Genomic DNA, 72,089 nt, shown 5'->3' on the forward strand with positions numbered 1-72,089 from the left:
GCAGGCATTTGGAGATCACTCATGACGGACGAGATTTGACTGCCGTCTTGACCCCTTAGACTTGGCCTTTTGACACTGACACAGTGTGTACAGGATATATACCGCATGTGGTTTGTGAGATAAATTGTTTTTTTTTATCTACCTATTTGTTATATGTCCCGGGATGTTTTTTTTTCACGGTTACTTTGTTGGCGAAAGGCAATGCTGATTCAGAGAATGTGCAATCAAATATCCTCCACAGGGATTTTTTTAAAGCTCATTCTTTCGGAGGCCCTTCTGCCAGCAGTGACACGAGCCAGTCAATTGCAGGGCTGCGCTTTCACCTAATGGCTTAATGAAAACAAAAACCGCAGACAAGTGAATACCTGAGTTTGACCTTTCATCTTCTTGGTTCTTTCGGTAAAGTCACGTAGAAGGGAAGTAATAAAATAATAAAAATAAAACATAATAAAATAATTAAATTTCGATTTAAAGCTTTCGTGACTGCAGGGATTCATCTTCTTGGTTCTTTCGGTAAAGTCACGTAGAAGGCTGAAACGTCTTGAGAATTATTTTATTATGTTTTGTTTTTATTATTTTGTTACTTCCCTTCTACGTGACTTTACCGAAAGAACCAAGAAGATGAATCCCTGCAGTCACGAAAGCTTTAAATCGAAATTTGACCTTTCAGTGGAGTCTAAACTCACAACCTCCTCACCTGATTGCAAGCAAAACAATCGACTGTGGCGCATACATCTATCCGGATTATAAGTGCGTATTCTGTCGTACTGTATGAAACTGTGAAAAAATACATATAAGTTGTTTTGCATTTTTGCCACGGCTCCAATTTCCACGGCATTATTTCAGTTAATATTCTGTGGCGCCGAGAGCACCCCCGTGTTCAATCTGCCGCCGCAGCTCGGGATCGGGTTTAACGCTCGCCGGCATTACCCCCGGGAATTAAATTATGCAGCAATGGTGCGATAATTATGAGGTATTAATACTACTTTATAACACACCACGCTCGGAGGAAGAAAAAAAGTTCCATCGTGTGTTTTTCGGTATATATAAAAAAATAAAATATTAACCTCATCTTGGGCTTTTTTTACATCTTCAAATGGATCACTGCCTTTTGTGTGAAAAAAATAAGAAGCTTGAGTCTCGATTTAAAGCTTTCGTGACTGCAGGGATTCATCTTCTTGGTCCTTTCGGTAAAGTCACGTAGAAGGGAAATAATAAAATAATAAAAAACATTATAAAATAATTCTCACGACGTTTCAGCCACAACGCAGAACGACTGCTTGCGTTGTGGCCGAAACGTCGTGAGAATTATTTTATTATGTTTTATTTATTATTTTATTATTTCCCTTCTACGTGACTTTACCGAAAGAACCAAGAAGAAGCTTGAGTCTATTATACAACTGAGTAGATATCCCGGAGACGAGCAGCAGTTATACTTTGTTCAGATACTGAAGCCAGCAACTTGATATCTCTTTCTGACCTATGCTAACATTAGTGACATCTGAACTTGGTTCCCCCACTCACCCAAACACCCCCCTCCCAACAATACACACCGCTGAAAAAAAAAAGCTAAACTATTTCTTTTTCACCAGATCAAGCCCCACTGAGCTATATAACTCTTTTCAGAAGCGACCTAGCTGTCACAAATGATAGCTCAACGAAGTGGCTCATCTTTGCGTGGAAATGTATAGCAGGCAAACACCACTAAACGCGTGATGTTGATTCTAAATGTGAAGGGAGAATAAGTATAACCCGTAAAAACAAACTTTTTCACTATAAATCCTTTATATGCGTGGCGGCTAGAGTCCTCTCGTCCTCTGGCTTCAGATGGCTGCCACCTATGGGTCAGATGATTGTCTGCCAGTATTAAGCAATTGGTAATTAAATATAATTAATTTGTTTTCCCTAAACAGTGTAAAATTTCGGAAAAATGTTTTCACGAACATTAATTGTCTCGCACAACGAGTCTGTGTGCTAAATGTCAGCTCGATTGGATCACAGGAAGTGGGTTCAAAAACGACCGAAAGATTTGCACGGTAGTTAGCAAGCAAGCACGCAAGCAAGCGAATCTTCTTGGTTCTTTCTGTAAAGTCACGTAGAAGGGAAGTAATAAAATAATCAAAATAAAACATAATAAAATTATTCTCACGACGTTTCGGCCACAACGCAAGCAGCCGTCCTCAGGTGAAAACCAGGTCCGTCGAGGCGACAGCGTCTGAATGAACAGAGTTCCTTCTGGACGATGCCGTTGCTGGATTCACCGCACAGGTATTCACGATTCAACCTGCTCGAACTGGAGACAGCAGTTGGAGACGTGAACTGGGGCATTCGTTTCGGAAAGGAGAATAGGAGAAAACTCGATATTTAAACACTGGCATTTTTTTTGTATCACACAGACAAAGAGATGAAGTTGAACATAACTATGGAAGATTGGGCTACTTAATGTCTCCGGCAATCAATCTCAAATTTTAAAGTTCAAGACGACTTCGGATGGAATATGGCCCACTTACATGATGACTCTCCAGCCAGGACAACTTAAAATGTGATTCTAATATATTCCTTATAAAGGTAGACGAATTGCGCGAATAAACAAATCCGCGTTAAACACACACTGCGGCATCGTAACGGGGTACTTCTTCAAAGCAAAGGGAATTAAAATGAGAGATGAAAGGACGACAATGGGGAAACGATGAAGGAGTAAAGGACGATGGGAGAAAGTGTCAATTAGTGTTCCGAGCCAGCATGTACCATGCAAGTAACGAACTAGCTTGTCAAGAATGAGTCCAGTCATAGAAAGTAGGAAAGAACTTGACTTGATTCTCAAGGACACACTCGAGGACAAAGTGCCTTTGTCCCCAAAGCAAAATTCACCGCGAAGATGTGATCATAGACGGTTGCGATGCAGGTTTCCACTTCCACGTTGTCAAAGGAAGGACGCGGCTAATTAGTAATGAGGACGTGACAGTAAACACCGCAAACATAGCTTGGGGAGGGGAGTGGGGATGAGATTGCTTCTTAAAGATTCAAATCCGTCGAGAAGCGCAATGACGGAATGGATGCCACTACATTTGACAACCCTTGCAACATGTGGTGTTCATCTCAAAGTGCTTTCTTTGCCAGGACTTTTTTTTTTTACAAATATCAAAACAATAACAAAAAAAAACATACCCTCGTCATTTATCGTAAGCTGACAGTAGGATACATTTTTTCAAAGAGCGAATAAGACAAATTATCCCACACCACGAAAGGACAGAAATACGCGTGTGAGTTGGCAAGTAAAACAAAGAATGCCCTGAAGTCTGCGAAGCCATAAGGAAATAAAAGAGTGCATACATTACAAAAACAGCTTCAATCACTAACGTGATTGAAGCTGAGAATAAGCATGATACCAGCAGAGAGAAGTTGATTGTTAAGTTTTAGATTTGAAGCTTTCGTGACTGCAAGGATTCATACTCTTAGGTTTTTTCGGTAAAGTCACGTAGGTAAAAAATTTAAATTAATAAAAGTAAAATAAAACAAATTAAAAAATTCACGACGTTTCGGAAGCAACACAAGCCTCCGTCTTCAGGTGGAACCGTCACAGCCACGACAGCTGTATCAAGTAAATGAGAGGTCATTTAAATGAGAGATCATTTACTTGATGGCTGTGACGGTTCCACCTGAAGACGGAGGCTTGTGTTGCTTCCGAAACGTCGTGAATTTTTCAATTTGTTTTATTTTACTTTTATTAATTTAAATTTCTTGCCTACGTGACTTTACCGAAAAAACCTAAGAGTTTGATTGTTAAGATCACAAAATATCAGTTCTTAGAGCGTATGTAGAACTTATTTTGCACCGTGTGTAAACATTGAACCCTATAGCACGATCCAGACATACAAATAGGAGAGACATCTTACGCAGTTTTTTATAGCCAAAAACATCATACAATATATCTCAGGGAAAAAAAAAACTGTCATTGTTCAGGCGACAAAGAGGTTCCAGATGTCACACTTCAAAGGGTAAAAATTGCCCTTCACAGCATGAAAGCATTGACAGCTGGAATAACCGTTGACATCATCGAAGCAGCACCAACTGTTGGATCTAACATCACGAGCCACTGATGTTAGCCGTGGCAAGTAGTAGAACACAGGTTGCTTGGTTCAGAGCATCGTGTGTCTCACCACGATGGCACCCTTGTCTTCGTATGTGATTCTATTTTTTTGTTTATAATTTATCAGCTCGTGTGCAGATGTTTGGTGGACTGCCACATCGAAGGACTGTGAGAGACAGCTGTGGATTTGGGATTGACCACTAATGAGGACAATAACGATGATACAATTATATTTCTATTCTCGATCGTCCAAATCAAATTATTTGTTGAAATTCGACGTAAATAGACCAAACATCCACCAAGTGTGTGTGTGTGTGAGACTTGAATAAATCTTGACTTGTGACAAAACCTTGTACAGTTAATTATTTACAGACTCTCTGCCTCCACGAAGACAAAGATCCCCCATATAGCCTAAACAGTCTCTTGGGGTAAGTGTTATTTACGAGCAGATATTAAGGCCGGCACGGCACGCGAGGGGGTGGGTGGCAAGCACCACGCCCGGCCGCCTTTGTCTCCCCAGTGGTGATGTTTACACACCGTCCGATGTGCTCATTTGAGGCTGATTGGACCTAGGGGAGGCCCAGGATCGGGAGCGGTTCAGATATCCTAAATGGTGTTGGCCGTGAGCTGGAATCGAACTCGGGTGCCTGGGTTAGTAGCGTAGCACGCTCATCGCCACACTGCCACTCATCCACACATACACTCACACGTTCGTGTGCGAGTGCAAATCCCAATCCCAACACCACTGTTGCCATAAAGGTCCCTCGCCATCTCCTTGGCGGTGACACTTCATCTTCCATTTGCGTTTCGGCGGAACACAACGCTAAAGTTGCAATTCATTTTCGGGAAGTGTCGCATTAATATTTAAATAATCTGAAATGTAATTATCCACTGCTCCGCTTGCCTGATCAGGCCGCCACTCAGCTATTAAAAGCCATGGGGCTTTAGGCTGTGCATTCCATTTGATTCATCAGTCGTTTTTTTAACGGTTAAAGATAATACGTACGCGTAAAATAATGCATTTGATATACTACATACGGGGGAATTATGTATGCATGTGCTTCAGCGTTGTTAGATGTGCAAGCACAATAGCACCTTAGAAATATTGCCCTCAAATTCACAATATTTTACTGAAATATGTTAGTTGTACGTTGTCTGTTTATTACGTCCATTTGCAATAATTAACAATGTACCATTGGCTACATTGTACATTATTGCTTACTATTAGCATTTATACACCTGGTGCAATAAATGAAAATCAGCAATGACAACTACAAAAACACTGGATCAATGGCATATATTATGTACGTATTCCAGATTTTGGGATTGATACTTTTTTATTGCTGCTGGACCTTACATGTAACATTTTATATCAGAGATAAAAAGACTTTCCTGTTGAATCGTAAAATGACGTCATAAGAAGTGACGTCGCTCCCACGTTGTCACTTCTGCGAATTTTACGCTGAAAGTGTCGTCATGGAAGGCCATTCAGAAGATCCGTGATGTAGATTTTCATAAAATTACTGAAATAGAAAAAAAAATCCATGTTAAAATGACTCTCTTACTTATTGAACCTCACGTTAAAACACTATATTTAATTAGTTCACATTTACAATTATTATGATGGCTATATTTAGAGTTTGAACAAAGAAAGTTATTAAAATGTCATTACATTTGAATCCTAAAATATTAAATAAAATCCGAAATTGGGCCTGAAAAATCGAATACCTGCAAAAATGGCAAGAAAAACTTCTCTATTATAAGCAGTTTCACGCAATCTGAAATATATTAATGACATATATGTAGAATGACATTGCGTTTTCTGAGTGGCCTTAATAGGTATGAACGAGTTAGGTCCAGAGGTTTGTTCCTCAGTAAATTTGTTCGTAAGTCCAACTTTACTCCTGTCGATTCCAAGCATTGTGTACCGCATGTACACTAAAGACGGGGGAATGCATTCCAACGTTGTTTTAATCTCCTATAGATGTGGGTGCCACTGGTTCTTCGCGTTCTGTATATGTAGATGCCACCACCGCCATCCATTGCTGAACTTACGACTTTCGGTCCAAACAGACAATGGGATTTTGATTTAAAGCTTTCGTGACTGCAGGGATTCATCTTCTTGGTTCTTTCGGTAAAGTCACGTAGAAGGGAAATAATAAATAATTAAAATAAAACAGAATAAAATAATTCGGCCGAAACGTCGTGAGAATGATTTTATTATGTTTTATTTTTATTATTTTATTATTTCCCTTCTACGTGACTTTACCGAAAGAACCAAAAAGTCAATGGGATATACGGGCAGGTTTGTCCTTATCTCTGAAAGTCCGTAAGTCGAATGTTCGTAAGTAGAGGAGTCCCTATATGTGATACTTCTTTGTAAGCACTGCTTCTTCCAACGGATATGAAAAGCTGAAGGGCCTTTGACAGAGGCATGTGTGTGTATGGCTCATGAATCACTTAGACATGAAAGCAACACGCTCCGGAGTCTGCTTATCACGAGACTGCCTCTGCAGTGGTGCAAATATGGAAAATACAAGAATAATCAAAATACACTTTCTTCATGGTTTCAGCTATGCAATGCATTCCAGCCTTCATGTTCTTGGATGTGCTTTCATATTCTAGGTGAAATGTGCGTCGACTCCATTTATTCATACTTAGGTTTTTTGGGTAAAGTCACGTAGGTAAAAAATTCTCATGTGTTAGTTACAAACCGCATCTCTCCATAACAAAGGCTCAGTCCTTTGTTATGCAGTCTACTCTTGGTCTTAAGCCTCACTTTACCATATTAATAAAAAAAAAGTGTGCCGTTCCTGGCCCTTCCCCCCTCAACCATTATATATACGGGGTAGTATTTCTTGTGATCTCTCATTTACTTGATACAGCTGTCGTGGCTGTGACGGTTCCACCTGAAGACGGAGGCTTGTGTTGCTTCCGAAACGTCGTGAATTTTTTAATTTGTTTTATTTAACTTTTATTAATTAATTTTTTTTTACCTACGTGACTTTACCGAAAAAACCTAAGAGTATGAATCCTTGCAGTCACGAAAGCTTCAAATCTAGAATCAATTTTTTCAGCTACCTTCAAAACCCATTTGCCATTAATTGGATATTAACCAGCTAACGTAATTATAAAAGCGCGTCCGACCTGATTTCACATTCCACTTTACATCCAATTTGCGGCGTTGAAATGGCTTACAGGGATCGGGGGAAAAACGGGACAGGAGCAGATGTTAATTTGTGCTCAGTATTTTCAGTGATGGTAGAGGTGTGTCTGTCTAATATGCGAAAAATCCCAGTAATTCTCTTACCCCCGCGATGGAAAGGGTGCTATGGGGTGCGATGTCTCTCACGGCAGCGAGATATTAACGACCTCGCCAGGTGTACAGGACGTCGTCGGTTCGATTCCGACCCTGATGCCTGTATATTTGGAGTTTGCATTTTCTTCCCGTGGTCGTGTAGACTTTTTCTCCAGGTCATCTGGCGTTTCCCTCCACATTTACAATAAACATGAGGTATCAAGTGTGGCCATGTCGCTTCTGAAAAAGAGCTTCATAGCCGAATGGGCCTTACCTGGTGAAATAACATTTTTTTAATTGTTTAGTTTAGTTTTAGGGAATTAACATGTTTAGGGGCCGTCCATAAATGACGTCACGCGATTTTGGACGATTTTTGACCCCCCCTCCCCCCATCGTCCCACGACGTTACAAAAAGTCAGACCCCCCTAAAATATGACGTCACAAAACTCTGCCCCCCACAAAAAAAAAATTATGTAAACATGCTTCAAATCGCTTTAAACTATTGTGATTGTAGTGCGTATTTAATGTGCCGCTGCACTCTGATGTAGTAGGAGAAAACATGTATTAAAAAGTCTCTTTGATTAAGTAGAACGTGTTGTCTATATTTATTTATGCCATTTATTGTGAAAATTCCGTCACAGTTCCTATGATTGCTTTTTCATTGCTTTCATGGCTTTATTTTGGTGATTTCGAAAAGTGTATTGGTTTGGCCATGTTTGTTTGTTGTAGTACGGAGTTAGACTGATGGCCTTAATCTAAGTTGTCTTGTGGTTGTTGTTGTTGTTGTTTGACTTGCATCCCACTGGGATTTTTGCACACAGCGTTGGTGTAACGGTGTTTTTTCTGTAATATTTTTGCTGTATTTTCTTGGATTTTCTGTTTGCACTTAGTCACATATTCACTTTAAGATGTGTTTTGTTCATGTTTTAGTTTTTTGTTTGTTGCGGTTGCACCCGATTCAAGAGCTGAATGGCTCACAGGGCTATACCTAATAAATGAACTTGAACTTGAACTTGATTTAAAGTTGGGCATTTTGATGTGACGTCACATTTCTCACCCCCCCCCCCCCCCCTCGTCACACATCATCACAAATGTCTTACCCGCCCCCCAGGTGCGTGACGTCATTTATGGACGGCCCCTTACCTATAGTACGAAGAAGAAATACCACATGAAGAAATCTCACGATTGGTTGTGTGATATGGTCTTCCACGGGCTGTCCTCAATTCATAGGGTTATGCACTTTTCTAGCAATAGTTCCCATTATATAAGACTGAAAACAACAGACCACTTACTTGACTTGGTGTGCATGCAAACAGACAGTTCGTGTCACGTGTCAAGGCCTCTGATTGGTGCAGGGGGGGGGGGGTCAGAGAATTAAACTGATTGGAGGAGAAATTCCAATGCAAAAGGCGGGGAAGCGAGGGTTGAGAACGGTTGACGACCGTTGGAGAAGGAGGACGGGGATTGGCTAAGGGAAAAATGCGTGAGCGAACCTTCGAGAAAGGGGGGCTCGAGGGATATTAAAGGGGATAAGCACAAAGGGGAAGGGACGGTTGGAAAGAGGACGAAGATCGGGCATAAGAAGAGTATTCTTAGGTTTTTTCGGTAAAGTCACGTAGGTAAAACATCAACATTAATGAAAATAAAATAAAATATTTTCAATTAATTAAAATAAGATATTTTCATTAATTTTGATGTTTTACCTACGTGACTTTACCGAAAAAACCTAAGAATATGAATCCTTGCAGTCACGAAAGCTTCAAATCTAGAATCATAAGAAGAGTGTTCGTGTCCAACAAAACAGGTTCTTAGAAAAGCAAAGAACGTGTGTTGGTCGTCGTCACACGTGAATATTTGCCCCATTAAATGAGACTGACAGCACAATTGGGTGGACTTCTGCAAAACGTGTGAAAACAAAGGCAATATGAATTAGACTTCGGAGTAAATGACCACGTGATGCACAGTCCCCAGAGTACTGGCCTCATTCTTCATTACACAAGGGTCACTATCCCTAAACCAAAGTGCTTATTTTAAATTAAACACTTTGTCGCCAAAGGGAGCTATAAGAAAGACAAATAACGCATTTGCGTATGGAATCTGCGGGTTTTCCCGCACGCCTTTATCCTCGGAGATATTTTACGAGCGATACAAGCGGCACCTTCCCAGCCACATAAGGAGATGATGCCGGAGCATGGCGTACGGTGCCATCGGCTTGAGCGTTGAATTTAATTGAAAAGTTTCGGGGGGGGGGGGGGGGAGGAAATCTCTCCTTTGATCCCCGTTGACTGGTTTTCTCGAGAGTGAGTGCCTGATGGCTACAAAAGTTTGTTAGGTTTTTGTTTACATAGGATCCTTTCTTACGCGAGTTGCCGTGATCTTCCCCCTAAAGACACACACATAATAAATCCAAAGCCTTCACAATTTCAACCTTAGGTGGAAAGCATAAAACACGCAACGTTTGATTGTTGTCACAGTCTGTAGCAGATCATACTTACAATTTTGCTTACAACTCATCTAATATATATCTCTCAAGCTTTGTGGCATCAACAGCCTCAGGCGGTGATAATCTCTTGACCTTGACTATACTTTTTGCACATCTCCAACACAGCATTGTATTTCACTGTAAGTTTGTCCAACGATGAATCTTCGTGGGGGCAATTGCACAGGAATACGTGTCCATTCTAGGGCGGTGTTATTGACAAATGTGGCGAGTATTTTTTATGTGTACCTGCGCACCACTGCCAATGCAGCCCCATTGCTATTTAATTTGACTCGCTCAACCTACTTTTGTGCAATACGCAATGCTATACAGAAATTCACTGCAATAAGTGAATAATATGGATTCATATTTCTTTGTTATCATCATCATCCATGACCAATCCACTGATGGATGGAAGCCTCCCCAGGACGCAGTCATTTTGTATGATCCTGCAACGTAATAATGCAGCTAAAACCTACACATTATTTGATTTTACTTTTATTTGTGATAGTCATGTAATACTTACGCCTGCATTCTAATGCACATTATTCAAGAAAACATTTGTTATCAAAGCTAAACAAACCACACAACTTTGGCTCAGGAACAGCTATGATTAATGATGACTGCTAAATAAAGAGTGTACTTTAATATCGGGCCATTTAACGGGCAGTCATGAAAATGACTAAATAAATGTACAGCCACTTTGTCGATGCACTGTTCGAGGAGTGCCTTCTCATGGGATGTGTCTTTTTTGACCATTCTTCACCACGCAGATCAGTGTGAGTTTGTGAAGACAGGGCACGGCCAGGACTGGATCAGATATCATAATTTAAGTTCATATAGCGTCTCTTTGGTTCTTTCGGTAAAGTCACGTAGAAAATAAAATCAAATAATAATAGAATACGACGTTTCGGTTGCAACACAAGCAGCCATCATCAGGTAAGAATGAATGATAACACACAGACACGGAAACAACATAGGCAGACACACATGCAGAGACACACCGAGCGAGACACACACCAAGACAAACAGAAGGACAACGAATCTGTGCCGAGGCCTGATGATGATTCTATTATTATTTCATTTATTTTCTACGTGACTTTACCGAAAGAACCAAAGAGTAATTCCTACGGTCACAAAAGCTTCGAATCTAGTTTCATATAGCGTCATTATTGCAATTGCATCCAACAACGCTGCACATCAATTAGCCAGTCCCTTACACAGATTACACAAAAACAAAACTTAGCAAGTAAAAAACAAACAAAAAAATGAAGACGTAAATGACGAGAGAAAAAATGTGGCTATCACTCACCGATGATGTAAACCGTGACCCACAGTTCGTAGCGCAGTCCGCTAACCCTGGCACCACAGCACCGACCCCCAAAAGAAAAAAATCAAGGCACGAAATATTAAATTACATCACTGCAATGCAGATTGTATTTAGGATGTAATTTGACAATATTCGCCATTAGTGTCACAGGAGGCAGACAATTATGATATGTAATGTGTCGCAAGAGTTATACTTGAGAATGAAAGCAACCTTGCAATTAAGTCATGCTGACGAAGCTCAATTATGGCTTTTTTTCAAACGTTAAGCTCAATATTACAGCGTTATCAAATGTCATTTGTTTAATTAGATACGGAGTTGATTTCCATAGTGAGGAAAAATGACGTCTCTTTTTATGTAATCGTGATTTAGACGTACCTTTGATCTCAGATTTATGGTGAGATGGCATTAAAGTACTCGAGTTTTCGTATTCATTGTTATGCCTGTAAATGACTATATCTTCTCAAGACACGTACAATATACGTAGAAATTACTGTCTACACGATGTGCATCTCACACGCTTTTGGTATGGCGTCTTGAGAAGCATTTGAATTGCAACACGAGAGCATAGACATCGAATGTAGCGTACAACAATTAAACGTTAACGTTCAACATCGGACAATTTTAAATATATGTTACCAACCCATGAGATTCTCACTCCTTAAGTATTTTTTTTTACTACGAAAAAAGAATGCGTGCCAAATGTTTTGTTTAACCTTTCCTCCGCTCTTCCCGAATGTTTCCAAAACCGGAGACATTTTTATCCCAACGGACGCTTAGCTGCAACTCGTTCGGCTCAGACGCAAGCATTTTTCAGTTTGCAGTTTTGTCCTGCGGTAAATCTAAACTTTGTTTTCTGACACACATCTCGTGTGAATTACATTATCCACGCCTTTTGCATGGTTGTATTGCAATGTCGCAAAAATACATTCGTCTCTGCACGACGGTAATAGGGTGTTGTCAAGCGTGTATCATGAACATGCTTATTTATATACGCTTATATTTTTTTATTCCATTGTATGGCACGCAGCCACGCTCGCTCGCTCTCTCTCTCTCTCTCAAACACACACGCATCATGTGTGTGTGTCTGACAGACCGAGAGAATGAAAATCTGAAAATGTAGAGGCTTTAGAGTTGAATGCCCAGCGCTGCACATTATTTTATCCTATTGGTAGTGCTATGGCCTCAAAATGTTTAAACTTACGATTCAGGTGTGCACGAAGATATATGCTGCATGGTGATTCCTTTGAACTACCGCATGAAGATGTTCGCCGGAGTATAACATTAATAATGATAATAATTTACAGACCTTTGTCAATCCACTGTTTTATATAGCTTGAGCTTCTTTCGCTCCGTATGCAGCCAACGGTACTAATCGGAGGTGAGAAGGAAGGACACGCAACTAAACACAAAAAGTAGTTTAAAAAAAATCACCTTTCAATCTAGATTTAAAAGTGGCATAACTCCTCCAATGCATTCAACAAATTGGAAGTAAGAGTGCTCCAGACGGCTGCAAAAGCCGCAGCTGATACGCGCGCAATGCAGTAACTGCCGTATGAAGGTCGCCCCATTCCGTGTCAATCACGTCGATTGCTTGACCCCTACCTCTTACGGCGCTGGTCAGCGTGGGTTGGTGAAGTGGGTCCGAAGAAGAGGTGGACCAGCTTCGACATCGCTCGCCCGCTGACGATGCACCACCAACCACCATGGTCGGGAATCGAGTGGAGGTCACCGAGGTAATCGCGTGTTGCGTCAAGCACCGTGCCGCCACTCCACCGGCCACGTCTCGGAAGCAAAGCAGGCAAGCAGGCAGGCATGCTTGAGCCCCCGGATAGTGCTTGGATGGATGACCACCATGCATGACAGGTGTTAATGTCTGTGTGGCTATGTTGCGGGCAGCAGAGGTCAGTGAGGCAAAATCCATTGTACGAGTGTACTTCTATGCTCCCACAGCTATGCTCCGTGGCTTCAGCCACCCTCACAGACCACACAACGAAGCATGCTCAAACAACCCCCATGGGCCACGTGGTGTGGAGAGGCCCTTAACCAGCAGTGGATTGACAACAGGGATCTAAATCATAATATAGGTTTTTTGGGTCAGATCGCGTTATTTATAAATGTGTCGTAACTTCTTCTTGGTTCTTTCGGTAAAGTCACGTAGAATTGAAATAATAAAATAATTAAAATAAAACATCATAAAATAATTCTCACGACGTTTCGGCCACAACGCAGACCTGTTCTCCACCTGAGGACGGCTACTTGCGTTGTGGCCGAAACGTCGTGAGAATTATTTTATTATGTTTTATTTTTATTATTTTATTATTTTAATTCTACGTGACTTTACCGAAAGAACCAAGAAGATGAATCCCTGTAGTCATGAAAGCTTTAAATAGAAATTTGTGTCATAACCCTCCACCACCCGACACGGCCAAACAGTAAAAAATGTGTCACGTTTTCAAAAAAAAACTAAAGAAGTCAATTAATTTGTCTTTTGAAAACGTGACACATTTTTTACTGTTTGGCCGTGTCGGGTGGTGGACGGTTATGACACATTTATAAATAACGCGATCTGACCCAAAAAAACCTATATTATGAATAATATTGGCCGCGAAAGCCTACGTGTTAAAAGGGATCTAAATGTATACATATGTAAAGAAGCTCATTGGAGACGTCCATAAAAATAAGGGCAAGCCTTTATTTGCGTATTGGTAAGTCTTTATTTTACATGTTCACAGCTCTGCAAGGAGTACACCACCGCCGTGGCCACCACCACTGCTGGCCACCCATGTCTGTTGTCTTCGTCCCAGGCAAGCGCCCCGACTGTTGGCCTCGCTCCCCTTTCATCTCTTTCTCTCCCGGTCCTGAATTAGACAGTGCTCTCCTCTCCGCATGTCAGACATTCGGCAACCTGCTCTTAATTATCAAAACCCTTTCTAATTCTCATGTGGCCCACCTGTGTTCTTAATTATTGCAACCTGTTCTATTTTATACATCTTTAACCTTTCTCTATTTAGTCCCCGACACGTATATGGTTGTAAACAAAGTACCAGACTGACTGATGTGGAAACCATATGAGGTTTTTTTGGGTCAGATCGCGTGAATATAAATGTGCCGTCAAACCCACCACCACCCGACACAGCCAATGAGTAAGGTTTGTCACGTGAACAAAAAAATGCCAGTTCGTTACAAGCTCAGCACACCGGTGGGTTGGAAAGTAAACCCACAACATTTACAATTTGAGTTCGACGTTTCGCCAGTAATTACAACCAGCTTCATCAGGCGACAGCCAGGGTGGTGGAGACATCCTCCTGTTTTCGTCTTAAATTCCAGTTGATGTGCAATCATCAACGTTTCTCTTTTCATTAAATCCTTTATATTAAGTTCGCTTGCTTGCGTGCTTGCGTGCTTGCTTGCTTGCTTACGACCGTGCAAACATTTCGGTCGTTTTTTAACCCACTTCCCGTGATCCAATCGAGCTGACATTTTGCACACAGACTCGTTGTGCGAGACAATTAATTTTCGTGAAAAAAAAATTCAAAAATGTTACACTGTTTAGGGAAAACAAATTAAATATTTAATTACCAATTGTTTAATACTGCAGACAATCATCTGACCCATAGGTGGCAACCATCTCAAGCCCGAGGACGAGAGGACTCTAGCCGCCACGCATATAAAGGATTTAGAGTGAAAAACTTTGTTTTTACAGGTTATACTTATTCTCCATCAGCTGCTACACGTGAAATAGCGCAGCTCCTATATGAAACTCAATACATTCGTCAATAGCACTGCCTTATAAAAGAGAAGTATACAACAGATGACGTTTCGGGCAATGGTCCTTCTGAGAACACACTGCTCCCGATATAGATCTACGCGTGAGTTCCCCTCCTGTAGACAATGGTCAAAATTTATATGACAGTTTATTTTTTAGGACATTGGCAAGTACACAAAGTACGGTAGAATGAGTCACAATTTAATCTTGTAGGCCAGCCAACAGCCATAAGTGTGCAGTGAGGCAGGGACAGTTCATATTTTGACAGTTTAGTACGGGGTGTTCCATGGCGTGATGTTAACTACCTCGCCTGCTATGCAGGAGATTGTGGTTCGATCCCGACCCTGACAATTGTATATTTCGAGTTTGAATGCTCTCCGCATGTTCTTATGTGTTTTCGGTAAAGTCACGTAGGTAACAAAAATAAAAATAAAAGTAAAATAAAAATAAAATAAAAATCACGACGTTTCGGAGGCAACACAAGCTTCCGTCTTCAGGTGGAACCGTCACAGCACGATAGCTGTATCAAGTAAGCTCTCCGCATGGTAAACGTGGAATTTTTTTCTGAGTCCTCCTGTTTTCCCCTACACATTTTGAATCTACATGCGTTTAGAGCAATTGGCTGCTATACATTTCCACACGATACGCCACTTAATTGGGCTATCATTTGTGGCCAGGTCGCTTCTGAAAAAGAACAACGCAGCTCATTGGGCCTCACCTGACATGGTGTTAGGCGACATTCCTCCATCGGTACATCGAGAATGACTAGAAATGTTATTTTAGCTTATCGTACCGTAGGCTCGTGATTTTCCAAATTCATACATATGTAACACAACACAAGCAGAAACGTGATGCTAATGTTTGGATGAGATTCCTTAACCTGAGTTTTGCCTCTCAGAGCAAAGCACAATGACCATATATAGAGCAAACCGGCATCGCCGCCCGCATTCGTCCAATCTTGTGTGAAAATTCCCCCGACATGCAAAGCTAAACAAATGACTGCACGCAAACCAACATGCTTCCCATTCCCCTCGCGATGCGTTTTCGTCGCCAGTCCAATGTTATCCGCAGCTGCCTCCGTTTCATTTCTCCACCCGCGCATCTGTCCCGCGCACTTATTGAACATCCGATAACGCACCCCCCCCCCCCCCATCATCTGTCACACATGTTTTTGTATGCTTGCATAAATCAGAGTAACCGCGGCACGTAGCGTCTCTTCCCTTGCGGTGGGTGCAGTACAAGGGGACACTTAACCCGGGCTTTGAGACTGCGCTGCAAACCTTGGGCATTATTGCACAGGACACATCTTGCGGGGCGAGATATTGCGGGAGACGGCTGAATAGGAGGGAGAAAAAAAACGGATTCTTGAGAAGGCACAATGAACTGCCTGTCAGGGTCAGGGATGCATGTTACACACAAGCAACACGGGCCTTACATCCTATTGATTCAGCGTGCGTCAAGCAGTGCCGTGCAGGCATTTTGATTTCGCGTGGAATAAAGGTAGCAGGAGTGGCATTTCCTACGTGTTGTGCACGGATGTGAAGGAGGCATTGAACATAAAGCACTTTAATGTGGGCTACTCACGCGTAGACGTAATACGCAATGCGACTCGAATGCGAGAAACGTAAATTGAAAGAAGCAACAATCGGGCAGCTTCAATGGGAATTAATTTAGATGCGTTTGGATGCTTTGTAACGTACGGTGAAGGCATCTCGCTGGAATCGCCCTACATCATCGGGTGAGCTTCACCCACCGGCCAGCCCCCTTCACCACTCCTTCACTCCTGCGAATTTCAATTTGCCAAATTCAATTCGCAAAGGCGTGCATGCATATTAGATGCATGCTGCACGCACACAAAGCGTACCCACGCACACGTGCACGGCGTAACGCACCTCAGCCCAACACAAATCGCACCGGTGATAAATCCTTAAACTTACACGCGCGCACACTGCACGGCATCATATTTACAAGCTGCACGTGGCCAAGGGATTTCATGAATCCGACATTAAATAATTTGCTTCGTGCGAAAGCGCCGGCATAAACACAGCCAGAATAATAAGTATAGGAAAATGCGTTAAAATATTAATACTACTGCGTTGAAAACACGTTTTGTAATGGAATGTGAATAATTGTTTTGATTCTACACCTCGTGATATAAGCTGTTATCGTCAACACAGCCGTGATTGATCCACTGCTGGATGAAGGCGTCCCAATGTCAGGGCCATCCATCACGATCTTGCAATGCTAGAATCCATCTTTTCAGTCCTGCACATGAGCTAATCACATGGCTTCATCTCCCCGATTGTCATCCATCACCAGTCGTCACGGCATATTGGTGATCATCCCTTTGCGAGGGATCTGTCCTACCCAAGTCGACCTTTCTTCACGATCAAAATCACGTCCCTGATTTGCACTTGTTCGCAGATTGATGGAGTCACTAGGTATAATTACAAACACGTACCTCGCTCTCCACGCTTCTTTGCACGCTCGTCAGGGTTTGTTCCATTTCCTTTGTCAGTTTCCATGTTTCTGGTCCGTAAAGTTAGAGCATACTATAACAGACTGACTTGTTGTTTTTATCATTAGCCACATTGCTTACGTGACCTTTTATAATTAATCTGATTACATTTTCCAAAAAGCTATCCAACATGACGTCGATTACCTATTTGTTTTATTATTTTGATCCCTTTCCACCTTCAACAATGTACAATGGTACAGTGTAATTATTCTTGCGGTGTTTTTTACAGCAGTGTCCCTTCAACAATATTTCTTGTCCTTCCGCCTGACTTCATGTTCTTTACATTCCTCGGTTATTTCCTGTAGTTTATGTCAATTTGTTGTTATGATATACGTAGGCTTTCGCGACCAATATTATTCATAATTGGGGTCGATCGGGTAAGTTTAAATATGTTGTAACCCTCCACCACCCGACACAGCCAGAAAGGTTCGCCACGTAAACAACGCGCCGATTAGTTTACGACTTCAGCCCACCGGTGTGTTGGAGAGTAAATCCACAAAATTTCCAATTTGTTGTCATGATTGTCATGTCATCATCATATCTGAGATGTTAATTCGTAATTTTATTGCATGCCTTTGAGGATACACTCTTGAATAATGCCTCCTCCATTTAGTATTTTGTTCATTCCTACATGTAACGTTTGAGTAGCTGTCCCATGGTTCTAAATGGTTTCGATAGCCTTGACAAAAAGACATTTTAAAATCGTGTTGTGTATTGTTTTGCTTAAAGGTATGCATGTGTGTATGTATGTTGATCTTTTTTCTCGTCACTGTACGTAGCCAACCATGCGAATCGGAGGTGCTAGGGAAGGACAACAAGCAAACCACAAAAAGCAGTTCTCAAGAAATGAGCTTTCAATCTAGATTTAAAAGTTCATAGCTCAAGTGGCTTTCTGAAAGCGCGCGACGCAGTGACCGTATTTGTTCGATGGTTAGCCAAAAGCCCCTGCGAGCATGATCAAAGTTTACATGATGTTGTATGCTCCTTGACGAGAGACTGGATGTGGGTATTGACTGGGTGTGGGCAGCTGTTGGTAAAACATACTCATCATAATGCACAATGATTTACAATATTTTTACTACTTTTGTACAACAAAAAGTATGAACAATATGGAACGACAGCCAATGGAGCAGCTCACAGCACTTCATGCCTTTGCCACAATATTGTGGCACGATGTCAATAGGAGAAAAGTTTGACGTGAGCTGCCCTCAGTCAGGCCCCACACATGCTGCTGTGGGGGGGGGGGGTGGCTTTAGGCGGGCGCAGCTAGGGGCCTCGAATTTTGGGGATGAACAACAACAAATACATAAATTGCTGGTACTTTATATGCGTTCAAATGCAATCCTCCAGCATTGCGATAAATCCTGTGGGAAATGTTGTACCGCGAGGCATAGCATGGAATCATCACGCAAGGACGGTCACTGCATCGCGCACGCTTTCAGATGCGCTTCTACGGCCGTCTGGAACGTTCTTCCTTCCGATATTAGGAAGCCACTGGAAGCCATGCACTTTCAAATCTAGATTGAAAACTCTTTCCTTTTAGAACAGCTTATTGTGTTGAGTTTGTTGTCCTTCCCCCGCACCTCCGATTAGCACGGTTGGCTACGTACGGTGCGAAAGAAGTTCAACGTACGCTTGTAGCCAGTCCACCCTGTCGACTCTTGGCTAAATAGACAACGATAAAAACAATGACACTCATAAAGTTCGGAGACGATGAGTAGAGGCTCTGCGTTATGGCCTGTCCTCCGGAGAAGTGGGCCACTCGACAGCAGCTGAACAGCAAGGGCTCGTGAAAAGGATAAACTTGAACTTCAAGAGGCCTCGCCAGAAGGGCAAATTGAGTATCTGCAATAGCGATCAGAAACACCATCCACGTCACAACAGCACAGCTCAATTCCTCTGTTAATGGGATTGAGCGCCAGTGTTCATATTCAGGACCCAATTATTATACGTATTTTAGACATTGAAGTCAACTTTAATTTCAAAGTCTTTCTTGTGCGTATATCTTCATTACCACCGACAACTCGATCAACAGTAAATTTACACTGCCGAGTTCCTGTCAGTCGATCGACGTTCAAGTAATACCAATTCAACAGTGATATTTTATTGGAGCTCGTGTAGCAATTCAGCTTAACGGCACCAAGTCCGCCCAATATCTAAATTCGGGACGTGCCTCGTACTCGACTGTGCACGCGTGCGGGCTCGGAGTCCAATCCCTGATCACCGTCGCATTCACTTAAACAATAATACAACAACGCACCCGTCTCTCCGTAGCTATACAAACTGGCTTGCTAGGTTCCCGAATGCGACAGAGTGCGCAATTGTACAAGCGGTTCATCGCAAGTAAGCCTACAACGTGCATACATACAAATCACGTGTACATTACATTGGCACTGTTCTTATAGTGCAAGCAAGGCTATCGCGAATGCGTTATGTTTCAGATACCGGTGTGCTGTGGTTTCACGGTATGGGGGCGATCTCGTCTCGTCTAATGTCAATTGAGCACATCTTCAAATGTGACAGCTTCAGACCACGACGCTGGCACACAATGTCCTATGCGCATTCATACCACCAGCTACGTGCTGAAATTATAACGTCTCGGTCATTGTTAAATCTTCTTTTAGCTTTACAATGCACATGTCACATTTTAGGAACCTACAGCCGAGGCAAACGACAGTGGACGGTTTGCTGCGGTGGCCATGGGGGTTGGAACAGCGAGGAGCTGAATGCGGCTGCCGGGGAAGAAATTTAATTCAAAGGGGGGCTGCGGAGGCGGGAGTGAGAGGGGTGCAGCAACAACAACAACAACTATAACAGCTCTGCACAATCATCGACAACGCTGCCTTAAAGGTAATGCACTTGTTTTCACAGGCAACATTTCGGTGCAATGTCCCTTCTCCGTAGCACGTGTGACCACGCAGGTTGTGTGTTTGCAGGAGCGGTGGAGTCCCCGTCTAAGTTAATCCAACAGGGTGGGGGGGGGGGGCACCGGTTGCACGGGAGTCAACTGGTCAGTATCACCGGTTTCTATCGTTAACAAATGAAAGGCGTTTGCTTTTTGTCGAGTCCACGAAAAGGATTGACTCCGTAAACGTACAGGTGCCTCCAATCGTGCCCGGGGGGGGGGGGGGGAGTGATGAAATAATAACAAACCTTACTTGCTTGGCGGGAGAGGGCACTCATTACCCGCGTGTGTGTGTGTGCCGGGGGAATTGGCTCGGCTCCTGCTTAGTGTCGAAGACAGATGAAGGCAGCAAGCTGTGGCTGCATATTGTGGCGACTGATGATGCTGCTGCTGCTGTTTCTGCTGCTGTTACTTCTGATGCCACTTCTGCTGCTGATGGCTACGTATTATGTGTGTTCAACTTATTTCGCACCGTACGTAGGCCAACCGCGCCAATCAGAGGTGCTATAATGATCAGTTTCAAACAACACTAAAAAATGTGTAGAAATCGCACACCTTTTTGTGCATCTCCAACCAACGATGATTTTTTTCTAAAGAAGTACATTGTGGTCCTCTCGACTTGGGCCACCATCAACACATTTGATAGAGTGATAGACCGACTGTGGACGGGTTTCATCTTGACACGGACTCATCAGCACAAGTATAGTCATCGATGCTCACTTGTTGCAAAGTCCCCACTTCCACACCAAAGGGCCCATTACCTTGACTAATACCAACAATAATTGCATCTGTAAATTGACGAGGAAAATCCACGATCACAGTGCATGCCCGGACAAAAGCGAAAGTAAAAAAAAAGACACGAACAACCGCCAGTTGCTCTCCGCGGTGCTAACGTTAAGAAAAAAAACGCCACTTTTTCAATTTTTCTTGCTGTGGTTTTCACACCTGATGATGATTGCGTTTGTTGCAATCAAAACTTCGTGATAATTTTATTGTTTTATTTTTATTATTTTATTATTTCTCTTCTACGTGACTTTACCGAAAGAACCAAGAATACACGAAGACATCTTCTTGTTCTTCTTCTTTGTTCTTTCGTTAAAGTCACGTAGAAGGGAAGTAATAAAATAATAATATTAAATAATAAAATAATTCTCACGACGTTTCGGCCACAACGCAAGCAGCCGTCCTCAGGTGAAGAACATGTCTGTCGATAAGACAGAGTCTAAATGACACGTCTTAGGCTTGGAGTGTCTATTTAAGCTGTGAGGGAGGAGGAAGAGAGCCTTGACAAAATAATTTGCATTTGAAGAGGAATTTAGCATATTTATGGGAAATGCAGGAATGCGAACACGAAAACATGTTGAAAATGCACACAGGCTTTGTGCCTTAGCAAACAACATATTTTATGAATATTACAATGATGATGGTGATGCCGTTGAAAACCTCTGAGTTATGCATAACACGTAGACAAGGAACCCTGTTTTGGGGTTTATCTAGCAGCGCCAAAAATACCCTTTACCACCAGCCCCTCACACTACCGTACGGTCTGCGCTTGGTAAGGATGTGATGAGCCACACATTCTGAGGGTCTCTGTTGCAAAAAAAGCAGCAGGGTTCGCTCATAATTGGTGGATACGTGTGATTTTTTTTCATTTCTCTGCATGGAAGAGAGTCGGCCAGTTGCTTTTCATGAATATTTCATTTATCGTTTCAGACAGCTTTATTGTGTTTTTTTTTTGCTAGCAAGCCCTTTTTTGGAATGCGGTATATTTGTACGTACTGTATTTAGCACACGTGCTGCTGTGGTGTCATGGTTAGCACGCTGGACTTGCAATCCTGAGGTCGCCGGTTTGATTTCGATCTCCTGGCACGGCGGTAGAAACAACGGGGAAAGTTCCTTAAATCGCCCCCACCGTGCCCCAGAGTTCGGTGGGGTAAAGCGAGTGGCTGCTCCCACCTCTTTCAAGATATATGGCCAGTGTGGAAGAGTAGACCAAATATCCTCTCGAGTGGAGGGTCCTCTTCCGTCAGCAGTGTGGTGATCAAGGAATTACAGTGGCAGCAGCTCTTACATTCACGTAATAATGTGTGTTGAATTCACATTTAAAGAAAATTTCACGAAATGATTTATTTATCGACTTTTTTTTTTCTGGTTAACTTTTAAGGTGCGCAGTATTTAGAGATTTTATTTGAGCCCTGAAGGAATGCCATTTAGGTGATATATATATAGGTGATATATATATATATATGACCGTCGATGTCGTTACCTCTTCCATGGCTGTATTTTTATTGCAAGCCAAGGTGCACAGAGCGGTGCTAAAGTCACATGTTACATAAATGCTGCATGCAAGTATGAGCTCAAAGGGAACATTTATGGAAGAGCCAGTGCCTATAATTTGCAAGCTGTGTACTTGACATTGGTCCTGAGTGGCCCCAAAATTGCCCCCTTCTCTTGTGAATGTCTCTGGGGAAGTCTGCAGATAACAAGCGGCCGACACAGAAGTCGACCCTTTCTGAACCTGTGGACAACGGCAGTCCCTATAAACTCGTCTATCTTCAGACCCATTCCTTCCTCGCGCTGTCTTGGTGGTAATTTCAACTGTGCATCTGGACTTTAAAAATATATATGAATCCATTTTCATTGCCATTAGCAAAGTTTCTTAAACAAATGTCATACTTTGACTTAAAACTTTCGTGACTGCAGTTATTCATATTCGTTGGTTCGTTCGGTAAAGTCACGTAGATAGAATTCATAATAGAGTGAATAAAAAAATAATAAAACGATAATAAAATTTAAACAAAAACCACAACGTTTTGATCGCTTGTGTTGCGATCGAAACCTCGTGGTTTTTATTTATTTTATTTTCGTTTTCAGTATTTTTATTCACTTTATTATTATTCTTTTTTATCTACGTAACTTCACCAAAAATAATCAAATAATACAATTGTCATACGTGAAGACTTTCCTATCATAGCTCCACGACATTCAACCTTTTTCAACAGTTGCATCTTTATTTCCCAATGATTTCCATCTGCTTTCACTCATCCCACAGTCTGTGTGGTTGTATTCCCAACAAAGTAACGTATGCACGTGTGTCGAATTTATTTTGCACCATACGTAGCCGACCGTGCTTATCGAAGTCAGAGTTAAAGGCGCAGCCCCTGCAAATTCTCGCTCACGGCACTGGTGGCAGAAGGGCCTCCACTAGTTGGTGCTCCTCGGGAGAGCTCCTCCAGAAGGTATTTGACCTTCTGTTCCATGTTGGACAGATGTCTTACAAGAGATGGAAGCACCCACATTGTACCCCCACCGCACGCGACCTGGTCAAGGATAGGAAAAGATAATCCGAGAACGGCGTCCACCAAAGAGATGGAGTGATGAAAACGGCTCATGTACGTCGACGTGCTGGTTAGATGACCCAAACAATGTGACCACGCATAGAAATCGCACAGGGTCATCAAGGTCACCGCTTTCCTAAAGGCCACGGATGATTCAATAATTCGGCCCGCTTCATTGTTTATTCTCATCAAGTGTTATTGTTTAATGAGTCTGCAGTGTATTATCACATTCATATCTCGCTCGTGTGTGGTTATGATTCAGGATCCGTGCCTCTTCTCCCCACGCGAGCGTTTGATCGCCGCCACAAAGCGGCAAAGGCGTGAGCATGAATGGAGAATGAGAGGGAGCCACGGGTGTTGGGCAACCGATCCACGGTCACCTAGCCATCGCACACTAACGCAATTTAAGGTTTCAGCTTTTTCCCAAAGACGGAAATCAAACCGGCATATGTAATATATACAGTAATCCCTCGCCACTTCGCGGTTCAAGTTTCGCGGCCTCAGTTCATCGCGGATTTTTCGAACTGATTCAAAGGCCTCATTATACCTGTGCAGTAACACCATCATCATCATTCATCATCACATTCATCGAACTGCACAGGTCTGTCATCGTTGTCATTGTCATTGTCATCGTCGTCGTCGTCATTACTGGAGTCAAGTCTCAAGATACTACTGTCATTGGTGAGTGTAGAACACCATAATACGTATCGTATGAGAGAGAGAGAGAGTGAATGTATAATATTAAGGTTATATAATTAAATATATTTAAGTAAAATATATATAAAGTATAAATATACATATTTTAAACATTCTGGTACCCACACACACATATACGGAAATTCCTAGGGGGCCAATCCTACTTCGCGGATTTTCACATATTGTGAGGGGTTCCGGTCCCCATTAACCGCGATAAACGAGGGATCACTGTATTAAGACAATAGAAATGTTCAAACTAGATTTTAAGCTTTCGTGACTGCAGGAATTACTCTTTGGTTCTTTTGGTAAAGTCACGTAGAAAATCAAATCAAATAATAATAGAATACGACGTGTCGATTGCAACATAAGCAACCATCATCAGGTAAGAATGAATAAGAAAAAACAGAAATATTAAACTTAGAATCACAATGCAACACAACACAGAGAGCCGGACAACACAACAGCCAAAACCCCCACCTGGCTGCCCACGCTCCTCAAAAGAATGACAAACAGAAAGACATCGCCACTGTGTCGAGGCCTTAAATAGAGAGAGAGAGGGGAGGGGTTGGGGCATAGAGAGAGGGAGGGGACTGGGGCAGAGGACAATGAGAGAGTTGTGTGGAATTCCGCACCATAGTGGCCGGAGGCTGACCACGCTCCTCCAAATAATAGTTGCGTGGAATTCCGGACCATAGTGGCCGTAGGAGAGACTATGGACTATAAACAAACCAGCACGGCAATAATTTAGAGCAAGAAAATCGTAAGTTTGAGAAAGTAAATTTGGTAAAATTAGGAAGGGCAATGCAATGCAACACAGAGAGTCGGTTAACACACAATTAACGCATGTTATACAAAGGTGGGAAAAGTTACGTCTCTTAAATTGCTTTTTCACGCCACTGCTGGTTGAAAATACTCAACTAGAGGAAACTCTAAAAATCCCCTCTTCACTGTTAAGTCTCCTCGTCAATGCTGGCCCAGACGACCTGGAACAATGTGGCACTAAATTTCGATTTGAAGCTTTCGTGACTGCAGGGATTCATCTTCTTGGTTCTTTCGGTAAAGTCACGTAGAAGGGAAGTAATAAAATAATAAAAATAAAACATAATACAATTATTCTCAGGACGTTTCGGCCACAACGCAAGTAGCCGTCCTCAGGTGAAAACCAGGTCTGTCGAGGCGACAGCGTCTGAATGGCTCTACCCCACACTTTAACCCACCACACACGGAGCTGCTGATCGACTGCCGGTGGGTTACCCATTCATACAGCTGGGTGGACACAAATAGATGCTGCGTCAACATATCGGAATGCCAACCTCTGCATTGCAAGTCTGATTGTGCCAACCATTACACTGTGGCAGCATAACATATATATGTACTATAATCTTAATTTTGGAGCTTTCGTGACTGCAGGAATTATTCTTTGGTTCTTTCGGTTAAGTCACGTCTAAAGATAAAATAATAAATTAAAATAATAGCATATTAGCATTAGAATATGCTAATTTTCTCTGCCCCCTCCCTCTCTCCGTCCCCGCCCCCCCTCTTTATATTTAAGGGACCGTCACAGAAACGACCCCTCTCTTTGTGCCGATATGTGTCCTCTCTCTGTGTGTCCTTGTGATGTCTGTCTGCTTGTATGTCTGTCTATAGTTTTCTAGTTAGATTTTTGTTGCTATTTCTTTTATGCCTGATGATGATTGCTTGTGTTGCAATCGAAACGTCGTAATATGCTATTATTTTAATTTATTATTTTATCTTTAGACGTGACTTAACCGAAAGAACCAAAGAATATGTACTCTAGGCAGCGTACATGTAGGTGTTGGTAACATGAATTCTCAATTAAGTGGCACATTCTTTTTTTTTATTCTTACTGTCACGTTAATCACGAATATTAGGCTCAACATTCATTGCAACATGGCTACGTTGTAAAATTCAACCCATCTACTCACAAGTTGCAGCATGGTGGAACACGCTTGTTCGTGGATGATAAAATATGCTTATAAAAAGCGGCGGAATAAAATCAGTCTGCTTATAAATGAGAAAGCGGTTTACAAAGTTTTGAGTTGCGTGACTTGTGTCAGACCTACCATCGTTAAAGAATCTGAAAGTGGTTTGAAACGTTTCATAACATCCAAGGTTACCATTATATGCCCCACAGACAAATATCACTCACAGCCTCTACACACACTTTAAAGTTTCAGGGATGGTGAATGATATCTGGCAGCTCTCAAACGGCCGCCTTAGACTATGCTCCACTGTAATTCAATGCGGTGATTGCCAGGCAGTCGAGTTGCGGAAACGTCACATGGCAGACGGCCACCCTACCACCATTCTTGACAAGATTGAGTAGCGCCGGGATGTATCGCTGCCATTCACAGACGGCATAACTGTCCATTTTAAAGTGCATCGAAATAGCCTTTTGTAGGACAACTTCCATGCAGACGAATGGCTCAATGTCTTTTCCCTGACTCAATTTGCAGTTTTGTAAAATGGCACAAACAAAACCGAAAAAGTCTCTGTGCTCAAAGCCACGTACACTTTGGTTTGACCCTCCTCAAGAATCCAGATGGAGTAATCACTCCAAATTCTTCACCATAAAATTTCGCCCACAATTATCTCAGAATAATCTACGTACAATTTAGTTTCAAGCTCCTCCAGAATCGGACCACATGGTGAAAAGTCCAAAAAGTAATTCTTCCAAATTCACGACCAGAAATTTGTCCCACAATTCTCTCGGGCAGAAATGGGTGGGGTAGCATTTTGCACCAGAAATGGCAGCCAATCAGCAACCAGGAGAGTGCTAAGGGGGCAAGTGAAGTCATGCATCACAATTATGGTTGGCCAGATATGGAGATACAACGGTCTGGTAGTAATAATAATAATATGTTTGTAAGGTACACAGATTTATTTTACTCTCAGAGAAAATTATTCAGACGCATGCAAAACCACAGACGAGCGGGCGAGGGAGCCAGCACTGGTGCCAGCAATTGCTCAAGCTCTGTGTCCTATATTGGGATGTTTTGGCCATCTTCATTAATGATTAGGAAACTTGACTAGCTGGATGAAGCCCACACGTCCAAGGGGACGATAATGCTGAACCCCATATCGATGGAACATAACCCACTTGCTGTACTAAAATCATACCCTGGCTATAAGCCTGATATGGTGACTTCGACGCCCATGGGTATGGAGGGACTTTCATAAATTTACCTGAACCACCAACCCTTGTCTCCATAGTGCTGGAACACAGGCATTCAGCACCAGTGCCCAGCTATATAATACGATTCAAGGTCCAGAATAAAAGTATTGTCCGCTTTTCAAATTAGCATTATATTGCGATTCTTGTTTTGTCATTTTATTTTGTTTGAAAACATTCTTTAACTCGAACAAAATGGACGTGAAATAACAAACTCAATAAACGGTTGACTCCATAAGAAGGCGAACAACTCTAGATATCTGTCACTGACACCCTTTATCTTGAAGATAATCTCAATGCCAAAGACACCGCGACAGAGGATTTCAGTCTGCGCAGTGACTCCTCGCTTATACACTCCTCATCCACTTTGTCCATTGAGCCACGTGCTCCTCAAGGAATTCGCTTATCACTGTACACTGCTATCATCGGCATGCTGTAAACACTCACGGAAGAACAACAAAAACACACGCACAAAAAACACTTTTCTCAAGAGTGTTTTTTTCTTCCCGAAATTGTATATAGGCATTCAATTTGATGTGGCACATTTTATTCTTGAGACATTACCAGGGGGGATTTGTCTACCCCCTTGGTTGCATCGGAACAGGTAATGAAATTCCACATATTTCTCCTACTGTTTGCTGTTTGTATAGTTTTGTTTTCCTTTTGTCCATAAGTTGCCTGGAAGATCCATTGGGTTGCAATTGGCTCGTTAGAGACGAGCTTTGTCTATTCTTTAATGAGCTTGTGAGGTGGCCAAGCAGTACAGTATATTTTGCCATGCAGGGATTTAAGTTTTACACACTTTTAAAGATTGGTTGAATTCTTTTGATATCCTTTCGATATTAAAACTACATTTTAGATTGTTAAGTCTTTCGCCCCCAAATTATATCCAAAATGACACCATGCCATGAATACAAAGGTTTCATTTCGGATTGCTCGACAGAGCAGTGAACAAAACACACACAGACGTAGATATCACAGAGCTACATCCGAGATGCTTTCCAGTAAACTCATCGTCCAAACATGGGCAGCACTTTATAACATAACCTGCCACAATGAGTAATGTTTATGGCATGACAGTTTTTTTTATTCTCAAAGCCAGAATTTTGGTAAATTTAGTGCAGAACCAAATTGAATAGAATGATTTTTGTGCAGTCATTTGAAAACTCACCTCTTTAGATTGGCCTTCCTCCTCTAGTTCTGGCCGTTTAGCATGGTTCTGATTATTTCCTGATTCTCCAGATGGTACATTGGGATCTACGGATGAAATTAGTCTTGCAAATATTAATTACTGTTGTTATTTACACTCAAGAACCCAGTTTCATTTCAGGCGCCTGAGTGTGATTCAAATCTAGGATCTAAGTTGGTGCCAGATCAGCACTCTGACCTCTGAGCTATCTAGCCACAAGTCGAAGACTAATTCCTGGAATTGGTCAAACATCCTGACAAAGGACTCGTCTGAAAAGAAAAACACAGAGCCTTGAGACTTCAGTGATGGATTTCCTGAAAAAAAACAAAACAAAGGGCATCATCCATGACAATAATTTCCTCTTAAACATTTTCAGTAACAATACAAAAACAAATAAGCTCCTGACCAATTGTGGATTTGAAACCAACATGCATTGGCTGGTCCAGCGCGTATGAATAATGCTTGCCCTCATCATATGTGCCTTACAGGAAAGGAGCCAAAAATTGTCCCTCTAATGGGCAGGATGATTTTTTTATAATGTCCCCAAGGCCTTTGGCAGCCTTTTGCAGAAGAAAAACGGAATATATTACCAACTAAATACAATAGCCTGATTCTGCCTGCCTAATTAGACAAGCAATGCAATTATGTAATCGACCACACGTTTGCTTATAATTAATTTCTGATATAACCTAAGCAATAACGTGATACATCTCTTCCACAACCTCACTGACCCAATTACAACTAATGACGATCACTATCAACCGTTCTCAATTCACCGTTGGATACAAGAACCCCTATGTTGATGCTTTCCTTTTCTAACCAAGGCACACATTTTGCATCGTTTTTGTTGCCAAAAATGACCGCGTTTCCAAAACCATAGCCAGTAGTATATGACCCGATTAAAATAATATGAAGATATTTTTTTTTCTTGAGGCTCATTGCAATGCTCATCACACCTCCGATTAGCACGGTTGGCTATGTGCGATGCGAAAGAAGTCCAACTTCCATACACACAAAATTGCTTAACGCTGACCCGTATCGGTGGAAAATTCAACTAAGGGAGCTGTAAACCACGTCTCAAGCCGACTTGATCCTGGACTAGAAGACAAGAGGCCTCTGTGGACCTAGCGGGGCCGGACAAGCAAACACCTGCATGGCAATTAGAATGTAAAATCTTCACTTAAAGCTTTCGTGACTGCAGGAATTAATATTCTTTGGGTCTTTCGGTAAAGTCACGTAAATAAGTTTAAATAAAATAAAAATAAATAACAAAAAACTACGACGTTTCGATCGCAACACAAGCATTCGTCATCAGGATGTGCATTAAAGCTGTCACCCATAGGATAACGAACACTTGAGTTGCGATCGAAACGTCGTAGAGTTTCTTGTTATTTTTTGTTATTTTCTTTGAACTTATCTACGTGACTTTACCGAAACACCCAAATAATATGAATTGCACTGTATTTTTAGGAAATTTGTGCGCACCGTAGTATCACTTCAGCACCACAACCCAGGACCCATCACGTGTCAAAGAGTAGCACAAGGATTATTCGTCCTCGCTCGGCTTTTGTTTTCTTCTTCCAGGAGTTGGAACGTTCAAAGGCTAATGGAGGCAGGAATTATAAAAAAAATCCTATGGCCCCACCGTGCTCAGAGTGCAACACCGTGTGCCTAACATAGCCTCACCGCAGCTGTAATATTGATGCCCTACATTAGCTGCTTTCCGCAAAAATAAATAAATAAACACCGGTCGCTATTTTAGTTCTCTGCAAAACAACAAGCAGTGGTGCGGTGGTTATAGTTGCACTGCACCGTGACCCCGGCGATCTGAGTTCAATCCCTGTGACAGGCAATGCTTTACATCTATGGGTGACAGCTTTAATACCATAGCTCTGTTTAACACGTAGGCTTGTCCGATTGTCTGTGACGCGTGGGTGGGTGTAGGGCGGTCACGATAACTCGAGCCCAATATGAGCAAAACCTTCGTATGAAGTTGTGTAGCTATCAGAAACAGTCCAATGGAATACTGGCCAAATTGATGAAAGGGTGGTGCTGTAGATGTGGAGCTAATTACAAATGAACCACAGTGTTAAAATGGTTCACTTTACATCTACCCCCTGGTTGTGGAGACGCACGTGCCACCCCTCCCAGCGATATCATTACCTGTGACGTCTTCCTGCGACGTCACGTGTCACGTCATGCTCTCCGTTATTTAATTTTGCAGGCTCGACAGGTAATCCGTGCTACCCATCCTGAAGCCGTGTCTTCTCCGACTGTCTTGGGGACTTTTGTCCTGGTGATCCCTTACCGCTTCTTTTTTTTTGGTGTTTTCCACGCATTATGTCCTTGACTCTACTCGCCTTCCCATAGTGTGCCATGGGGAAGCCGGTTGTTATCAAACTATGCAATTGATCGTTGAGCATCCGGGTGCGGATGCATATGCACGCATATCACGAAAGGGGCAATAAAAATGAAAATAATCACCATCCTAATAAAAACAAACAGAACGTATGAATAAACCAATAAATGATGCAGGACATCACTTTATTTTCAGAAGAATTAATTTCGCGGGGTTTGCGAATAGTAAGAGCAAGTAAGCGGCTGCGACGGATGAAAGCAAATTAAATAAATCTAAGCCACTGCCCCGCCCGTAATTAAAGTTTAAGCCTCATGCTGCGAGCCACAAATTCAAACGGAATTTAAAAATGAGCCAAAAAAAAATTCGCTGCAAGCACCCCTTGCAATAAACACCGCATTGAAACTCTATTCATTCCCCCACCAAATTCCCTCCCAAAACGCCAAGGACGCCGTTTCTGTTGGAGAGACACGCGTTTTGTGCCGGTTCGGGTGCGCGCAATTAACCTACGGCAATTTAGCTGAGAATTAAACAACTACAACTCCCACTGGCCATTCAAAAACCCCTCTACGGACGTCACGGATGAGTCAGCCTTCGATTGCACAGGTCCACTCACTCTTCCGCTCAACTTGGCAGCTGTTACGAAGGCTTTTGTTTCTGCCCCGAAGAGGTCACGCAAGATTCCCAACAACAAGGCTGTTGGGCCACAGCAAAAAATGTGCTTTGTGCGTCTGGGGCCCTCCATGCATGACGTCACGCACCTGGGGGGGGGGGGTTGAGAAATGTGACGTCTCATCAAAATGCGCAAATTTAAATAAATATAGACAGTACGTTCAAATTAATTAAATATACTTTTTAATACATTTTTCTCCTACAACATCAGAGTGCAGCGCCACATTAAATACTAACTACAATGACACTAGTTTAAAGCGATTTGAAGCATGTTAATTTTTTTATGGGGGGGGGGGGGCAGAGCTTTGTGACGTCATATTTGAGGGGGGGGGTCTGACTTTTTGTGACGCCGTGTGACGACGGGGTGGGGGGGGGTAAAAAATCGTCCAAAATCGCGTGACGTCATTTATGGACGGCCCCTCTGCAGTTAACAGCCCACGAATGCACGGGGGGTGGGGGAAGGGGGGATCCAGGTACACTTTTGTGGCTGGTATTATATGGCACCGAGACGTTGCCGTGGTTGTCATAGTGAGCAAAGTGGACTTACACAGGCCGACGGTCCAAGTTGATCTCCTGTCGCGGCAGTTTAAACCACGGGGGGAGAGTTTCTGAAATCACTCCGTCTCTGTCCACCCAGCAGTATGAATGAGCACGCCGCAGTGAGCTGATCAGAAAGTCACGTGTCTACACCGATCTGCCCGATGGTATTTGATGGACACAGAGTGTGACAGTCAACTCTACTTTCAATCGTTGGCATCTTCGCTCAGCAGCTCACGGTGACGTGATTCTCCTGCACACTCGGACAGCGAGATCTAGACCTCACAAGCTTCGCAGTCAGTGGTCGATCGGCCTGGAACCCACCTACCCACTCACTCACCTACTCATCCACTCTCTAACTTACTCAGCGGTCCATAGCCCTGTAACTCACCTTCCCACTCACTCACCTACTCACCCACCTACTAACCCACCTTCTCAGCAGTCAATCGGTCTGGAGCTCACCTATCCACTCACTCGCCTATTCACCAACCCACTCACCTATTCAGTGGTCGATCGCCCTAGAACTCACCTTACCCACTCACCCACCTACTCAGCAGTCCATTGGCCTGGAATTCACCGACCCACTCACTCACTCACCTACTTACCTACTCAGCAGTCCATCGGACTGGAACTCACCGACCCACTCACTCACCTACTCAGCAGTCCATTGGCCTGGAACTTACCGACTCACTCACCTACTCACCCACCCACTCACCTACTCAGCAGTCCATCGGCTCTGGAACTCACCGACCCACTCACTCACCTACTCACCCACCCACTGACCTACTCAACGGTCGATCTATCGGCCGGAAACTCAATGCTGCTGTATGATGTTCGAGACTCCTCACAGACATATAACCAGTTCAGTAGCAAATGCAAGACGGAGCTATTTAATAGAGCTCACAATGTATGAATATTGCACGCTCTTGATAACGTAGGTTATAGGAGTTGGCGTTTAGAAATGTACTTACTCTTCCAAGGCGTCAGGCCAGTGTCACAGAAGGGTTCTCTAGAACTTGCTCTAGTGGAGGTCTTTGTGTCAGCAGTGGGGTGAGCAAGCACGTGCAGCGCGGCCCCTTTACCCATTGACAGTTTTACAAATCCCAGGCAGGGCCGATGTGGCACATCCATTTCTCTGGGGTTGATGCAACGAGTACTGCTTGGTGAGCTCCGATTTACTGAGTAGTAAAAGCACAAATTACAAATTTCCCGGTCTGGTACTTGTTTCTGACACGCAAATTTTGACTTTACAGATTTGAAGCAGGAGTGCCAATGGAGATGAACAGCTGATAACATTTTTAACGTTTCATTTTTCAGTCTAATAATAATTTTAACATTGCTACTGATTTCACAACATTTATTTTTCTCCTTCTCTGCCAATCTTCATACACATTTAATGACCCATTGATGGTATTTAGAAGCATTGGAAGTACATTTTGACTTTAAACTTTCGTGACTGCAGGGATTAATATTCTTGATTGTTTCGGTAATTTCACGTAGATAGAAAATTAAAATAAATAATAAATAAATAAATATAAGCAAAAAACCCACGATGTTTTGATCACAACACAAGCTATCTACGTGACTTTACCGAAAGAACCAACAATATTGGATATAAATGTTCTGACTGATTTTGACTGTGTCACTGCAAATTGCTAATTTTTATATGGAAAGGCACGCATATGGCTTGCTTACGTTTACTATTAGGATGAAGTTTCTTTAATGGCAATTACCAGGAGCAGCTTTTAATTTAACCTAATAGTATTTTGATGCAATGCAACGGAAAGCGTACAGGATCCAATGCGGGTTTTGGTTTGCATTACGGCATTGGAGTAAATGGTGATGAATTAAATGTTTTCAGGTTATGGTCTGAGGTTTTGCTAATTAGAAAAAGGTTTAATGAAATGCTGTGTAGGGGGAGACGCCACTTAATAACGCGCTTGTTATTTGGTGTAAACGACATGTCGTGTTTAGGCATGATGAATGTGAAAGCATTTTGTTCCCCAATGGTCGCACATTTTGAACGGTTTTCACATTTTACTTTTCAAGTTCATTTCGTTTAACCCACGTGACCGACCTCGGTCCACTAAGATGACAACAGCAAACACAACAATGACAGTCACTAGAACCCCTCTTAACGACAGGTAATTGTTTCCATGAAACCGGTCGTTATGTGATTTGGTCGTTAAGCGATTATTGGGAATACACGTTAAAGGCTTAATTCGTTCCGATAGCATCGAAAATTACAATTTTTCACCAAAAAAACGTACTTTTAAACCCATAATAGAGGTTTGTGTCGTTAAAACCCGCCACCACCTGACACAGCCAGCGAGTAAGGGTTGTCACGTATAAGAGAACGTGTCCAATTCGTCACCAGTACAGCAACAAAATTTACAAACTGAGTACGACGTTACGCGAGTAATTACAACGAGCTTCATCAGGCGACAGGCAGATTTGTGGAGAAGTCCACCTGTTCCGTTCCTTATATAGAGGCGCAGATGTTGTGACCACGCTTCTGCGCTTTTGCACAAAGTGTGGGGGGCTGGGATTAATGAGTCAATGTACATTATGAATTTGCATTATTCGATCCCGTTTATCTTGTCCTTCCTGTCCATTGTGTGTATTAAAATAGCAGTACCAGCAGTAATCCCTACTGAAGTATGGTGGCCTGTATATGCATGCATTTAAACATTGTATTATTTAATGATTCTCTTCCAAGCAGCACTTAGTCGGTAGCTATCGAAACGGTAAAAAATATGTTTACTTCTTTAAATTTCGACAGATTCTCCAGTTAGTCGTGGCCAGTAGTAGCTAGTTTGGCACAGAACTTAAACATTATCAAAATCAATCGAGTGTCCTTGTTGGCACGCACACACCGGTGTGCTGTACTAGTGACGAATTGGCACGTTCTGTTAACGTGACAACCCTTACGAGTTGGCTGTGTTGTGTGGTGGTGGGTTTTAACGACACATTTATACGTTTACGCGATCTAACCCAAAAAACTCCATTATGGATGATATTGGTCACGAAAGCCTTCGTGTTAAACATACTTTATAATATTAAAACAATGGATATGAATTCATAAATAAACTAACATTATAAACACATTGTATTGAAATAAATATGGTGAATCAATGCATTAATTCATATTTACTGTTTCTACAATAGCATGTCGTTAACAGGGGCCCTGTGGAGGCCCCTTGTTAAGCGATTAGTCGTTAACAGGGGTGGTCGTTAAGTGGGGTTTTCCTCTATACTACAATACACTAGACCACTATACACTACACTATACACTACACTCCTGTGGACTACACTATACACTACTGTACACTACACGCCTATACACTATTATACATTTCTATACACGACACTACTATACACGACACTATGCACCTCACATTGGCCTCTATGGAGGCCCGTCGTTCAGCGATTAGTCGTAAACACAGGTGGTCATTAAGAGGGGTTCTACTGTAAAATTAAGTGCAGCGTAGAAGGCAAAAATATACTTTTTAAATCCTTTATATTAAGTTCGCGTGCTTGCTTGCTTGCTTAGGACCGTGCAAATCTATCGGTCGTTTTTTAACCCACTTCCCGTGATCCAATCGAGCTGACATTTTCCACACAGACTCGTTGTGCCAGACAATTATTGTTCGTGAAAAAGAAATTCCCAAAATTTTACACTTTTTAGGCAAAAAAAATGTATTTTACATATTTTCAAATAGAACGCATTCATGGCTTTGGCTGAACATCACGGTGCAAGAGCCCAGAGCGTAACCCCTCCACAGGCCGTGGTGGAGTAGCGCAGTTAGTAGCGCCCTCGCTTCCCATGCCAAAGGTCGCGGGATCGATCCCCGCGTCCTCCACAGGCGAATATATTTTTTAATCCTTTATATTAAGTTTGCTTGCTTGCGTGCTTGCGTGCTTGCTAACGGCCGTGCAAATCTTTCGGTCGTTTTTTAACCCACTTCCCGTGATCCAATCGAGCTGACATTTTCCACACAGACTCGTTGTGCGTGACAATTAATGTTCGTGAAAATTTTTTCCCAAAATTTTACACTTTTTAGGACAAAAATATTATATTTAATTACCAATTGCTTAATGGTGCAATGCAATCATCTGACCCATAGGTGGCAGCCATCTCAAGCCAGAGGATGAGAGGACTCTAGCCGCCACGCATATAAAGGATTTATAGTGAAAAACTTTGTTTTTACGGGTTATACTTGTTAGTTGTTTGCTGTCAATTGTGACCAGTCTGAGACCAAAGTTGCTAAAATTGAGAACCTGGTGAAAAGTTAGGTTGGTTGCCTGCGTTTCATGACAGGATCTCATTAGGACTGGTTAAGTGCTGCAATATGTCCATCACACCCCTGAGGAATCTATGGTGATTTCCATTAATATTGGAAGAATTAAACACACGCAACACGCACGTGCTCTTTAGATAGATATCGATCTCCGAAAGCACCCAATGAAGCACATCATCACAGAACAAAGGCAGACATCACCGCCAAGACAAACAGTTTCATGCTCTCATGAGGGCATCACTCTGAGTCCAGACTGATACTTTTGCAATCAAACAAAAGTAGTAGATCAAATCAAGGGACCGATCCGTGTTTCGCTATTTTTGGGGATCATTCTAGGGGCCGTCCATAAATGACGTCACGCGATTTTGGACGATTTTTGACCCCCCCCCCCCCTCGTCACACGGCGTCGCAAAAAGTCAGACCCCCCCTCAAATATGACGTCACAAAGCTCTGCCCCCCCTCCCCAAAACCATATTTCCATTTTGAAAATAAAACATGCTTCAAATCGCTTTAAACTATTGTCATTGTAGTGCATATTCAATGTGGCGCTGCAATCTGATGTTGTAGGAGAAAACATTTATTGAAAAGTCTCTTTAATTAAGTAGAACGTGTTGTCTATATTTATTTAAAGTTGCGCATTTTGATGTGACGTCACATTTCTCAACCCCCCCCCTCGTCACACATCGTCACAAATGTCTGACCCCCCCCCCTCCCTAGGTGTGTGACGTCATTCATGAACAGCCCCCTACCCAGCAGCCGAATGAAACGATTACCTTTTTGAATCATTTATATTAAGTTCGCTTGCTTGCTTAGGACCGTGCAAATCTTTCGGTCGTTTTTTAACCCACTTCCCGTGATCCAATCGAGCTGACATTTTCCACACAGACTCGTTGTGCGTGACAATTAATGTTCGTGAAAATTTCTTTCCAAAATTTGACACTTTTTAGGACATATCCAGCCAGAGGACGAGAGGACTCTAGCCGCCACGCATATAAAGGATTTGTAGTGAAAAACTTTGTTTTTACGGGTTATACTTATTGTTGTTGCTGTTGTTGTTATTGTTGAAGGAGACATTGGCCCGAAATCCAAAATGTACCATTCACTTAGTAGGTGGGGGCGGGGGGGGTGTCCCTTCAAATGCAGACCTGCGTTCCGCTTGTACGTAGCAACCAACGAGGCGGAGCCGGGTGAAGGTTGGGCGGCCGTTAGGGTGACACTGGGGCAGAGCGCACGGCATTGTGGGAATTCCTCGCAATTCACAAGCCGTTATTCCGCTCTCGTTAATTCACTGGTCAACAAAAAAAAAATTCTGGCCTGGACTTTTGCAGCGGTTTTAGACTAATTTTAGGGTGCTGATTCCAAATCTGATCTCAAATTTGCTCTATCACATCTCATTTTTATGCTATCGGCATACCCCATTTTCATTGATTTCACCCGAAATTAACTCTGTCACTTATGATTGCAAGTTGTTGCGAGTCAGTGACTGCTTCAGTGTTAAAATATGGTGCTGTATTTTTAGGATAGTGTGTTTATAATATCATTTTATGTAGATATCCACATTTATTTAATATTTTTCTTCTGCAGTTTTTATTGAAAATGCAATGTTTGATTTCTCAAAAACCTGATGTGATAGACAAAAACTGATGCCAGATTTGGAATTAGAACCCCAAATTTACCTTAGAACCGTTGGAATACGTTATGCCAGAAAAAGTGTGTTGACCAGTGTAATGAGGCACCCCCACACGCTTCCCCATCCCTTCCTCCACACCCTCCCTGGTTGCAATGCCACACAGGGAAGTGCAGGGCGGGCGAAGTGACGACCTCCACTTCCCACCAGTCATACACTCAAATGCAACTCTGCGTTGGGAATTACGAAAACGTAAAATAAGCAAAAAAGACGCAAAAAAGCGTGCCACAACGTTTCACACCACCACACAACAACTCCCCGCATCAGAGTTCCCTGTGGCAGAATGGGCACGTGATGTCAGAACCATGCCAACTAGGCAATGGTGTGATGAGAGGCTAATCACAGCGCTTGTGCCAGGCTAGATTCACTTTGTGGCCGTCACGTGAAGTGTCGAAGGCCCGCTTCCTGGCAGGAGGTCACGGGACAGACAGACTCAGGTATTAAGATTAATTGACTGAGATGACTATCAGATGCACTGCCAGTGCCACCCGGTGCTTTGCTCGTTGTTGTGATTGACATTCCAATGCCCTCCTTTGTTGTACGGAGTACGAATGAGATAGCTTATCATCATCATGTGGAAATTTATTGCAGCCAAACACTCCGACCTCACGTTGATTCTATATGTGTAGGGAAATACAGGAGGACCCGGAGAAATATCCAGGCGAAAACTGGGAAAACATTGCACTCTCCAAATATATAGGCGTCAGGGTCTGGATTGAACCCACGACCTATTGTATACCTGGCGAGGTAGTTAACATCTCTCCACCGTACCCCACAGCAGCATCCCACTCCTTCACGAATCGGTCCCAATCTCAAGCCCTTAACAGTTAAATGAAAGCAATCAATTTCTGCCCGCATGCAAATTGTATTCAACTTGAGTTTGCGTTGAGTTTATTTTTTATATTTGTAATAAAACATGCACAAGCATTAGCTAGCCAGCTTGAAAGCCATGGCAAGGATACAACTTGCATATAAAGGCAGCGGGGAAATATTTGTCATGAGTGGAGTCAATCAGACCAATTCGACGTCTGCAAACCTAAACAATAACTGCAAATTATAATAAAGCGTAATTATTGCCCAAATGGCAACACGACTGACAGTAACAGCCAGTAGAAGGGAACACGTCTGGGAGAGAGGGTGTCCATCAAGTCCAGTATGGTGACTATTACGCCGCAGCAGCATCTCTAAACACTATTTCTTCATACATTGGTGTAATGTTGTTGGCTTTAAATCCAGCTGATTTAAAGTTACAACGGCAAAGATCCCCCGTATAGCATTGACAAGCTGTTGGGGCAATTCTGTTAGCGAGCACCTATGAAGGCCGGCACCATGCCCGGCCGCCTTTGTCTTTCCAGTGGCGATGTTTACACATTGCACCAGGTACTCATTTGAGGCTGAATCTACCTAGGGCAAACCCATGAGTGGTTCAGATAATCGCTGTGATTGGTGTTGGCCGTGAGTGGGAATCGATCCCGGGTAGCCAGGTTCCTAGTGCAGCGCGCTAACCGCTGCACTAGCGCTCCCCACACACCACACACACGTTACACAACACACACAAGTTACACAACACACACAAGTTACACAACGCACACAAGTTACACAACACACCCACGATCTTTGTCCTTGGCACCTAACCTGCATGGACATTACAAAAATAAAGCTCACAATGGCCATCCGTTAAACAGTGTGATCTTATGATTCATTGGAGCAAATCGCACCTGTGTACCCTTTGACACAAAGTCACACGACAAGAAAAAATGCGCGCACAAAACTGTGTGCGTACATAAAAACTGTGTCCGAGAAATAAAACCCATTCACATGCCTGCAGCAAAGAATAGAGCTGTCACGTAACCTGCAAAAGGCATTTGCTGTTCCAACTGTTGGGTTATGTAATACATTGAAATGTTCACCAAATCTCGTTTTTTTAAGCACCTCCTTGATATATGTAAAGTTGCAGCATAAGTTTGAAAAAACGATCTGTGTGACAGCATCAAATTGCACCAATAAAGGAAATGTTTCAAATCCCGGCGCATCTACCATTCAAATTTCACGTGCGATGGAAAGCTTTGAGAAATTGCCTGACCGAAGCTGTTTGGTGGGGAAAGAAAGTGGACATTTACTGCCAATGCGCGTCTTGACACGCGTCAACAAAACATGTGGCAATTTATGCACGGGACTTGCGAGTCTAAACTGATAGAGGAGCAGTGTTCACGCAGATCACCGCCACAGTCACTGCTTTTCGATGGCATTTTCTCTCGGGTTGTTATCCCGCGTTGTTTCCAAGTGTTGTCTGACGTTTCGCTTCACATGCTGGGAGCTTCTTCGGGAATTTCATGAAACTGCCAGCGCATGAAGCAAAACCACGGAAAGGGCCTTCTGTATGCTCTGTATGTACTGTATGTAAGTTGAGGTTATTTCGCGCTGTACGTAGCCAACCGTGCTAATCTGATGCGCGGGAGAAGGACAACGAACTAAGCACAATACGCAGGTCGAACGTAACCAGTTTTAAATCTAGATTTAAAAGTGCATAGCTTCCTAACATCGGAAGGATGAGAGTTGCAGACGGCCGCAGAAGCCCATCTTAATGCAAGCGATGCGGTGACCGTCTTTGTTTGATGGCCAGCCAAACGCCGCTGCGAGGATGACCGGAGTCATGGTTTATGCTTCTCGTCAAGTAGAGTGCTGAAGCGGATTTCAACAAAAATCTATTTCTCAAGACAAAGTAGGTGGCCCTCTTATTAAAAAAATAGCCTCTCTCAACTTGTCGTGAAGCTCAACTCATGCTTACATAATTCAGCGATCGTTAGTATCCCTTTAATAAACTTGTGAGGAATATTTAAAAGATGATTTTTGACTACACGTTTGCACAAAATGATTAATTGATTAAGACGCTTATTCAGGGCTTCAAATTAATAGGCATTTCATTACACAATAGTTTATAGTGATTTTTTTTTTTATAAAACATGCTCATTAAATAATAATACGCAAATTCTGTCCCCGTATCTTGCGAAACCCAGAATGAATAGCCGGCAAAGTGGGGGCTAGGGAGATAAAGTGGACTCTGGATATAATACCACCATCCTTAACACAAGGTAACCGTTGCTCCGGGGAGATAAATGGATTGGTAAAAATGGACGTCGGCAATAATGTAATTTTATTTCTGGTTCTATCTGGTTCCATTATTGCTCCCCCACCCATTCCCTTTCTCCGATGTTCACCCCTTCCCCCTTAAATGCACCGCTCCTCAATCGGTACCCTCACCTCGACATAGAAAGGGCGGCGAGCCTGAATACCCTCGTTCGTTCCCTAATTTTGAGAGCGCATTACGGTTGGCTCGTTGCACGTTTTATTGTTGTTTGTGCCTCCTTTTGAAATTCCCCCTCTATTCAGGGTATTTGAACTGCAAAAAAAAATGCTGAAAAAATTAGAAAAATTCAGTATCATTTACGTATATCATTTGAATATCATTACTCCAAACTTATATTCATCGTCAGAATTAGTCTTGGTCAATCTATTGCTGGATGAAGGCCTCTCTAAGTCGCCTTCTCACGATCCTAGAATGTAAGAATAATTGTCTCCTTACTGAACGTAAGGATCATCCCTCAGATCATCCCATTCGACTGCCACTCCACCATTCTTTGGTTCTTTCGGTAAAGTCACGTTTAAAGAAAAAATAATAAATTAAATAATAGCATACGACGTTTCGATTGCAACACAAGCAATCATCATCAGGTATAATGAAATAGCGACATAAAATCTAACCAGAAAAAATTATAGACAGACATACAAGCAGACAGATATCACCAAGATACATAGAGCGGGCAACACAAGTACAGAGAGGGGTGATCGTCTCTGTGGGGTGGCCTTAAGAATAATTCCTGCAGTCACGAAAGCTCCAAAGTTAAGATTTCCCACTCCATCGTTTTTCTTGATCATCTGCCTTGTATGTATGTTGAACTTCTTTCACACCGTACGTAGCCAAACCGTATCAATCGGAGTTGTGGCCTTCATCACTTATTGTTAAACATCCTGCCCAGAACCCGCTTACTTTTCTTAACAGAAAAAGAAACTCAACGTATTGGTGAAATTTTTTTTTATATTATTTTGTTATTTGTGCTTGTGCACCTTGACGCATGGAGCGGTATCACCAAATAATGTGTTTTACTTTTCTAAACAGATTGAATTGTGTCTTCAACCTGTGTCCGTTATCGAATGAGCAGCCAATCGAGGTGGTTCAGGCACCTTGTATCAAGTTCAAGGCAAGTTCAAGTTCATTTATTAGGTAGAGCCCTGTGAGCCATTCGGCTCTTGAATCGGGTGCAACCGCAACAAACAAAAACATGAACAGGAGAACATCTTAAAGTGACTATATGCAAACAAAAAATCCAAGAAAAGACAGCAAAATATTGCAGAAAAAGCACTGTACACCAACACTGTGTGCAAAAATCCCAGTGGGATGCAAGTCAAACAACAACAACCACAATACAACTTAGATTAAGGCCATCAGTCTAACTCTGTACTACAACAAACAAACATGGCCACACCAAAACACTTTTCGAAAATCACCAAAATAAAGCCATAAAAGCAATGAAACAGTTGTCATAGGAACTGTCACCGAATTTTCACAATAAACGACGTAACAACATGTATGACCAAACTCTGCAGCCACAGCTGGCTGCATGAGTCACTCCACAACAGCAGGAGCATCAGGATGCCCCCCGACAGACCCCTCCTAGAACTCGAGCGGGCAGCAACGTCCCACTGGGCCAAGACCCCCGTGCCGGTCCAGAACACGCTGGCGGGACTGCATCGCTCAGCTGGCTCGGGAACGGACCCCTGGGAATTCCCCAGTAAGAGCTCGAGTTTGTCGCCAGGGAAAGGGAGGTCTGGACCGCCACCACTCAGCACGTTGTGCCGCGACTCTCACCAGGAGAAGGGGATTGAGAAACGAAGTAGTGACTAATCCCATATCTGCATTTCCCATAAATATGCTCAATTCCTCTTGATATGTAAATTCCTTTGTCAAGGCGCTCTTCCCCCTCCAACCCAGCTTAAATATACGCTGCCAAGCCTGGTGGTGTTCATTCAGACGCTGTCTTTCCGACAGACCTGTTCTTCACCTGAGGACGGCTGCTTGCGTTGTGGCCGAAACGTCGTGATAATTATGTTATTATGTTTTATTTTTATTAATTTATTATTTCCCTTCTACGTGACTTTACCGAAAGAACCAAGAAGATGAATCCCTGCAGTCACGAAAGCTTTAAATCGGAACCTTCTAGAACCAGTGCGTTCCTCTCTTTGTCTCACAAATGCAAATCCTAGCACACATCTCTCTACGCTTCATTTGTGAGCTTTTCAGTCTTTGTTTCATTTTAATGAGCGGTGTGTTTATAATGCATGCCACAGCAGGCAAAGTACACGTTGATGGAAAGAAAAAGAAACACGTCTTGATGTTTGAACATTGTTTTGTTACCTTTCATTCTCAAGTTCAGTAAAAAAAAAACACTCCATATCATATTTCATATTTCGTTTAAAATGATGATTCAATTGCTTCATTTATTCTCTTTGAGATTAAACACTTCTTAGCGTCGTTGAAAGGATGACGCTTTGACAACATAAGAGTATCTGCTTTCAGATTCGAAAGCAATTATAACAAGAAAAAATGCTTAATATCAATCGAGTTATATAACAAAAACCCAGCATACGCATAAACTTTCCATTTTAAAAGGTAATTGCCTTCAGAGTTCTCACCTGGTTTTAAGAAGAATAATTGAGATATATTAAACTCACTGAATGGCCATTCAGTCATTCCTAAAAAAATTAAGCTGCAAAGTTTTTGACAACGCTTTATCCCAACACACAAGCCATTATTTTATTGAAATCATAATCACCATTAGTCATGATCCATCCACTGCTTGATCAAGGCCTTCTTCACATCAGCTGACCTCATGGTTCCATCTCCACTGTGGTCTGTGTTTCTAATCCAACACTTGCAACGTTTTTTTTTCTTCTCATGGTACCCATAGTAGAGGTTTTTTTTGGGGTTAGATCGTGTAAATATATAAATGTGTCGTTAAGGTTGAAATAAGCACACTAACTACCCTAAATAAATTGACGAATCTATAAAAGTGCTCATGAAGTGATGTTGAAATATGACAACATTAATCATTTATATATCAAATATTTAATCCGTATTTTGTAGAGGATAACCCATATCTTTTTTTGGTCACTTCACTTAATACTACCTGTGGCATGAGTGTCAATTTCCAGTGTTGACTGTTAAATGATGTCCTGTGTAGTACAAAGGCCGATTTTTATTTTATTGTTCAAGAGCTAAAGGGTACGACAGGAATAACAGAGGAAGGGCCGAGACATCATACTGCGAACGAACTGTCGACTCGTGACGCGTTACTACACCCTCGTGATGAGAGAACAGGACGAGAGCACTCCGGCTCACCGCCCTATCATGGCAAGTGAATACAATCAGGGACAGGCCCAAGTAGAGAAGCTGAATTCATTGTGAGTGGTGGTGCAGCGGTTGGGTGCCCTGCACTACGAACCCCGCGACACGAGTTCTATTCCTCGCCGAATGTCAACATCCATCGACGATTATCTGAACCCAGCCTGCTCCTAGGTAATTTTCGGTCTTAAGTTAGTACCTGGTGCAGTTGTGTAAACATCAGCATGAGGATGACAAGGCAACGAGGAATTGCTTTGGCCACATCAGCCCTTTGTACGCCCTGATTTGCCTTCACGGGTGCTCACTAACAGCAGCTTGCCTCTACAGTCTGATCGAGGCTAAAGGGAAATGGTCGTCTTCGTATGGCATGGTGCATTGTTGAGGGCAAGTGGAAGGGTGAAATGGTTGTAACCATGATTCGTGCATTGGGCCGCAATGCAGCCAATTAGAGATCAATCCCTGGGCATAAAAACTTGGGGCAATCAATCCGACCCTGACCTGAACCTCCCCTGGGTCAACTCAACCTGTAACCAGGTCCTGGTATTAGTACTGCGGTCACATAAGCGCTGGGGAGATAATGGTGGCTAGACTCTACCTCTTAAGTGTGCATCATTGTGCTTGTGTGGGTGGAAGAAAGAGTGCAGTTGGTTGGTGCACTGCACTGTGAACCCTATGACCTGAGTTCGATTTCCTCTGACGGCTAACATCGGTGACTAATATCTTCACCCGGCCTGGGCCTCTCATAGGTCAAGTTGGCCTTAAATGGGTACCTGGTTACGGTATTTCATTAGAATCTTCATCAAGACTGGAGAAATCCGATGAGCTATGAAGTTATTTTTTTCACAGATATCCAATAAGTGGCACGGGGTCAGCACGTTACAACAACAACAAACGATACACAAAAAACGATTGGAGTGCAAAATAAAGTAAAAGTAAGTAAGCCACAACACAACGTATATGAGTACAAATTGCATAAGTACATGCATTCCTGACGATTTTTGAACATTCAATGCAAGCTCGAAGCTAGGGCAAGGCAGCAAGACAACACCATAACACTGGGGAGACAATGGCTGCCGGGTGTGGTGCTGATCACAACACCCACCTGCCTTATTAGATGCTCGCTATAAATTCCGATATAAAAAATTCCTGGGGGATGGGTTGGCAGAAGGGGGGGATGTCCCGACATTTTAAGATTTGGTAAAAAAAAATTCCAATTGTTCAGGAGGAAAAGGGCATGGCAATGGCTCCCATTGCCCTCTCCGGATCCGCAATTGGCTCGCAAACATCACTTGCCACAGCATCGTGTGCAGGCTGCATTGGGGATCCTTTGTGATTGTGTCGCTAGCAACACCAGCCATTCGTTGCGCCCCACTCGTTGGCGTTGTCGCCATGCATAGGGAGAGTATAAGAGTCGAAGAAAAAGTGAGAGACATGTGTCTGACGTGTGACAGGAGAGATGCCGGTGCTTGCTGATTAGACGGAGAGGCGGTGAAACTGTGGCACCCACGCTTGATGCAGTCAATCCTGTTGGGAGAGGAATCTAGCGGAAAATTAATATCGTTATATATTTATTTGTTGCCTTCGTTCCCAGGTGCCATCGAAAACCAAAACAACAACAACAAAAACCGTGAGAATACAATAAAATGAAACCAGAAAACAATACAATATCTATCAGGAATTATGGGCTGCACACTGAAGGCGCCAATGATGACGAGCCTAATGGAGCCGTGATGGAAGATGGCTTTTGTTTTTATCACGGTGGCATTTTACACACACGCACATATTTTTTAAAATGTTGGCTGGAAGGAATCGTTTTTTTTATATATTAAATAATCACTTTTATCTTCAGCTCATCTCAGCAAAGCAATTCAAGTGAATCATGCAAAGCTAATGTTGTACTTAGGTTCACTGGAGCAGTTTAGCAAGGTATAGTTATATTCAGCAAAGTAAAAACAAAAACTGGTTATACAAAGCAAGAAACATACGACTGCAATGTTGTAGGGGGAATAAAAAAAACGAATTTGTTGCCACATTGCAATTCATGCCAAGACGGGTGGAACCTTTCCAGAGGCAGCAGCCTAAGAAGAAGAAGAATAATCTTGGCCAAAATTTCAATGACCTATCTCGATCAAAAATCACTCCATGCACAATGCCTCAAACCGCAGAGACTGAATCGTTGCAACAATCTTCCCAAAAATAAGTTTAGGCATCTTGAGAGAATGGATTTTGTTTGCCAAACTAATTCGGCAAATGTAGCCCATGTTGATTCATCAACAGGGGCAATGTATTTACTCACCCCCTGTGATGCAACTATTGGTTACCAATCAGATTGCTGTCATACGGCGATACTACGATAAATCGTATGATATAAGGCCAATGATAATTGCAGAGTCTGCTTTGGAAAATATAGTTTTGCAAAGCTCGTGTTAATTCTTGCGGAATGTGTCTGCTCCTCACAAAATCATTGATGAAATTACAAACACAATAATTCAACTTCTCAATAAATATCGAAACGTGTATTCGTGTTTTTTTTTGCATGGGGATTATATGACCTCATTATTTTCATGGCTCGTTAAATTAAAATATGTATTTATCGTGGAAGTAACATCAGTGCGCTTTATTTTCGAGTCACACTCGGAATGGTACAATGGCTAGAACGTCTAGGGCAGGCTTCAATTGAGTGATACCATTTGGATAGTCTCTGTGCTGCAAAATCACAGAGGAGCGTTCGAAAGCGCTACAATAACAACATTGTGAAATACAACCTGCAAGGTTATCTCTCGCGATACTCATCATGTCGTGGACAAATTATATTGCAGAAATCGAAGTTTCCACCCAATGATTGCTCAAAGTTCCATTAAGGCTTTTACAACGCATATAAGTTGAGGGCAACCTCCTCCCACGCCTCGCTTCTCTTGCTCAGCATTTCAGAAGCTCTTTAGGAAATTGCTGGTAAATAATTCAAAGCTGCTGCATCTACACGACTATTGTTTTCACCGTCAATGACACGGGACGTTCTTAGTGTCCCTTATAATGAGAGCTAATGTAAAATAAAGACATTATGCCCCCCCGAAGTGTCCTAACCCTCCATATAGAACAATTATCTACAAATCCATACATAAAACATTGAATTGTGCAGTGAAAGTTGGTGCAACGAAATTCTGAAAATTGCTACTCGCACCACTGCTGGCGGGAAGGCCTCGCTCTGAGAAGTAGCTCTCGAGCAGACATCGGCAACCTGCGGCTCTGTAAGGACTGCTGCTTCGTGACCGTGATTTATAAAGGACAGCCGACTAGTATTCACCACTTGCATTATGGGCTCTTGAAATAGTGAGTTGTCTTCTTGGTTCTTTCGGTAAAGTCACGTGGAAGAGAAATAATAAAAAAATAAATTTTTAATAATAAAATAACATTTATGAAAAATTTAATTTTATTTTTAATTTTAATTGTATTATTTTATTATTTCACTTATACGTGACTTTACCGAAAGAACCAAGAAGATGAATCCCTGCAGTCACGAAAGCTTTAAATCGATAGTGAGTTGTGTTTTTTTTTTGACGGAATATATATATAAAAAATGCCTCCTCTTATTAATTTGGCTGCTGATCCCTGCTCTTGAGAGAGCCACCCTCGAGGGTACTTGGCCTACTCTTTCACGTTGGTCGGACAACATGGAAGAGGTGGGAGCACCCACAATTTACCCCATCGCACACGACCTTCCCATCGACTTCTTCACTGTGGCTCTACCCATCCATGCTGTTAGATGGATACAGCCCAGGGGGCCAGGGGGGTTTAGAATCATGGTTGCAACCATTTCACCCTTCCACTGCCCTCAACAATGCACCATGTCATACGAAGACGACGATTTCCCTTTATCCTCTATCAGACTGTTGAGGAAAGCGCTGTTAGCGAGCACCCGTGAAGGCAAATCATGGCGCACATAGGGCTGATGTGGCCAGAGCAATTCCTCGTCGCCTTGTCCTCCTCATGCTGATGTTTACACAACTGCACCAAGTACTAACTTAAGACCGAGAATTACCTAGGAGCAGGCTGGGTTCAGATAATCGCCATGGATGTTGGCCTTCGACGAGGAAAGGAACTCGTGTCGCGGGGTTCGTAGTGCAGGGCGCCCAATTGTTATGAACCAACGACCATTGCAAGTCCAGTGCGCTAACTCATTAAACTGCAATTTTAGGATAGCATTGACACTCAGTGCATCGTCTATGTGTGATTGCTATAGAATTGCACCACACCCCCGCCCCCCCCCCTTTATATGCACAGATTTGCACAACCGACCGTGTTTTCCTGTAACTCACAGTGTCAGTGATTATCACAGCAGAGATGTATCTCAGTTTTAGCAAAGAGATTCTGCAAACAAATTAAGGGTCACGCTGCTCTGTGTCGCCTTGTTAAATTTAGGGGTGCAAAGACGGAAGGAGTTATAAGTATATATGTGTAGTGACTGACTCAGAGACACTAGGAGGAGGAGGCACTCTATTGATTAACATCCTACACAGGTGACAAAGGTAACTACAGCTCCCAGTCAGTACAGCTGGCAGACTGCCTGGCTGACGACGCCGAGAAGGTGAAGACGCAGACGAAGACTTCCAGCAGCACGACGGGATCCCACTCACAGCGACAGCCCCGAGCCTTCGCTCGGGTTCCACTTTTATCCTCCCGGCGTGGCCTCGCTCCGCCCCGGCCACGCCCCCCTTCTTCAACCTACTCACATGCCCCCTCTATCACCTTTCACATTCCTCCCTCTGGCTTATCACGTGACCTGCTGACAGACAGGGCAGCTGCAGATCCCCTTCTCTGCCAGCAACCCGCGCTATACTACGTAGTGACCCATTCCATGCCACTACATATGTATGTCGCCAACCGTGATAATGGGAGGTGCGGGGGAAGAACAACAAGCCAAGCACAAAAAAGCAGTTGTAAATAAATGGGTTTTCAGTCGATAAAATAGCGTTACTCTTTGTTTACAAATTATACATCAACATGACGAAAGAGGTAGATAACAGCAGGTTGAAGTGCCGATAGAAATGTTAATTTGATAATGAAAACCAACATCGCATTTTTTAAAATATATAAATGTGTATTACCTGCTTCGGCATGCATTATAGCCACTGAAAAGTGTGCAAAGACTCATGGAGAGATTCATGCTTGGACTTACATTGAGAGACAAGAAGAGGAACACGCGGACTGGAGAACGTACACAGGTTAACGGCATCGTTCAAACCATTAAGAAAGCAGAGTGGGCTTGGAGGATAGCAAGCGTCGTCTCTGTAAGGGATGGTGACGGCCTGTTGTCAAGGTTAGGGTCGGAGGACTGGCAGGTAAAACGAGGGAACGCACCCAAGACGATGTCCACTGTGGAGACGTAGCAACAAAATCAATCTGCTTGTGTGTGGATGCCATAAATCAACGGTGGCCAACCGGTGTCTCTCCTGAGCTGCGTCCGGCTGTATAGTTCACCACCCGCGGCTCTATCGATGGGGCATAACGTAGAACGTACTATCCACAGGAGCAAAGAATAATTAAGTAAAGTTAGATAATAAGTTGTTTGCTATAATTTAATATTTTTGGAACTCCTCTAATTATGAACACTCGACTTACGAACTTTAACAGATACGAACAAACCTGTCCGTTAAATTTCGATTTAAAGCTTTCGTGACTGCAGGGATTCATCTTCTTGGTTCTTTCGGTAAAGTCACGTAGAAGGGAAGTAATACAATAATAAATAAAAACGTCGTGAGAAATATTTTATCGTGTTTTATTTTTATTATTTTATTACTTCCCTTCTACGTGACTTTACCGAAAGAACCAAGAAGATGAAACCTGTCCGTATGTCCAGTTGCCTGTTCGCACCGAGAGGTTTAAGTTCAGCTGCCGTGCAATAAATGGCGCTGGTGGCATCTACATCTGCAGAACATGAAGAACCAGTAGCATCTACTTCTACAGTTTTTATACAATTTTAAAGCCATTCCCCGTGTTTAGTGTACATGCCGTACAACGTGCTTGGAATCGACAGTAGTAAGTTGGACTTACGAACAAACCGACTAACGAACAGACCTCTGGGACCTAACTCGTTCGTAAGTAGAGGAGTCCCTGGATACACTTTGCTCTTTGCAGAATCCATGGGCACTTGTTTGGCTCTTGGTCTGTTACAGAATGGCCACCCACACCATAGACGGATTGCTCCAGCGCAGGACCATGAGAGATTACATCGTGGAGGTGACTTGATCCAACAGTGGATTGTTCATGGCTCCTGCTGTTGATGATAATGGTGATTTTCAAAGCCTTTGTTCTAGGCATGTAATGATGCAACCTCTCAGGCTGCCTATAACTGTTGATGATAATGATCATGATGACAGCCTTTCATACAAATGCAGTGTGTAATTGTTTGTCACATTGTGTGCGGTGTCTCAATTCTAAAGAATGCTACGAGGGAGAGGTTTCACTCAGAGCACGAAAAACAATGAGGCAGTAACAACACAGCCACAATACTTTCCTACTGTATACAAAAAATAAAATATTCCAGAAACATGTTTTAAATACTTTCCTATTATATATGCTCTATATATAAAACGAAACTTTCCATATCAAAAACATGTTAATTTATTTCAATTATCATGAGCAGATTGTCAAGCAATGTCCACATAGTGTCAGGGGAGTAAACACAGATTTGTTTATTTCACTTCCTTGCTGCCGCATGAGCAGTGGGGACACTGAGCGAACCCACGGACGTCTCAGAGCACCACAGCAGCTCCGGGGAGCCTCGGACTTGTAAAATAAAACCCCTAAAGTTGCACGAAATATCATCCCAAATTCATACCCTAATAAACAGAACGATAAGGACCTGGAGAAAATCGACCTCATCTCCGTCTTGCATGAACCTCACACTCTATCATCCCGTTTCATCGACGTTTCTCTTATTTGGTTCATAATTACATTTCTGGGATGGGCCTCGTAATTATCTGACCAAAGGTGTGTCGTTGCACCCTCCACCAGCCAACACCTTGACGCACATCAGAGCTGTCGCGTGTGACAAGCATTCGTTTGATACGCCCATTATTACCGTTGAAGCTCATCCCCAGGTAAGTACACCTATTAACGCACCTCATCTCTACATTTTGTCTATATCTCTTCTGGCATGTAACTGGGATTTGGTTTTAAATAGCCTCATCCCCCCCGCCCCATCCCCAATGGTCGAGCAGCACCAACACCACTGCAGATGCCACTCAGAGCAGAACGGCACCACCGGTTGGCTGTGCGAATGAACAGTGTGCGCTTACGTATGGCAGCAGCTGCTTAAAGGAGGGCAATGTTATCACAAGGACAATTAGGGGATTACAATCACCGTGGGATGCATTAGGGAATGCAATTCCGTTGGCGTGCATCTACCTCTTGTGTAAAAATAAAAAATAAAATAAGACTGTGTGCCCGTTAACCGCATCGCTGAAGCACCCGCCACACCGGTCTAATCATGTTTACAATGCATGCGCGTCTAGTGGATGGGAAGGTCTAGCGATAGCCGACATTTCCTCTGGGCCCTATTAAAATCTACCCCCCCCCCAACCTCTCACTCAGCCCCGATGATAATGTGCTGCATGAGCATCATCAGCGAGTGTTCCACCCCACAGAGGTCACGTTACAGCTCGCTGTCCCCCTGTCCGCTTGCTCTGCGGTCGCTCGTCAAGCAGGGATCGTTGTGTCGTGCTGTCCGGAGCGGGAGGCGATAATTTGTTTAGTTAAGTTCTTCTTCTTAACCTTTTACTTGCCGCCTGCGCCCCTTTGGTTCTCAATCGTAAATAAAACATGTCATCTTAATAAACACACGGGTAGTTGGTGCAATGACGGGCCCCTGCTTAATTTGTGCTTTCGATGATTTACCTTCTAAACAAAATCTGGCCACGTCTCGCACCCCCAGAAAGGGCATCTCGCACCTCCAGGTTTAGAACCACTGGCTTAGTTTGTTGTCCTTCCACCCACATTTCCGATTAGCAAGGGAGGTGCAAAAGAAGTTCGACATAAATATACACATACGGAGCAACTGCGGCCAAATTTTCAGTGCGGGTTGCTCCGTGCTGCGGGACAACGGTGGCGATGTGCATGCTAACCGTCGTGACCACTTAACCTCCAATACCCAGTGCAGTGTGTGTGTGTGTGCGCATGGCGTAACTGTGGGGAGCGGTAGTGTAGTGGTTAGCACGCTGCACTATGAACCCGGCGACCCGGGTGGTTCGATTCCCGCTCACGGCCAACATCAGTGACGATTATCTGAACCGGTACTGGGCCTTCCCTAGGTCGACTCAGCCTCAAATGAGTACCTAGTGCAGTGTGTAAACATCGTCACTGTATCTTGGTGATATCTGTCTGCTTATATGTCCGTCTATAGTTTTTCTGGTTAGAATTTTTTGTTGCTATTTCATTTATACCTGATGATGATTGCTTGTGTTGCAATCGAAACGTCGTGATTTTTATTTTTATTTTATTTTACTTTTATTAATTTAAATTTTTTACCTACGTGACTTTACCGAAAAAAACCTAAGAATATGAGACAAAGGCGGTCGGGCGTGGAGCTGGCCACCCACCCCCTCGTGTACCGTTCCAGCCGTCATAGGTGATCGCTAGCAGCACTTGGCCCTACTGTTTGTTAAGGCTATACGGGGGATCGTTGTCTTTGTCGCGTAACTATAATTTTCTAAAAATGTTTGCATCTCCTACCCTTTCACATGCAGCCGTGCGTGACTTTCGTCTCACCTACGTTCGCTCACATCTATAAAGCGCAGCAAAGCATTTCCCCACAATTTTTTTAAAAGCGATACGCATTTCATATTTGCCCAGAGCAAGTTAGGCAAGTCTGAGCGTTTAAAATCGAGCACACTTACGAGTCCAGACCGTCACAACTCGCTCCGTCGTAGGAACAACACCGCTTTAAGTCTCTTGCAAAACCTAGATCAGGTTCAGGGATGGATCCCCGATGTGAGCCAGTGACTTGTTCCAGGCCTTTGGGCCGGAGATCCCCGACAAACTGCTCTGGTCACCGTATGGACACACGAGGTTCATACGCGGTGGGTACAGCGAATCACCGTGGGTTGCAGATCGTGGAGACCTCTGTGTGCATGGTGTAACCGTCATGGTCCAAAGGTGTTCACATATCCGACATTTTTCGTGCATCTGCCTCAGTCCTAGCAAGTGGAATATGCATGCAAGGCTGCGCTGGAATGTTTTACCGCCGTGGCGAGATGTTAACTACCTCGCCTTGTATGAAGGATGTCGTGGGCACGATGCCGACCCTGGCAGCTGTATACTTGAAGTTTGCATTTTCTCCCCGTGGTTGTGTGGATTTTTCTGCAGGTTCTCCGGTGTTTACCCTTTCACATTTAGAAACATGCGTCTAGAATTGTCTGGGTGCTATGAATGTCAACATGATGAGCCACTTCATTTGGGCTCTCATTTGTGATAGCCACGTCGCTTTTAAAAAAATTAACCCGTTAAAACAAAGTTTTTCACTATAAATCCTTTATATGCGTGGCGGCTAGAGTCCTCTCGTCCTCTGGCTTGAGATGGCTGCCACCTATGGGTCAGATGACTGCCTGCCACCATTAAGCAATTGGTTATTATATATATAAAAAAAATTCCTAAAAAGTGTAAAGTTATGGAAACATTTTTTCACGAAAATAAATTGTCACGCACAACGAGTCTGTGTGCAAAATGTCAGCTCGATTGGATCACGGGAAGTGGGTTAAAAAACGACCGAAAGATTTGCACGGTCGTAAGCGTGCAAGCAAGCAAGCAAGTGCGCAAGCAAGCAAGCAAGCGAACTTAATATAAAGGATTTAAAAAGAGCGATATATCTCAGTGGGGCTTACCTTGTAAAAAAAAAATGCATAGTTTAATACAAGGCCAAAAGGTAATCTCTAAATTTCAGAGTGCTGAGTAGACGTAGAAGCAATAGAAATTGTATTACGAAACTATACTCTGAATAATTTGTTTATATATATAAATTATTCAACCAATTCAATTCGCCCTTTGTTGTTGTTGTTGTTGTTGCTGTTGTTGCAGCAGCCAAATGGGCCGTGGCAGACGAGAGCTCAGTCCAGTTACTCGTTGTAATCCATTACACGTTTCCCAAGAATAATAATTTAAGTTTATGAAGCGTCCTTAAACAATCGTTCTCAGGGCGCGATGCATGGATAGGCGGAAATCGTTTAACATCAACCGAGGAAAGAAGTTGAGTGAGAAAGACTTTTGAAAATAACTGAAGAGAGAAAGCTATTTCAAACAGACAAGTTTTTAGTCGAGATGTGAAGATTTGTGGTGCCTCAGAAGTCCACGCATCGAAGAGAAACGAGTTCCAGAGTTTAGTTGCCGAAATTACAAAGGCACAGTCATCACCCCAAGTGTGTAGCCTAGACCTTGGGGCAGTGAGAAATGCGCATTGTGGGGATTTTAATGATCTAGATGGAATATATGACTGAAGGAGGTCATGAATGTCGTGAGGAGGACGTCCATTTAAGGCCTTGATCATGTTTCCTTCATCACTGACACTTGCGGGGAAAGATACCTGTTAGCAGGGGAGATATTAATCTCCCCCTGTACCTGTGCACTTTTTATTTCGCCTTTTCTGCCAATTTCATCCCAATTTTGCTTCGAGTTTCACGTCACGAGATGGAGATAATCCATTTCATCGCCACATGCCAGGGCACTGTCTGCGGAAGAATACGTTACGGAACTGCTTTTTCAAAAATCGTATCAAGTTACTTCTTATCCGCAAGAGGAGGCAGCTACAGAAAAAGAGAGAGAGTGTGTGTGTTTATTGCATACAAACTTTGGACAGCACCAAAATTTCACGTGATGTTTTTTTGTGACTGTGCAGAGAACATATAATCTCACACTACACTTGATAACAATTAAATGCACAGCCCTGCCATGGGAAACTACTTACACAGGAAGGAGTTCAAGACGGCTGATGGTGAGGGTTTTTTGGCCTACTCTTTCACGCTGGCCAGATGTCTTGGAAGAGGTGACACCTCCCCCACCCTCCGCCATAGCACACAACTTGCCAATAGACTGTCACTACAATCGATAACCTTGCTTTAATCAGCAGCTGCTGCCTACGATTCAAACCGCGAATGCGAGCTCAGCACTCTTTACCCATGAGCCATCAGGTCACCTCGTGCCTCGTGCCCTTTTAATTTAATTCAATTAGCCACACCGGGCTGGGGAAAGGGAAAAAAAATCTGGAATCTTGTCAGAGGACTATGCTGTCTCGTCTGAGCTGTTCTTTTCTCACGCCTGGTTGGATGCAGTCTGGTTGGAAATATTTGGAAAGTTTCAAACGCTGGCGTCTTGCGCAAAGTGTGAAATCGCACGGTGACCTTGGGCGCATCAGCAGTTTCATCGCTCCGATGAAACTAAGAGGGTTTTGCCAACTTAGCTTGAGGTGACTTTAATGAACTGTACCCGCAAGAAACAAAAAAAGTGTGGTGTACTGTGATGGTTGTTTTATTTATATCCCGGGAAGGTGAAAGGAACAATAAATAAATAAGAAAGCCAAAGTTACTTTCTACCAAATGAAAGGGATGTTTTGGTGTGGATGTGCACTCTGTACATTGTATTTGGGGTTACTGCGATATGATATACCTGGACTTTCTCTGAAATCGGCCACTGAAGTTTTTTTTTCCTGTCGGCCAGCCTCGATCCCGTTACGTTGGTAGCGTTTGTTACGTTTAGCCCTGAACCCTGGCCTCGTCCGTCGCTTGCGAGGTCACGTGATGTTGTGTGTATTCTCCGTACCCTTGATCATGTTTGTTGCGCTTTCGCTGGGGTGTGCTCGTCCTTGTATCCACATTCAAACGCGGTTCACAACGGTATACAGTTTGAGATCCCATCTTCGTGATTGACACGTTATTAAACAATAATAATATTATTACAATTTATCGTGTGATAATTATGAAGGTGTCAGATTCTCCCACAATGTTGCAAATGTTTTTCACAATTCTATTGTCTTGTCGATGTTATTTCATGCGCTTCGGGTATGAACAAAGATTGCCCGAATATTTCTTCGACTTGCAGTTCACGCCACACAAGCCTTCCACGCGTCTTGTCATCTCTTCAACTTTAACAATCGCTAATGCTTATAATGTGCACATGCCGTCAGAAATATATGACATCGTCTGAGCATCGTGCTGTCAATTTACATGAAACAAATTTTAGCAGTGCACTGACTTAATGGTGAATTATTGTTATCCCATAACTATTTGATCAGGAGATAAAATATTGTGGGAAAAAAAATGACCAACGATAATCACGACTTAACAATATCTCGCAAAAACGGACGATATGATTATTGGGATCCTATCGCGTACGATACGTAATATCGTAGTGTCGTCATGATGTCACACATTATATAATCACAATGGTGCATTGGGATCTCCGGATAAAATGCGCCTTACAATTGTAAATTATTATTATCACCCAACATCGCAGCGTTGCTACCGAGACTCCGATAATGGAGCTAAACAAAATAAAGGAAGCGTTGCACTCTTCCAAATCATAAAACTGTTAATTTTCTGATCATGAATATAAACGGGCATGAGTTACAATCCAATGGCATAAGGAATACGGCAGTTGTAGTCGTAAATCAATACAGCTAAAGTGCTCTTAATTGAGATTTTCAAAGGCACACATCTATATGAATATAATGCGAATCCTTACTCTGACTAATACTTTCATGAGCCTAATGCTGTCCTTAAAACGTATATGAACACCAAAGAACACAAATACCAAGATTCATATATTTTAATCTTATTGAATAAGTCGTTAATTTATAACTAAAGAAGCTTATTAAGTAACTTAATAATATGAAGAAAAAAAGTTGTACTTCTGTCCGTTCACATACGCACTAGTGTGCGGTGAGCACGCTCATTATTTATCCTTAAGCAAATACATGAATACATATAGAATTATACTTTATTGAACTCAATTAACTGTTCTAATCAATGCATTAGCATTGCATTACAAAGACAAAGAGCCACCGTGAAGCCTGAACAGACTGTTGGGGCAAGTACTGTTAGCGAGCAGCACCTATGAAGGCCGGCAACGGCACACGAGGGGGTGGGTAGCCAGCACCATGCCCGGCCGCCTTTGTCTCCCCAGTGGCGATGTTTACACGCCACACTAGGTACTACTTTGAGGCTGAGTCGACCTAGGGGAGGCCCAGGACCGGTTCAGATAATCGTCACCGGTGTTGGTTCGTGAGCGGGAATCGAACTCGGGTCGCCGGGTTCGTAGCGCAGCGTAGCGCTAACAGCGACACTTTGGCTCCCCACATATTACACATCCAATAGCACACACACATGAATAAATATCAACCAACGTTCGTTTTAACCGCAGCCAATTATTATTTTCCCTGCATGTTCTGGATGAATGTCAAAGCACGATGAACCTCAAAGCACGACAGGCCCAGAGGCTGGTTTTCAGTGACCCCTCGTGTTTGATTGACTTGAAAGAAATGCTTTTGGAAACGATGATGGTGTAAAAATATATTCTTTAGTTTCTTCACCCACAGGCATTGTTGAGCCGATGTCATGTTAATGTCACACGAGGTCCTCGTGCGAGTTGAGGCGCGTTTGTGTGTGTGGTTTTTAAAATCATTGTTTGTATTTACTGAAAAAAGCAGGATTATCACAAACAATTACTTTTTGAACTTGTTGTCACCGAACTTTTAGATCAATGTACAAACTTATAACACGGGATAATTTACAGGGTTACTTTTGTTTTGTGTTTCATGATGAAAAACTACTTCTGGGATGCAGAAAGTCTATTTATTTGAGTAAATACACGCAAGTGATTGTTTTTTTACCGCTTAAAATCCAGTATGTAATTGGTTAACTAGCCTGACTCTATTCATGAGAGCCTGAAGGTCAAAACTGGTCCAATGTTTGCTTATTTAGAATAGTCCTGCTAGGTAATATCGGTCTGCAGGATTGGTAGTGTGGTCGGTAGAGCACTGTTCTACAAACCCAGCAACCCAAATCTGAGTCCCTCCTATGGTTAGTATCAGTGGGAAGTGATACCTGAACTGATCATGGGCCTACCCTTGCATTTACCAGCAAGGTGAAGGATAGACAAAGAACCTCTATGACTGACATGACATGGGCACGCTTTCATCAGGCAGTGGATTTACAAAGGGCAAATAATTATGTTTTCGTGATATTTTTATAAACTGGTCTGGAAAGCCCAAAGGCCTATAGATTATATTAAAATATGCCCACTTCAGTATTCAAGATACATATTGTTCAACTAGGCATTGCGTCTTTGACAAACAACCAAACAGCAACATTGGAAAGGTCAATTGGGCTCCCTGCACTCATTAAGACATTGCGAAAAGGGCACGCATATATAGCCAATATATATGTACCTCTCAATAAGAGACAAATCATTCAATTAAGCAGTTCATGTAAATGCTAAGCAGTTAAGCAAGCAATACAATGGAACAATATATATATACATATACAAACTAATTGTCACTCCACTGCAGGATAACGTCTCCCTTATGCTTTGTCGTGCATGGGGGTCGTTTAACTATACTTCACCAAGCTGGTCAGTGCAAGGTTGGTCCACACCCAGTTCGGACATCACTAGCCTCTGCCGTTAGCTGCGGCTGAGACTCAAACTCACGTCAAACCGGGCTCGTAGTGCAGCGCCGTAACCACTGCAACAGCGCTCCCCCCCACCTTATACGTTCCTCATGGAACGGGTGGGGTGGGGTGGGGTGGCAGGGGGAGCTTGTCTTATCATCAGCCATCCTCGTTCCGAGGGTTGGCCGTACCATGGGCAATCATTCGCCACTGACTCCTGTCTTCTGCTATCCGCATTGTCAGTTCCAGAGTGAGCCTCGTCCATGCTTTTGATGATACCTATCCATGTCATCCTCGGGCTTCCTCGCGCACTTGAACCGGGTGTTGAGCCTTGCATAATCTGCTTTTCCAAACAAGCGAAATGTTTTCTCATGGCTTGACCAGAGTAGGCTAACTTTCTTAATTGTACAACTTCTAACAGTTTTTCTTTCATTGGCAAAAATTGTGGAACTGAGTTTTTGGTAACGCAGGGAAGCGGTCGTGGCTGCTGGTTTTACAATTTTGGTGGAGCCGTGATGGCACCGAAAGTGTCCTGGCTACGGATCGTGTCTGCTTTGCCAAAGCGAACGTTTTGTGGACCACTTGAACGTTAAAGATTATGTTTGTGACAGAGGGAAAATAAAGTACAGTTAGCAATGCAATGGGCAGTGTTTACACTATGTGCACTGCTTTGGCAGTCTTTTTTTTACAATTAAACATTGCATCCCATCGCTATATTTAATATGCAGGTTCCTGTCCAACAGAATCCTCCTTTCTCGTCAAATGCGACGTCTGGTATTGCTGTATAATTTACGTCGGGACAATTGTTATTATTTTTCCACCCGTACAATTTAATTTGCGGGTAACGATCGGCATTGCTGTTTCGTCACCAGTGCACAATGACCCGCACGTAGATGTTACTGGACTGCGCATTTTGACCCCCTAATGCTTCGCGAAACGATTAATTGCCAGCAGATATTGCCGAGTGACGGAGCACAATGGGACCTGCGCTCCATGCAGAGTACGGCTCAACGTGCTACTCTGCGCCGACCACCTGGCCATGACGATAGCCTCGAAACTCTGCACGCTTGTACCTTCAGCTGCTGTCGATGACAATTATGCCGCTTTTGCTGTATGTTGCTCCTCGCTAACATCTCGTTAGCTTGATGTTAACTACCTCGCCTGGTATGCGGGAGGTTGTGGGTGCGATCCCAACCCTGACTGACGCCTGTAATATTTGGAGTCTGCATGTTCTCCCCGTGGTCACGTGGATTTTTCTCTGGATCCTCCGGTGTTTCCCTCCACATTTAGACACGTGTGTTTAGAGTATTTGGCTGCTACAAATGTCCACTTGATAAGTCACTTGTTGAGTTGTCATTCACGGCCAGGTCGTTTTTTTTAAATAGCCATATAGCTCATTGTGTATCACCTGGTAAAATAAAAAATGGTTTTAGTTTACAGCTTAAATAAACTAGGACATTAGCTATTTAGTGACATTCTTATAAGTGCTTTGTAAACATTACGAACCAATTCTGTCATGAGTTTAACACAGAGCTGGTTCAGAGTTCGTGACCTTTCACGGACAGTGACACGTGGATTTAGCAGCCACTGTATCGGTGAGTGGGACGATGAAGTCATCGTCGCCTGGTGCCCACTTTGAGTTGATGGTGACCGACGCAGGCAGAGACGGGCACCATACACACATATCAGCCAGATCGGACGGTGATATGTGGGTGTAAACACTTTGTAGCTGAACGTGCGCTGCTTGTAATCGATCATGTGTTGAGACGAGCAGCCGGGGCATTTTTTTTAACACGTAGGAAGCGACATCATGGGACCTCCTTTGTCAGTTTGGTGTTTAAACATCTCAACACCTGCTTTGTTGCCGGAAAAAAGGGAAAAACCTATTCTAATATTTTGGTACTGGCATAGGAGGTCCCATTATATAGCTTTCTCTACCCCGAGCTCTCATTACTCTGATAGTATATTGTCTTTGTGCTGTGTACGCCTTTTGACGTCCTCTGGTCTAACACCGTTTGGGACTAGGCTCAAAAGAAAGCTGTCTCTGGTGTGGCCCAATCAGTTTCAAAGACAATGCATATATTATCAGAGTTTGTTTTTTGTTTGCATTCTGACCACAAGTATTGTGGTTAATGCCGACATGATTCCTTGTAAGAGGTTTCAGTTTGGTGTTTTAACATCTCAACACCTGTTTTGTTGCCAGATAAAAGGGGAAACCTATTCTCACGTAGGAGGCTTTCACGCCAAAATAATCCACAATAGGGGTTTTTATGGTTAGACCGTGTAAATATATACATGTGTCGTTAAACCCGCCACCACCCGATACAGCCGATTAGTAAGGGTTGTCACGTAAACAGAACATGCCAATTCATCACTAGTACAGCTCGCCGGTGTGTTGAAGAGCTAAGCCACAACATTTGTGGCTTTGGCTCTAATTGTCTGTGTCGGGTGGTGGTGTCTTTAACGACACATTTATATATTTACGCGATCTAACCCAAAAAAAAAACTCTATTAGCCAGGGCATTTCTTCCTCCTCGTCTTCTTCCGCTGTAGCTTCTGCTGCTCTTGACGGAGACAAACGCTGCACCATGAACCTTGCCCAAAGCTTCCACTCATACTCTTAGGTTTTTTCGGTAAAGTCACGTAGGTAAAACATTTCAATTAATAAAAGTAAAATAAAACAAATTAAAAAATTCACGACGTTTCGGAGGCAACACAAGCCTCCGTCTTCAGGTGGAACCGTCACAGCCACGACAGCTGTATCAAGTAAATGAGAGATTGCAAGAGCTACCACTCCGTATATATAATGGATGGAGAGGGGGGAAGGGCCAAGTACGGCACACTTTTTCCCCCCTCTCCAACCATATACGGAGTGGTAGCTCTTGCAATCTCTCATTTACTTGATACAGCTGTCGTGGCTGTGACGGTTCCACCTGAAGACGGAGGCTTGTGTTGCCTCCGAAACGTCGTGAATTTTTAAATTTGTTTTATTTTACTTTTATTAATTAAAATTTTTTACCTACGTGACTTTACCGAAAAAACCTAAGAGTATGAATCCTTGCAGTCACGAAAGCTTCAAATCTAGAATTAGCTTCCACTCAGTCAGGGCACCACGGCACAAGTCGCTCTCGGTCTCGACGCCGCTTCGATTCGTGGGCAACCTGCGAACGTGGCGTAGGTGCGGCGGGTGGCACCGGCGAGATGTGTGCCGTCGGTATGGTGCCTCGTGGTTGAGACCAATGCACAGGATGTACGTATGTATTTTGAACTTCTTTCGTATCGTATGCAGCCAACTGTGCTAATCGGAGGTGCGGGCGAAGGACAACAAACTAAACACATAAACACAACAATGAGTTTTCAATCGAGATCGAAAAGTGCATAGCTCCAGTGGTTTCCTAAAATCGGAAGGAAGAGCGTTCCAGACGGCTGAAGAAGCGCACCTGAAAGCACGTGATATGCTGACCGTCTTTGTTTGATGGTTAGCCAAACGTCGCTGCTGCAAGGATGACCGCAGTTCGCGTGATGGCTTATTCTCCTTGATGATATCGGCAAGATATTGTGGTTCATTCGTGGCCAGCACATCGTGTGTAATGGGTGCGTAATGAGGATGGACCAGGCAACTGTGGAGCCACGTGTGCTTGATGAGGTTTGCTGGGTTCGCTGTATATTTTCTGGCTCTCGACCTGACCTGTCATGGATTGTCCGTATGACTAATCTGATTAAGAAGGCATGGAAGACGCTTGGTTATCTTTTCCGTGCCAACGTAGTCTTGAACACTGGGAAACTACGACTGCTATACAAAGCGCAAATTCGGCTGACTTTGGAAATCCTGTGGAGCACTCAGTGTACTCGGCAGAACTCAACGTACACAAGTCGGACTGAATATTCATCCAGCATTCACTCATTGACTCAATTTGCTCGTTCACTCATCGGCAGGAAGTCACCTGCCCATCACTCTTCCACCACTACTACCATGTTTAATGATCCTGTGAACTTTACTAATTGATCTCCTCCAACAGTATTGGTAACTCGGCCCTATCTGATGGACTGATTTGTCTCATCCACACAGCGTTCAACTGCTACTACGCTGCAGGTCCAAACATTTATCCGACTTCTTATTCACCTCGATGCTGCTTCGCTTTGGAATTTCCTCCCTATCGCTGTTCTTTTTCCCAACATCTTGTAATCTTGCTGAATTTAAGATATTTCCGCAGACAAATGTTTGTGTGTGTACTGTTTGGTGTGGTCCACTTGACGTGCTGGGCCTTTGAGTTATAAAAAATTAACCCGTAAAAACTAAGTTTTTCAATATAAACCCTTTATATGCGTGGCATCGGTTTAATTTTATTATTCATTTCTGTTTTTCTTGAGTAAGAGTTTCATTTTTATCAAAATGGTATTTTAAATTAAATATAAAAAATTTTTCCTAAAAAGTGGAAAATTTTGGATTTTTTTTCTCTCACGAAAATGAATTGTCACGCACAACGAGTCTGTGTGCAAAATGTCAGCTCGATTGGATCACGGGAAGTGGGTTAAAAAACGACCGAAATATTTGCACGGTCGTAAGCGCGCAAGCAAGCAAGTGAACTTAATATAAAGGATTTAAAAAGAAGGGGCAGAGGTGGGTGACCTCCTCATGTGTGTTTAGTTTGTTGGCTATGTACGGTGCGAAAGAAGTTCAACATATATACATCAAAATGTCTTAGCCAGGCTCCGACTTCTTATATATATATGGCTCTTACCGTTTACATATATACTTGCATATGTTAAACAGAATATAGGCACAGGGTAAGTGAACATTATACGAAGAATGTTTGTTTTCCTTTGTTTTACTTCCAGCACACCAGGTGCACAAAATTTCACCTCCAGCTACGTTACGGATTCCTAAGCGCTAAGCAGCTTTCGGCAATTTTAGAAAGCAAATTAAGAATGTTTTGTAGTCATTGCCCAAGGCACTGAATTTTAAAGAGCTGCAAGTCACTGAAAACTTGTCTCATTTTAGTAATCATAGCTGGAGCAAAAACTGTAAAATGATTTACAATAAACCCCCCGTACAGGCTAAACAGACTGTTGGGGCAAGCGCTGTTAGTGAGTAGCACCAATAAATGCCGGCACGGCACACGAGGGGGTGGATGGCCAGCACCACGCCCGACCGCCTTTGTCTCCCCAGTGGCGATATTTACACACCACACCAGGTACTCATTTCAGGCTGAGTCGACCTAGGGGAGGCCCAGGACCTGTTCAGATAATCGTAACTGGTGTTGGCCGTGTGCGGCAATCGAACCCGGGTCGCTAGGTTCATAGCGCAGCGCGCTAACCGCTACACTATCGCTCCCCATCCACCACCAATAAACACACACGCACAAACACGGACATATTACGGCTGGTACTGTGTTCACGCAAACGCGTGCCGTGATGTCGTCTTAAGGTCACATTGACCAAAGGGAGACAACACGAAATCGTCTTTAAGAGTGAACGTGACCACGGATGGAGCACATCGCTGCGAATCAGAGGTAGCAAACGGGTTTTGATTCCTTACCCGTACCCGGCCGCACCAGGGTCGCAAACGGGTATCGGGTAGGGTACGGGTATCGGGTACCCGGTTGCGACCTCTGCTGGGAATTGAACCCATGCAACTGCTGGCGCAGCAGCGCAGTGTGCCAAATGTAAACATTAATAATAACAGCAGCGATTATAATAAAAAAACGCAATTATCCACTAGGTAGACGCGATATCGTCATGGCTATAAAACCCTGGAGCATGACCTTGTAAAAGGGAGGGGGGGGGGGTCATACATAAACTTGAGGGGGGGGGGGGGGCGCACAACAGAGTCAATATTAATGATCAACAACTTAAAACTAAACTCTTAACTATTGGGTTCTAATTGAACTAGGTAAGGCCCACTGAGCCATATATAGCTGTTGTTCAGAAGCGAGCTGGATATCACAAATGGTGGCCCAACGAAGTGGGTTTATCATCACGTGGGAACTTATAGCAGCAGATGGGATGACTTTAAACGCGTGATGCCGATTCTAAATGTGGAGGGAAAACCGGAGGAGCCGGAGAAAAATCCACACGATGACGGGGAAAATGTCCAAACTCAAAATATACAGGCGTCAGGGTCGGGGTGGAACCCACGACCTCCTGTATACCAGGCGAGCTAGTCAACGTCTCGTCACCGTGGCGCCCCTAAAATGGTGAAGTATGGTCAATTCCTCCCCCCCTCCTCCCCCAAATGGATGCACCTAAACCATTGCTCCTTTCCCCAGCAGCTATTTGTCCATTGACTGAGGTATCAGCTGGGTACGTGCTAAACAATAAGTGGAATGGGTAATGATATATCACCTACTATTGTCTTTCGTGAATTCTGCCGTAGCTATCACCACCCACTGTGGGTACGACAAAAGGGCTGTGATGGAGCATTGCTTACAATGTACACGGAGCCTTCGCGTGTGTGTGGGCCGATTCTCTGAACTGAAGCACACACGCACTGACGCATTAATAAAACAAAAATCACAGTTACGTGCGTTCGCCGAACTGGTGCAATTTGAAGAAAGGGAAAGAAAAAACGCCACTTGTGTTCAATTATTTTAATCGACATTTGTATTTTTTAGAAGCGGTTGTGTCTTTAACAGGGTGGGGGACTCAGACCCCACCAGGACCCCTTTCACGCTGTGTGGGGCTGTGGCTAGACATGGCAGAGACCCACTAGGCAGGTTGCAGGAAATGCCTACATGTTGCGGGTTAATTGGCTGCAGTGACTGGCAAAAGCAGAGATTGCACTCCTTACTGTGCCAACTCTGCTGGTATGCCATGAGCGTCGCCCCTCAGCCACTTGTTGTTGTTGCTGGAAGGTGGCCACGACCAGCCATCCAATAGCACCCTTCATGAGTTCCATGTACACACAGAGGCCAATATTGATACCAATGGTACCAGTTGTCGGCAGGTCCACTCAGCTCCAAATCCCCTTGCACCGAATCAGCCAAATCTTCTAATAGCCCATTCTGCACCTATTTAGCCACCTCTTTATGGCCAAACAGAAGCTGGCAGGGCATGCGGTGGCTGCGCATGTACAGTACATCACCAGAGCCAATACATCCTAAGCAGCCGAAGAAGCTCATTTATGGAATTATCTTCGGATCTGTCAAGGGTGTGCGAGTTTCTCAACACAATCCACCAAACATGAAGTCAGGACGATTTGTAGACTGGTCAGACGTTCGTTGCGAAGAAGCTCATTGTTTTTTTCAAGCATAACCACATTATTATCATGGCTCAGATGACCTCGATCTGTATGTGGGGTGACAGGCCAAGCAGCTTCCACAAAGCGTAGCGCACATACGGAAATTGTGCCGCGTTTAGCAGCGAAAGCTTTGCTGCAAAACCGGAGGCGACCATGAGCATCCATCTTCTATAGAGACCAGTCCGCTACCTGGGCGGAGGAATAAAGCAACGGTGATGATGCGAGGTACCCGTACAGCAGTTTTGTTTTGGTAGGACTGATGGTGATGCTCCATCTATTCGTGGTAAGCTCCTGCATCGGTCTTCCCAACCTCTCAAGCATGAGCAGCAATCGCCAGGGCATCAGCATCCGTCACGGAATTAACCAGCATGGAGGCATCTCTTGGCCACCGACAAATGTAAAAATCCCACTGGAGCAGTGGCGGCTCCTGCAAAATCTCTCAGGGGGGGCAAATGTCTGGATGATTGATAAGAATAAGGTCCACCCATGCAATGGACAAATTAACAGCTTAAGCATGTAAAAGCAACTTCACTTCTTTAATATTAATGAAAAATAAAGTGACTCTTACAATACATCTTGTTTGTTTTTATACTCACTATTAATACAATCCACTCAAGTTTATTTTATTAAAGAATCCACTAGGTGGCGACAAATTATATTGTTGGATGAAACGTGCTTACGTATGATGACGTAAGCACGTTAGTGCGAGCCCTCCCGGAAGCCATAGAGAATGCATTGCAGCGCCCCCGTTCGAAAAAAAACATCTTTGAATGTAAGTCCATGGGACCACTCGGAGCGATTCTCAGCCGGAGTGAAATCGCCCAAAAAAAGGCAGTACTCCACAGAACGTGACATGACGCTGATTGGACTATATCCAGAGGCTGACAGTGACGGCGAGCGTGACTCTGTGGTTGAATGACATTGGTGGTGCGTCGCCCAATCGCCCTAATGAAGAAACCGCTCCTGCACTGGAGCAGCCATGGAAGGCAGTCATAATACAGCCGGCATCGCTGTTGCATGCCCATGTGCACATGCAGTGGTTTTGACTGCCGACCATGCAGCGTTATCCTGAGCTACCACCAAACACGTGGCATTCTGCCAATCGTTTCAGTGGCTAATGGTTCGATGCCAGAAAATTATGCGATAAAGAGATGAGTGAGATAGACAGAGATCATTTCTCGAAGCTTTATAAGCATCCACAGACGTTTGCGCGTACGATATTCGTAGGACAATATCTTTATCCGCGAAATGCGCTATTCACACAGCATCTCCGGAACGTGTCACTCGCGAATGACGAGGGCATAACTCTATTATTTTGTGTTCGATGTATGCCAAATAAGGCACCGCTGATTCGTGAAGTTGAATCGACTGGGCACGTAACCAGCTGATACCTCATCCAGTGGATCAATAGCTGCTGGAGACTAGGGGCCATGGTTTAGGTGCATCCAGTGGGGGGTGGTGGGGAGAAATTGACCATACTTCACCTTTTTGTCGTTCATCATCAATGCGTTGCTGCAAGAACAATAATGTTTAAACGAAAAATATATTTTTTCATATGAGTCATTTAATTAGGTGCTTACTCCCACAGCAAATACAAAGGGGGGGCTACTGAAAATATATCGGGAATTACGAGGGTCACATCTGTAATGTACAGTGAGTTAGTGAGTTAGTTCTGCATTCGTTACAATGTTTTTAATCGGCACTTTCTGACGCGTGGCATGATTAAAATTCTTGGCAGGCCTTGCGAGCAGAACATTTTATGATAAATAAAGGATCAAGATGAAACGCAAACCCCTAAAGTGTTACGTAAAATAAAAACGAAGTTGTGAATATAAATGTCATTCTCACTAGGTTGCCAAAACCTGGAGTGTATGCTAATACACCATACACGTAATTATTTATTTGCAAAATGTGATTTAATTTGAAGTGTACAAATGGGATCCAGGTGGTTGTCTTAAATGATGCAATTATTTTACTGTATCCTTTAAAAACTCCACAAAGAAATCAAATCTAAGCGTGGATGAATCTGACATATTTTCACATTCAGTTACTTGGGCTTATTATGCCAAATGCATTTTAACGTGTTTGAATGTCAGGCTAGGTAGATTAGCATTATTATTTTAGTTTAACATTGTTTGATTTTGTACTATTTTCCTCATGAGGGGTTTTCTCCCCTCCTTACCCTGATGCTGTCACTGTGTAACAGTTAACACCAGAGTTCGGTTAGACTTGCACTTTATTATTTCAGCAGCTAAGGCCACCCATTGGGATAAACAGCTCTGCTGCAAGGACGACCACAGAAGTTGTGGCAGTAACAGCACATCGCAACGTACCATGGTCAAACAATTCCTACGACCCACACAGCACGAGGGGGCTTCCATCCAACAGGGGTGCAGCAGAGGCGAGATGTTAACTACCTCCCCTGGTATACAGGAGGTCGTGGGTTCCACCCCGACCCTGACGCCTGCTGTATATTTGGAGCTGCCATGTTTTCTCCGTGATCGTGTGGATCTTTCTCTGGGTCTTTTCGTTTTTTTCCTCCACATATAAAAACATGCGTTTAGAATATTTGGCTGCTATAAATGTGCGCATGGTAAGCCACTTCGTTGTCATAGCTCAGTGGGCCTTACCTGGTAAAATAAGTATAATACGTTTCAGTTTAGTTCTGTTCTAACAATATATTGACAAATACTGCAACTAGAAATAATAGTAAATGAACACGCACTTGTATAATGCTTTAATTAGCATTTTTTTTACCCGTGGCACACTTATGGAAAGGGGCATGGTCACGGATATAACGTATGGTACAAGAAACAATGCAATGGTAAAGAGAAGAAGAAGATAAAGAATGGAAAAGGATGGAAAAGGAATGGAAATTTTGGAGGAAAGGGTCAAGAAAGATGTGGCTAGGAAGAGGCACCATGAGGGCCTTGACCCTGCAAAGAGCAGCTTCTGTTTCCACAGTGGGTGGGGAAAGGGAGAGATTCAGAGTGGAGAGGGGGTGGAAAGAGAAGCCACGTGATTTACAGGATGCTTACACTGATTTAAATATATATTTAGATAATAAAGGTACTGTACAAATCGTCACATTTTCGAACCGTTAGAATTGGCAATCATGCTTTTAACTGTGGCGGCTCGTGAAATAGGATGTTAGCCAAATCTCTGTACATCTTTCTGAGTCGTTTTACATAACATTTCGATTCTCTGCGTCGTTTTACATAACATTTCGATTCTTTGCTAGGTTATTTAATTTTAGTGTGTTTCTTTCTCTCCCTAAGCCTGCTCACTCCTTTTTGTCGTACTCATTGACATGTAAATGTTGTCTCTAACCCCTCCCTCTCGCTGCCTCCGCCCCCCTCTGTCTATTTAAGGCCACCCCACAGAGACGATCACCCCTCTCTGTACCTGTGTGACCCGCTCTGTGTATCTTGGTGATATCTGTCTGCTTATATGTCTGTGTATAATTTTTTTCTGGTTAGATTTTATGTCGCTATTACATTATACCTGATGATGATTGCTTGTGTTGCAATCGAAACGTCGAATGATATTATTTAATTTATTATTTTTTCTTTATACGTGACTTTACCGAAAGAAACAAAGAATAATTCCTGCAGTCACGAAAGCTCCAAAGTTAAGATTGAACTCAGTACATCTTTTTCTCACGAACTAATTTGAAATGCTTTCTAACTCTGTCATCAGCTATTTGCAATCTTCTGTTGGAAAATAATCTTCCTTAAGTCCCCCCCCCCACCCCTTCGGTTAACAATATCCCAAAGCGGATTGCATTGCCAAAATATCCCAAAGCGGAGGCCGTCCTGAGAACAGCCGTGATACTCCTCAGGTGTTTTCCTGAAAACACGAAAGAATTAGTATGAACAAAAATATATAGGCGTCGCCTGCTCTTGATCTGCGGCCGGAAATGTAAATAAACTCGCCGTGTCTGTCTTACGCAACGTACAAAAAGTGGAATAAATGCATTGAAATGAGTCGCGTATTGTGCGACAGTCGCATTTATATTAAAATCAGAGTGGAGTGCAACCTCACCGTGCCCTTTCATGTATGTTGTACACATTCATAATATTAAATAAAAAATGCAATTATGGGAGCGGCGAGTGGAAAATGGGATACATACGCGCGCGCGCACAAACACCCCTTCGCTGTCTTGCCGTTGTTTCGTGACGTCCGCTTAAACATTTCACCGTGCGTGGAACGTTGTTATTCATGTTCTCCGGAGGTCCATCTAAATATTTTCCCCTCGTACGAATGCTGTCACACCTCACGCCTCCGCGAGCACTCGACGGCGCTCAAGGATCCACATCAAGGTTGTCTGCCAGGTATAATAGTTGATCCCATTTTATGTTGCTCTGAAACAAAAGGTTACATGCACTAAGGTGTCCGTGCGGAAACCCCGCGCACAGCAAACAATTTCCGATGGCGCTCCGGCCTCATGCAGATGCTTCCTAATCGGAAAAATGCGTCCATGAATTTATTTATATATTTACTTATTTATTTATTTCGTGCAATGCCATGCCCTCAGCACTCCCCAAATTAGGGCTGATGCGCTACTCGGATGACAGCAAGTGCGAGACCCTCGCCTCGATCAGGCGTCACACGCAGCGCCAAACGAGCGCATTTGCAAACGCCTGGTTTCCACGGCCAATTAGAACCGGACTTTGCCTGCCCCCTGGAAGGGCCCACGGTCCAACCCACGAACCCATGGTTCAATATGCAAATGAGGCTCAATTGCCACCGCCACTCCCAACTGCGTAACCCTGCATACTCCTGCCTCTCTCTCTCTCTTCCCACTCCTGTTGCTCCCTTCCTTCACCCCTTGCAGCCTCGTGACCAAGCCAGGGAAACACTGCATTGGGTATTACTGGTGCGTAGGTGCTGAATAGCTCTCCAATGTACATTGCACATTGTTCGGCAGAATGTGCGGCGGTTCACTTGAAGTGCTCAGAGCTTCTTGCAATTTTTTTATTTTTTTACAATGTAGTTCTCTCATGAAGCAACATGGAGCTGAAAGTACATCGGTGGCCTATCGCATTGGGGATCTGTGTGGAGTATAAGGAGCTATGGTCGAGAAGCAATGTTAAAATACAGTCAGACCTCGCTGAAAAATGCTGATTCGTTATAGCGCTCTTCGTCCTGGAGAAAAATGTTACAACAAAATTAAGAAAATCCCCAAATCTCTTACAAGATCACAATCAGAATCTTTCAGCATCTTTAAGTATCCTGGATACATCTGGTGAGCTATGACCTCCAGTAGTGGGGGGTCAGAACACTCAGCGACAGCCAAAGAAAATGACCCAACGCTCTCTTTGTTTAAATTCGTTCAGCAAATGAGAGTGGCGAACGCTCTGAGCAAACCAGCACCCCACCC

This window comes from Lethenteron reissneri, chromosome 58 (assembly GCF_015708825.2).
Source record: "Lethenteron reissneri isolate LAM-NWPU_2019-01 chromosome 58, ASM1570882v1, whole genome shotgun sequence".
Lineage (NCBI taxonomy): Eukaryota > Metazoa > Chordata > Hyperoartia > Petromyzontiformes > Petromyzontidae > Lethenteron > Lethenteron reissneri.